Source organism: Pinus tabuliformis, chromosome 9, assembly GCF_031772625.1.
Source record: "Pinus tabuliformis cultivar Carrire ecotype Pingquan chromosome 9, CPIR1, whole genome shotgun sequence".
Lineage (NCBI taxonomy): Eukaryota > Viridiplantae > Streptophyta > Pinopsida > Pinales > Pinaceae > Pinus > Pinus tabuliformis.
Window position 1 is genome coordinate 1,491,744,625 of NC_142307.1, and position 72,089 is coordinate 1,491,816,713.

General features: G+C 34.4%; 2 pseudogenes across 1 annotated transcript; both read right to left on the reverse strand.

The window, feature by feature from the left end:
• Nucleotides 1–30,831: 30,831 nt before the first annotated feature.
• LOC149154255 (small ribosomal subunit protein eS6-like) lies at nucleotides 30,832–32,507 on the reverse strand (annotated as a pseudogene).
• Nucleotides 32,508–34,603: 2,096 nt separating this feature from the next.
• On the reverse strand, nucleotides 34,604–35,790 carry LOC149154256 (small ribosomal subunit protein eS6-like; annotated as a pseudogene). Its single transcript, XR_016262317.1, has 5 exons — nucleotides 35,712–35,790; nucleotides 35,483–35,591; nucleotides 35,258–35,374; nucleotides 35,006–35,161; nucleotides 34,604–34,842 (listed from the first exon to the last, which is right to left on the reverse strand). The product of XR_016262317.1 is annotated as a small ribosomal subunit protein eS6-like (transcript).
• Nucleotides 35,791–72,089: the final 36,299 nt, after the last annotated feature.

Genomic DNA, 72,089 nt, shown 5'->3' on the forward strand with positions numbered 1-72,089 from the left:
TTCCACTTATAATAAAAAAATAAATCTAATGATTCTAAGAACAAAATTATATCTAAACTACAGTGTTATAGATAACTTTCACTATTCCAGATAAAAGTGAATTCACTAGATCTAGTTGTTTGATCTATAAAAAAGCAAGACAAAAATATTCAAGTTTCCCTCAGAGAAATTAGACAATATGAAAGAATCCTACCTGGAATCTATAGCAAGGCTTCCTTTCCTTCTTTCTTGTAAGCTCCAACTCTATCTCCAAGTGTTATAATTAGAACTTGCACACATGACTAAAACAAGCGAAGGAACCACAACCCATGTAGCATAAGCTTAAATATTGATTCAATGAGTTAGCATGGCATTGAAATACAAGACTGTAAACATAACACAACAATTATAGGAAAACAAGATTCTCTTTGTATTAATAAATATAGGAGAGAGTTACAACCATAAATAGAAGTTTGACTTTGTAGATGTCTCCCCAAGTTGAATTTTCCTTCCTTGTCACAAAGCACACCCCACCATCAACCTTAATGCATGAATATGGTGTATCCTTTAGGCTCAACTCAACAACATGAGGGCACTATCAATCTCCAAAATCCAACCCAGACCTTATGAGAGCCGATAAATTTATAAGATGAGTGTGGTAATTTATATTTTACCATTTTAGGCTGAGATCTACATATAATGGGAGGATGAGAAAAAGAGATAAGAGATAAGGTATCCAAGATAGGTTCATATAGAAATTCGAGATCTTTATCTGTGGTAAATAGTTAAAACTACCTTGGAAGCTTTTGGAAGACGAAGTTTCAGAGATATTTTTTATTTTTCACAAATTTATACAATATGCACACCTGTAAAAGGGAGAAACATGTGTTGATTGGCGTTGGTTCTCAGGCATGACATAATATGCATCGAGCACAGGTGGCCAAGCATGCAAGGAGTGTTGGGGCTAAAAATAATGTTTTTGAGCTAATTATCCCAGAAACTTAGAATTTTTGGAGAAGTGATGCTTAGGGCTTTGTGAATGGGTTATGACAAAGTGTTCAAGGATGTTGATTGATCTGGTTTGCATCCCTATTAAACATATGTGAACAAATAGCCTATAACAGATTGCTAGCTAAGGTAAAAATTGAGAAGTAGTGATTAATGACTGGATTTCTTTACCTTGTGACAAGTCTAGATCAAGGAAAATTGGCAGATATCATCATTTGTTACAATGCATTTTTCATCATGATATCATTGCTGAGGGAGGCATACCCATAGTCAACATATAAGCCATATTACATGTACAATGATCAAAATGTTTTGTCCACCAATGAGAAAGTGTGGACACATGCTTGGATGATGGTCTGAATGATCACAACCATAATATTTTGTGATTATGTATGAATACTGAAACAAAACCAAAATCGATGAAACTATCTTTGTGGTCTTTTATTTCATTCACTCTATCGCTTGATGTATGAGTCTAACCATGTGAATAAATGTGCTAAAGTTTAACGTGGAAGATACCATCTAATTACTGACCAATGATGTAAGTCATTAACAAATATGAGAGAATCCATCGATGCTGTTAATGTCTCTCAACATACTATAGTAAAATCTATTTCATGTGAATGGATGAGCTGAAGTTGAACACCACACTGGATATTCTGGTGAAAGGCCAAATATGAAGACATGTCACCAAAAGCGAGGAAACTTTCCATTGATGTATGCAAGATCCAAGGTACAAAATGGATTTTCTAAGTCAAATTCCTTGATAATGAACTGATGTTGACTGAAAGCAACTCATCATAGGAGGGCCTTAATGTATCCCCCATCAATGACATGAGATGGGTATCAAGATTGGAGATGGAATTATGATGTCAAACTGGTTTAGAAACGATAGACATGAATGAAGGCTTAAAGGCATTGTAGAAAATATCAACTAAAGGACTTCTCTTGAACATATCTATGACACTTTATGGATTTAGAAGCATTTACCTAAAATTGAATGGAGACGATTTTTAATATGGTATGATGAACCAAAGAGGGAAGTAGATTCCCACACCAATGGCCACAAAGATGACGTTGAAGAGTGTCATATTCAAGAGAGACTCACTACCATTAATAGGTTAGGTACCCTAGTTTCCCAATTTCCCCAAATATTTCTCGTTAGTACTTCTTTATTTTTGACAAGCTTGACAAGGATAACACATGCTTGATCTATAAGTTCATCCTATGGATGAATCCCTCTAAATGAATCCATCTGAGTATTTTTAACGAACCATGAGAAGGATTTGTTTGGTTCCATCATGTTTGATGATTCCATTATTGTTTGATGTTTTTACAACTCCAACGAAGGTGTAACCCAACTTATTTGTCATGTTTAGAGAGTTTGAAAAAGAGGCGAAAAAGAAAACTACAAAGGTTCCTTTTTATAAAATTGTGTCTTAAGTCTAGAAAGGTAGAAAATGATACTCAAGAGAACCTCTTAGCCATGTTCAACTAAGGTATTTGTTTTATTAAATAGTATATCCCAGTTTGGAAAAGGGTTAAACTTATACTGGGAAGACATCTTTTCATTTAATTTAATTAGTTCGAAAATACAATTTCTTAGCAATCTTTTCCTGTTTTGGGAGTCTAAAAAGAGATGAAAGAGGACTTCTCCTGGAGTAACAAGTGGTATAAAGGGTAGCAAATGATTCCGATCACGATGAAACTACTCAAAACATGTAGAGGTCAAGAGGCAGGCTAATAAGACCACTGATCATAGCAGTTCCTCAAGAAAGGTTAAAACAACCAAGTGAAAGCATATGAATGACTAAGTAGATGGTGACAATGGAATGAGAAAGCCAAGGCTCATATGGCTGAAACAAACTAATAAAAATGGAAACCATGAGGGATAAAATGAGAATGGTTTCATTTTTACACAAGCTTGAAACATGGGAAACTATGCTTAAAATTGGTTTCATTTTTACACAAGCTTGAAACAAGGAAAAACTATGCCTGAGAGTACTTGAAAGTAGTTTCATTTTTACACAAGATTGAAACAAAGGAAAACTATGCTTGAGATTGGTTTTCATGCCCCCAGCATAATCACACAATTCTGGGCCCATTCACCTCAAGCTTCATTTCATTCACCTAAGTATACTACTAGTTACTAATAGGTGGATGGAATGAATGTTCATTTACAATATCAAGTGAAATAATCTACTTGAAGGGGCATATTTTTCATTTTTTAATGAGCTTGACACATGAAAATAACTATGATCAAAGGGCCTTATTTCATTTTTTAACAAGCTTGAAACAAGACAGGGAACTATGATCGTGGGATCTTGTTTCATTTTTTAATGAGATTGACACAAGAAAAGGTAACTTTTCTCCAAGAACCTTATTTCATTTCCTAACAATCTTGACCTAAGAAAAGGAACTTTGCTCTGGGAACCTTGGTTATTTTAATTATGGCTTCCCAGAGACCATGGATTCCAAGAACCTCTCATCATATGGGAGAACAATTCTCTGTAAGGGATACATATCAAAGGATACAAGGAAAATATCGAACACCATAGCTCCCAGTACATGATGCACTACATCACCTACAAGATCATCACTAGATGCAGGCATGGAATAGATTGCCACATAATTAATTTGTGACAAGGGACGTACAACTTGCATATAAGGACCATTTATGGAAGCTGGTTGATTGGGATTCAAATTAGTACCAATGAATGAAAGCTAGTCAATGGTCATGATTCTTCCTTCATGCAGGCAACACATCACACAAAAGAGTGAAGAGACAACAACTCCCATGTCATAAACATATACACACTCAAGGAGTAAATTAAAATCCAAAGGGAATTGGACTACCATCGCATTGACATAGACAATATTTCCTCCCAAATTAATAGGAAACTGAGGAAGGATCCATAATGGTTGACTAGTTCCTCTAGTGAATGACAACAAATTTTGACTAACGGAAACAAGCTGCAGAAAACTGAAATATTTCCAAGTAGTTTAGGACATAATACTAGTAGATGTGCCTTCTTTTATGACTATTTAAGGTACAACCAAATTATAAGCATGTACTATAATCTGTAAGGGCACGTAAGGAGGAAGACGATATCCTACCAATTGACTCCAATCAAAGGAAGCGACCATACTACTTGGGGGGGTGTTGTGGGAACGGGAGAATTTCCTTGTTGTGCTATGGGAATGGGATACCTACTCCCTTGTGTTGTGGGAATGGGAGGATTGTCCTCCTGTGCCATTGGAATGGGAATATTCCCCCCCAGTTCATTGGAACTTGAAGAAACAAGAAGAGCCTGAGTGGCATGAGACTCATTCTCTATGGGAAAAGTACGATCACTGGAAGGTGGAATCAAGTCAACCATTTTCGCAACCAATATTTGGTCGAGAATGAACTCATGGGATTTGAGTTTAGATAGAGTGAGATTTATTGGATTTGGATTGTGATCAATAACTTCATCAACTAGTGGAGGATTGGGAGAAAACTAGAAAGATTTTGATAACTAGCCAGAAGATGAGGTTGAGAAGTTGTAAGGTTTTCCAACACTTTTGAGGCTTCATCCATATAAGTAAAATGGTGAATATGATGATCCCTTCACATAACCTACATGAAAACTTAGCTTTACCCTTTTTCCCATGAACCTTAGTATTACTAATTGATGTTTTGTCACTAGCATTATCTCTAGAAGCTGATGAAAATGGCTGATGTGAGCCATGGACCACACTTCTAATACCATGGTAATACCAGGACAATCTCTAGGAAGGTCGCCACCCTTACATAACTTGTAAGGGGATTTAACTTTGCGATGCTGATTGGAAGGTTTCTCCATACTAATTTCATTGGTAGAAATGGTTACCTGGTTTCCCCCCTGCTTATTTTGCTTCTTCTTCTTAGTTTCCTAGTTACTAGAATCAAAAATTTCATCAAGAGAGGAGGAACAAATGGATGAATAAAAACTATGTGAAGAAGGAAAAGGGTCAACTTTAGGACGATGTTGTTCAGGTGGAGGAGAATTTGGTTGAGAAGCAGTTTGGACATTTATAACCAAGGAGGTTGAAAATAACCAAACTGGTAAACCAATGGAAATTTTGGGAAGGGATAACATTGCCATATAAGGAGAACCAATATTTCCAAAAGAAGGAAAAGGACGAGGATTCCTGTCAGAGGAGTTTCCTGAATTGGTAGACTCGAGAACTATTGACATTAGTCTCAAAGTAAGATCCAATAAGGAGTTTTTCCATGGCGACGATGTTCCACGGTCAATTAATTGATTTTAGAAATTAAATGCAAAAAACAGAACAAAGGGGTAACTAGGGAGATAAGGATTACCAACTCACTATGAACTGCGATATACGATCTTGGTAAACCAAGGATTTATGTATGTGTAGGCAATATCCCTGAATGTTGTGTTCGGTGTATCACGAGTGACAAGATGATCAAATCACATTCCTAAGGCTAGCTTGCATCCTATGGTGGACTTCAAAAATATACCAAGAGGTATGTGGAAGCACAGTCTATACTAGTATTGTTTAATGTGTAACTGTTCGATGAGAGTGTTTTGATATACTCAGAGTACGTGGAGCATCGTCTAATATACCCGAAGGTATGTGGAGAAAAATATGATATACTTGACATATGTGGAACGAGATATCACCCCCATAATGTAATGTTAACAAGTAACAACAAATCTATGTTTAAAGACATCAGAACACGTTTGTAGCCTAGACCTCTATGTGTGGTGTTAAGTTTCAAGTGCTCCTTAGATTAATTGAGTGATTTTTAAATTTTATCTTGAATTATGTTTTGATTTCAAGTGTCAAAATTCAATGTCACCTAAACATACATATGATGCAACTAATATGACAAAAAGAACTCCTTTCATTTTCCTTTTAACAATGAAAGGTCTAATTAAGTAGGCAAAGAATAAATCAATCAACAATGCAAGAAATAAGTCATGCAGTAATCAATCTCCTCAGCTTCACTATTCTAGTCTAAATCAAAGCCCTATATGCAATGAAAATAATTATTTTTCTTTTCTTTTCTATTAATGTTTCAAATGAAAAGAAACATATGAATGCAGTTTGATCGTTGACGAAAATAAACCACATAGAATTTAACTGTATTGTAAAAGTTACATTTTGAATTCAATAACCAGTCTATGAATACAAACCCTAATTTACAAGAAGAAAGAAAGAAAGAAACAAAATATTATAAAAAAGGTGATGAAACATAGGGGTGGTTAACACTCATACACAATTCAAACTAAGATACTCAAGAGACGAAAACAAACTCAGAGACTCAAGAAAACTTTGTAGACCAAAACAAAATGAAGAGCGAGGCAAAAGAATGAAAATTTTTGCATCCTAGAGGATCAACACAGGTGTAGAATAGACACCAGTGCACTGTAGCATAGGTATAAAGAAGAAACGAGTGCACTAAAGTGCTCTATCTCAGAATAGGGAATGTGTTGGGGTTGTTTAGGTCAAAACGTGACACAAGAAATCTAACCAATCTCAAAAATGTGTTTTCCTAAGTTCAATAAATCTCTGAGTGAGTTGATTAAAGGTTTCTTTAATAGGTGAAAGGGATGCTAAGATCAATGCAAACACTAAGGTAAGAATTGATGCCTAGTATGGTTACCAATTTGTTATATAGAATTCTCACTAATGTGGACAAAGGTGAATTCGCTTGATCTAGTGGTATGATCTAGAACAACATAAGGTAAAATGGTTCGAGTTTCCCTTAGAGAAATTAGAAAATGGGAAAGAAGCTTACCTCAAATCTGTAGAAAGCCTTCCTTTCCTCCTTACTTCTAAGCTCCAACTCTAGCTTCAAGTGTTATAATTATAACATGCACACATGACTAACAGAAGCGAAGGAACCACAATCCACATAGCATAATCTAAAATCTATATTCAATGAGTCCACATGGAATTGAAATACATGAGTGCAAACATAATACAACAAATATAGGAAAACAAGATCCTCTTTGTATTAATAAATATAGGAGAGAGTTACAACCATAAATAGAAGCCTGACTTTGTAGATGTCTCCCTAAGTTGAATTTTCCTTCCTTGTTAGAAATCACACCTCAACATCAACCCTAATTCATGAATATGTTGAATCCTTTAGGCTCTAAGTAATAGCATGAGGGAATTATCGATCACCAAAATCTAACTCAGACCTTGTGGGAAGAAGTAAATTTATAGGATGAGTGTGGTAGCCTAGCTTTTACCATTCTAGGATTAAGATCCACATATGATGGGAGGATGAGCTTAAGAGATAAGAGATAAGGTCTCCTGATCCAGGTGGATGTTGGTGGCCACCCACCTATCCCATTTGGACCCCCACAACTGTCTCTTTCAGCTTTTTCAGTTTCCTAAATTGTAGTATAGTTTACTATTTTTAGCAGTTTTTCGGGTCCTGAACTTTCGGAGCCGTTTTGAGGCCCTAAACGACATTTTTTTGGGAATCTGGGGAAACATGGGTCCATGGACCGATGTTGCCTCCCAAAGTGGTAGTACTCGGATAGATCTTTCTAACGAGCGATTGTACGCGTCAAACGGAGATCGTATGCAAAAGTTACGACCCCGGGAAATTGATGTACCAATTTACCCAAACGGTGCCCACAATTTGGCGTTTCATCTTCTAGGGTTAGGTTTTGGGATGTGAAAGGTTTTTCATTGTTTCTCAACAATAAATAGGCCTTCGAACCTCATTGTAACATAGTTCAGAACAGTTCAGAGGCATGTAGCCGCACATCTCTTCTCAGAGATAAGCTACCATCGCCCTAGCTGGTTTATTTCCATTTCTGGTTGTAAGCATATTTCAGTATTTTACAGTAATGAAATGAAGTATTATTTCCGCTGCATTTTTATGTTTATGGTTATCTCTGTATTTTATTGCGTTCCTGTTTAAATCTGGATCAGTGGTATCAGAGCGGTTTGCTTTTTCTTTGTTTTTCTTTGCATGTCCCCAACAAGGTCGGGATATAAGGAGTTAGGGCTTGAACTGGTCGAACCTTTGCAAGACCAGCCTCGCAAAACCCGACGGCCTCCCATGGCGGATGAGAAGAAAGACGAGGGGGCAGGAGATCCTATCAAAATCTTGCTCGAAGAAGCGCTCGAGCGGCAAAGGAACGCGATGATGGATAACTTTGCACAGATCTTTTAGCAGCTACCCAGAGGCAACGCATCGGCTTCCAACAGCGACTTTGGAAACGCCACACCGTTTAAGGTACAAGTTAATTTTGAAATCCCCATCTTCGAGGGTCAAATAGACACAGATGCCGTAGATAAATGGTTAAATCTGCTAGATGGGTATTTTTCTGTTCACGAATTTTCAAGTCGGGAAAAGATTAATTTCGCTCTTCTCAAAGCAGCCCCCCACATCAAGGACTGGTGGGAAACCTACTGTGAGCAGAAGGATGAAAGTACAGGCTCACTATTTTCAGCCGCACCCACTTGGAATGACTTCCGGGATTCCATCAAGGAGCAGTACTACCCTGTCGGAAGTTATGAGGACAAATACATCAAATGGACCACACTGCGGCAGGGACGAGACCAAGATGTGTCGGAGTTCACAAACATTTTTCATACCCTTCGCACACAGTTGGGTATCAAAGACTCTAAGCTGCATCTAGTACTCAAATACCGCGGTTGCCTACACAGATACATCCAGGAAGAGATGGGGTTCTTGAACATCTCCTCACTCGGCACAGCATACCGATACGCTGTCAAAATCCAGCAAAAGTTCAAACAAAAGAAGCGAGACTTTGGATCTGCAAATCCGAAGCCCAAAGGACAAAGCCAAGGCGGGGTGACGCAAGACAACCCATCGAAGCCGCAAGAAAAGAACAACACCACGAAGCCGAAGAGGGACACAGGAAAGTGGTGTGAGTTCCACAAGAGTCCCACTCATAACACAAGTGAGTATCGAACCAAGAAGTCGCTGGTGGCCGAGTTGAAGGCTTCTGATTCAGATGCATGTTCTGACCCTGAGCCAGAACTTGACAAGGGGAATGGCAAAGGGAAGCAGATCATTGATGCGGATCCCGGCGCCACTGTTGCCACTGCTAAGATCAAGAAGAATGACCCTGCAGATCCAGAAGAGGGGGAGCGTCTTTTCCACTCACAGATGTGGGTGAAGGGTTCACCGCTGCAATTCATTGTTGATAGTGGCAGCCAAAAGAACCTCATTTCAGCAAAGGTCATGAAGCGGTTGGGCCTATCGACTACACCACACCCGCAGCCATACGGTATCGGGTGGCTTCACGAAGGACGAGATCTCAAAGTTCACCAGCAGTGCCACCTTCCCTATAGCATCAAGCCCTTCACAGATGAGGTATTGTGTGATGTTACATCTCTGGATGTTTGCGATGTACTATTAGGCCAACCATACTTGTGGAGGCGACATGCGGTGTATGAGTCCAGGCCTCGAGCTGTCACTATTTATTTGAATAATTCATTATACAGGATACCGGAGGTAGCCCCACCTACCGCCACATCTTTGATCACTACCAAGAAAGGCAGCAAGCTCATATCACAGACCAAGAAATTCATCTGTCTGGTCCACTCCCAAAGTAAGGGGAAGATCGTTGCTACATCCATGATCCCTACAAAGGGTTCCTCTACGCAGTAGCACCAGCAAAGGAATACGGTCATGACAGAACACAGGAACAACTTCTCACCCACAGGGGTACCACACAAGCTTCAAGTGGGTGACAAAGTTTGGTTGCATATGCAGAGAGAACGCCTTGCCAGAACCCATCAGAAACTCATACCACTCCGACATGGTCCTTACATCGGTACCAAGGCTATGGGAAACAATTCTTTGAAGCACAACATTCCTCCATTCCTTCGCTTGCACCGAGTGTTCACTGTGGACCATCGTCGACCATGCTTCCCACCATTTTTGGACACATCAGAGATTGCAGAACAGCTCACCAGAGACCCAGATCAGCTGAAGCTTCCTCATCTCAAGGATGAACTCAACACAATGCGGACCATTGCTTCCTAAGGGGGGAGGAATGATCCAGGTGGATGTTGGTGGCCACCCACCTATCCCATTTGGACCCCCACAACTGTCTCTTTCAGCGTTTTCAGTTTCCTAAATTGTAGCACAGTTTACTATTTTTAGCAGTTTTTCGGGTCTCGAACTTTCGGAGCCGTTTTGAGGCCCTAAACGACATTTTTTTGGGAATCTGGGGCAACATGGGTCCATGGACCGATTTTGCCTCCCAAAGTGGTAGTACTCGGATAGATCTTTCTAACGAGCTATTGTACGCGTCAAACGGAGATCATATGCCAATGTTACGATCCCGGGAAATTGATGTACCAATTTACCCAAACGGGGCCCACAATTTGGCGTTTCATCTTCTAGGGTTAGGTTTCGGGATGTGAAAGGTTTTCCATTGTTTCTCAACAATAAATAGGCCTTCGAGCCTCATTGTAACACAGTTCAGAACAGTTCAGAGGCATGTAGCCGCACATCTCTTCTTAGAGATAAGCTACCATCGCCCTAGCTGGTTTATTTCCATTTCTGGCTGTAAGCATATTTCAGTATTTTACAGTAATGAAATGAAGTATTATTTCCACTGCATCTTTGTGTTTATGGTTATCTCTGTATTTTATTGCGTTCCTGTTTAGATCTGGATCATCTCCAATATAGGATCGTATAGGAATTTGAGATATCTATCTATGGTAAATAGTTAAAACTACCTTGGAAGCTTCTAGAATAGGAAGCTTCAAAGATTACTTTTTTTTCCTAAATTTTTAGAATCAATATGCGTGTAGAAGGGAGCAACACATGCTAACAAACACTGGTGCTTAGGTATACAACATGCGCTGAGCGTAGGTGGACAAGCACGAAAAGAGCTATGGGACTAAAAACAATGTTTTTGAGGTAATTGTCCCAAAAACTTATACTTTTTGGAGAATTGATGCTTAGGGCTTTATGAAAGTGTTATGACAAAGTTTTCAAGGATGTTGATTGATCTGGTTTGAAGTCATATTCAACAGATGTGGAAAGATATATTCTAACCTACAAGAAGTGTTTCCAAAGCGATGGTTTATGAGGCATGTTAGACTTACAAGAACAAAAACATATAACAACAAAAAATAATCATTCAAAAGGTAATATTCTCATTTAAAATGATTTTCTATAATTATATGTATATATTACTACAAACCATTCATTTATTAATATCAGTTTTATTATATTTAGTTTTCATATATCAATATAAAAATAATTTATTACTTTTTTAGGAAGTTTATGGAAATCCCATAGGAGGAGCCATCTCAACGACAACATGCTTCAAATGTATGTAACCATGATTGACTTTGTACATACAAAAAAATAGTTTAGCATTGAATATTAATTTTCAAGTATTTTCTTGTAGAAAAGAAAACAAAATGGAACTCATTCAGCACATAAAATAGGAAGACAAGAAAAGGCTTGAGATCAAAGTTTGTGAGTAATTGTTGATATTCCCTTATAACAACTCAAGGTTTCATTTTTATATATTTTAAATTATTTTATAGTAACCATCCTTGAATGTCTTGAAATAGGTGCTAACATACAAAGTAGAGCCATCAAAAGAATTGATTGAAAATGGGTTCAATATGGGTTGTGAGCATATGTTGGCATATAAAAAATTAATTGTGGAATTTGTAAGTATTTATGTTGTTTTACTTCTCTGAGTTTATAATTAATAGAACAAAAAATCCTTTATGTTAATCTATGGTTTATAATGGGGTTTAAAACATGCAAGAAACAAGGTATGGAACTACGCAAGCAGAAGACTTGTTGCAACAAGGCATGAGACTTGGTTTTGAAACTATGTTCACAATTATGAGTCACTTATTTCTATTATACATTTCTCTTCAATTTACATTGATCTATATTATTTATTTCAATTTTAATTATTCTCACCAATGTAGATACACTCATTACACTTTATTTTTATGTTTACAGATGGAACAAGATCAAGAAGACGAAAACAATCAATGAAATCAACAAAAAAATTGGTCCAAATAATCCAAGTCATGGATGTAGCTCGAGCACTAACAACAATTCCCACGAAGAATGATGATCTATCTAGATATCAAAGCAACCTATTGTATTTTTTGAAAAACATTTCGGTGAAAATTAGAAATTTTGTTTAATGTAATAAACCTAGTGTCCCAGTTGAAAGAAAAGGGGCTACCAACAACAATCCTACTTTGTATGAAAAATAGTCTCTTATTGATATATAATAAAATATATTTTAATTTATTTTATTATGTTATCAAATGTCACTGTGAAATGTTACACCACTCATTAAATATATGGATGATTAAATATTATAATGAAGAGATGTAAAATCGACTAATATAACAAATTAATCCAAACATCATATACAAATGCACTAATCAAATTTTAATTTATATTAATATTGTTATAAGATGTATGTCTATTTTTCGATGAACAACGGATTTAAAAAATTACAATAATTAATGGGTCGATGTTTCCAAAATATAGAAACTATCATACAAAAATTTCGTGTGTCCATAACATAAAATGCTCACGTACGTTATTTTATATAAAAGAATCGTGATGACATTTTTTTTACATAACCGGTGCCTTATCAAAAAATGACAACACTAGGGTGTTCAGTTCTTCAAGCACCAATATTGTTTGCAATTAATTCTCTCATGCATTGTAATTCTTAATGCACTAGTTCTTTCATATAATTAACACCCCAGTCCTACAAAATATTAATTCCGACCTCGGTGCATTATTAAAATTAACAAAATCAGTCCTTTATATCCATAACACACTGATGTGTTTATTCAAACAATACCCATATGCGCTGCAAGTTTAAACAAAAGCAACATGACTGCAATTATTTTTTCTTACCTTGGTGGCATTCCATAAAATAATGCCCTGAGGTGTTTTTTGATATATAATGACTGGGGTGGTATATATTTCAATACTAGTTCTCTTTACATTCAACACCTTGGTGCTTTTAGTTATTTATGCAGCCCAATGTGTTCATATATGTTTCACACCAATGTTACTTGTTCCATGAAGTGCACTGCAAAAAAAAAACCTGCTAAAACCTACGACCACTCATATTTTTTTAGTTGTGATGAAGTTTCGTTATAATCTCCGCTACAACATTTGCTATCACAAACAATTTTTTTAGTGGATATTTTTTTGGGCAATTTTTGCCAATTTTATAACACTAAAAGCCTTCATTATAACATTCACTAGAAGGTATTTTCCTTGTAGTGATAGGAACAAGGTGCAAATAAATATACCCATTTACTGCCTTCCATTATTTATGTTTTTTTCAAAACTTTAACATGTAGCAGTAAAAGACTTGTACATGTTCAAACTTAGAAGTGGTTACTACCCACCAAACATTTATGCAATTCTTTATCCCTTAGTAGGCAATCAAAATATGAAGGCTTTTTCATGTTTTAACATAAACAATTTTGTTTATTTTATATAGTGTTTTTAAGGATATAAAAAAATTTATTTTAGTCATGCATTTAAAACAAGATGACAATTAAATTCAAAACATATTTTGCATGTCTCATTGAAGTAGTTACGTCCAACAACCCTTGCCTTATGGTTTTAGAATCTAAATGGTTTCATTAACCATTTGGATGAAGCTTTTGCTTTTGGTTTTATCCTTCTATTTTCAACTATTAAATTGCGGTTAATGCCATTATCACCGCAAAAAATTGGATTCTTCATTGACAATATTTTTCTTTTCCTTTTTCCCTTTCATTTCCAACTGTTAAATTGCAGTTAATGTCATTATCACTACAAAACATTGGATTTTTCATCGATAGTATGTAATGATATGAGTGTGCGATTATGGGATTTTTAGTTTTCTTCCAAAAAAGTCTTATAAACATCTTAGGATCTTTCATTCATCATAAAATATATCTGTACAAAGTGTTTTATAGCAATTCTTGTGTTGTTTTAATTTGTTAATATTTCTCTGTATTGCAACACGTTGTCACATTTTTTATTCTTTCATATATGGTTTAGGGTTTATTTGGTTCTATAATCCATTTGATATTTTTAGTAGTGAGTACCATTTTATCACGATTTTTCTTTGGATAAGCATCTGGGTACTTTGTAAATTATCGTCTTATGGTGTTTGACAGTTCAAGAGACATGAAATATTGCAACAACTATAGATTTTGAAATTCTATCATGCTTTATAGAAGAGTTTTGAGAGTCACTTATAGGTTGTTTAATATATGTTTTAGCTAGCCTCGTAGAAGATAGAATAATTTAGGGTTTGATATTACCTTGTATGCATATATCATAACATGGTCCTATGGATAATATGAAAATAACTTTTATTAGAAGAAAATACTTTTCATTTTCTTGGGATATAATGTCGAAGAAAAGAGCAGTGTTGTCTCGGGTGAATTTATACACACACTTTTCATTTGTTACATTTGTGACATATCTAATATATTTAAAAATAAATTTATTACCCTTTTTAAGAAACATTGAATACACCTATTAAATATATGTTACAAACAATTTGATGCCATGGTTATTTACAAGAATTTTCTCCATCTCAATATATTCCATTCCAAATTAATTGATGTGAAGGATACTTGAGCTTTTACAATAGTAAATATTATTACCATATGATTACAATGGGTCTGAATCCTCATGTTTATACAATGTGGATTAAAATTGGAATCTTTCTATTTACGTGGTGCAGAGTCGAATACAGATGAGTATGACTACTGAGTTTTTTTCATATACAACATTATTACACTTCACCTATCCCAGTGTTTGTTCAAACCCAATGCAATATGCTCTTTACAAAATAATAGAAGACTAAATGGAAAAGCATAGTTGGAACAACTTTTTCTTTTAAAATAGAGAACTACCAAGGCAAATAATATGAGAACATGAAAGTCAATTTTTTGCATGAAAGCTCAAGTTGCATAACCATGAAGTCAATCTAAGCATCCTTGGGAGATATATATTCCTGAAATAAATGGGGAAATTGGATTTAAGGAAAATAACCATCCAGTTTAAAAAGCATGATCTGTAAAAATATTCCTGAATCAAAATAAAACATAAATTATAAAAAACCATGACTACTGTTCATTTTTGTATGGACATTGTGAAAAAGATACAATAGATCAAGAGTAGAAGTTTACCCTAAATATATATTTTTTCTTTTTTAGTGCCCATAAGGACATTAAATTTTCTCTCATGGCCTTCTTATCTAATCATGGGAAATAATAGGGAAAATAGTGGTTCACATCTTCTGTTGAATTGCAGCATGGAGATGGCTAGCACTATTGATCGGAACAATCCTAGATTGCTCCTCCTGGAACTAGGTTAACTAGATTACACTTTCGCATATTTATATTTACCTTCTCATCTCCATGTCATTATGATTATCCCTAATCAATCACCCTTATGCTAAAAGTATTTTTAAATATTTTTGCAATGATATTTCATTGTTAAGCTTCATAGGAAATCCATTTAAAATTAAAATTCTTGAAAATAATCCATAGTCAAGTAAAGAACCTATTTACTGGAAGTTATTTCTCACCCTAATTTAAACTAGTATTTACATAAAAAATGGATATGAACAAGATGGAAAAAAATATACTTTTACCAAGAATTTCCTCATCCCTTAGTAGGCAATTAACGTTTCCACTACATATATCAATTTCCAATTTTTCTTAAAACATAAAACCCACTTAAGTGGTAGGGACTACACTGCTTTATAGCACTTGTTTTTATATATGGCTTATTTAAAGATATGCCAACTACATTGTTAAAAGAATTTTGAGACATTGTGAGAGAATGATAGAAAATCAATTTGGATTTTTTCTAAAAACATAACATCCACTTAAGTGGCAGGGACTATGCTACCCTGCAAAACTTATTTAAAGGTAGCTGACTATATTGTTAATGGTTTTTCGGGACATTGTGAGAGAATGATAAGAAAGAGGAGATTGTAAAAATGTCAAAATATTTGTAGATGACATAATAAAATGGTGAGGCAATTTCTTAGTGGACATAGCTCATATTAGATGAATTGAGTACATTTCCTATCATTTATGATTATATATAGCTATTATCTTTTCTTCTCTTTTATCAAGAAAACTTTTCAAATTCTTACATTATAAATTTAACAAAATAAATAAATATAGAATATTTTTTTAGATATTCAAAATATATCTTACAAATATTTAAAAATAAGTAAATAAGGAAGATGTAAACTAGATTATATATTCCTTTTAGAAGCACTCTATAGTGCAGTATAGGGGAGATGTTCCAGTGTCCATAAATGAGTGTAGACATTTAAATATTGGTTCAATATGGAATTGATGTTGCAGTGCCATTAAATAGACCAAATGGTAAAACATGGATATTCTATCATTGAAGTATATATTTAATATGAATAGTAGTTAGACCATATAATGATTCATATTTATAACCCTTATATTTCAAAATTAATTAATGAACATATAAAAATTCAATTCATATAATTAATTAATTAATTGAATTTAAAAGATTGTATAGAATGTCAAAGATATATATATATATATATATATATATATATATATATACATACAAGATTAGAAATGAAAATATTTGTGGATGTAAAATTTATATAAATAATATTATCAAGAATCAAAATAGTTTCATTTTACTTTTGAATTTACCAAATCAAATATTTAGAGGTATAATTTTTTCACTCAAAGTTTTACATTTAAAAATTGATCTGTCAAGTCTTGGTGAATCCAAAATTAAGATAAATGTTCTTATTAATCAAATACAAAATAAAATTTGTTAACCACAATCATGAAATTATCAACAACGTGTTAAAAGAAATGTTAAAAATAAAATTAAAAGACTAATTATACTCAATATTTCAATGTTCACAAGTCGATATGAGTATTAAAAGATGATAAATGGAATGTCTACCAGCCTAGATCCATCTTAACTCCAGATCTATCAAGCGTCGAGAGAGATCCAATCTCTCGAGGTGTAGACATATTTTTTGAGTGCAAAACTTGAGGAAATGTTTGTACCTCAAGAGATTTGATCCCTATCAATGCTTGATAGATCCAAAGTTAAGATGGATCTAGGTTGGTTTTAGTCATGTGCAACCACGAAAAATCTATCAAAAATATGATTAATTTTATCAATAATATGTAAATAGATCTAATATCAATATAATCATTTTAAATATCCTAAATATGTTTGAGATTAATCTTGTCATTGTAATTTTAAATTTTCTTAGTTACCTCATTTTGTTGAGATGATAAACATTATTAATAACTTTAATGATGAAAAGTGATGAAATAATTTTTTTGAATGCAAAGTGACAATGTAGTAGTGTTTTAAAAATGTGAATAATAAGAATGTAGCCAATTACAAATAGTCTTCATTGTGATCAATCTCAAACTATTTTCTTCTACTATTCTTATTGTCACCCTTGTTACTTGTGTCGTTTTCATATTGATTACACGAAAATGACAGTTGAAATAATAAAACATTTAAATCCTTAGCTTGAGCTATTGTAGTGAACATCATGCCATGTCTCTTTTGTTCTCCAATATTAATAGGTTGAATTACTATAACACAAAAATCAATGTACATTGTCAATAATATTTTGTGCTTACACTGAAATCAATGCACAATGTTAATCCAATAACTTTAAAATCAATGTACCATCATATATCCAATTACATCAAATCAAAAATCAACATCTACATTGAAATGAATGCATCTAATGCAAGCAGTCAAATAAGATTAGAAAACAACATTTACACTTAAATCAATGCATCTAATGCAAGAAATAAAATAAGATTAGAAATCAAAATCTATACTCAAATCAATGCATTTAGTGCAAGTAAGAAAATATGATTAGAAACCAACATCTACACTGAAATCAATGCATCTAGTGCAAGAAATAAAGTAGGATTATAAATCACCGTCTACACAGAAATAAATGCATTTAGTGCAAGTAATCAACTAGGATTATGAATCATATACATTGAAACCAATGCATCTTGTGCAAGCAATCAAATATTAATATAAATGAACATCTACATTGAAACCAATGCATCTAATGCAAGCTATCAAATAGGATTAGAAAGCACCATCTACAAGGAAATCAATGCATTTAGTCCAAAAAATTGAATAATATTAAAAATAATCTACATTGAAATTAATGCATCTAGTGCAAGCAAACAAATATCATTAGAAATCAACATCTACACTAAAATGAATGCACCTAGTGCAAGCAATAAAATAGGATTTGAAATCAACATCTACACTGAAATCAATGCATCCAGTGAAAGAAATATTATTCACTCTCTCCCCCCTCCATCTATATCTATATATCCCTCCATATCTCCTTCTTTGTCTATCTATCTCATCCCCCCCACCAAACACACACACTCTCTCACTCCATATCTATCAATCTCTTTGTCCATCCCTTGCTCTCTCTGTATCTCTCTTCTTCCCTCTCTTCACCTTCCATCTATATCTCTATCTCTCTTTGTCTCCCTATATCATCCCCAAAACATACACTCTCTTTCTCCAATATATCTATCTATCCCTTCGTCATCATCTCCCTCTCTCTCTTTCTCTCTTCCCCTCTCTCTCTCTCTCTCTCTTCACAGCTTATATGTCTCTTCCCTCATGTTATCCTCTCTCCCTCTCTCTCCATATTCCTCATCACTCCCTCTCTCTCTCGCCACCTTTCTCTCTTTATTTCCTTCTTCTTACATCCCTCTCTCTCTCCTCCAACTCCATCTCGATTTCCGCCCCTCCCTCCACTCTCTCACATCCTATCTCTCTTCCTTCTCTCTCTCTCTCTCTCTCTCTCTCTCTCTCACCCTCCAACTCTATTACTACATCCCTCCCTCTTTCATTATCTCTCCTTGTCCCTCGTATTCTCTCCATCTCTCCTTCATTGTCTCTTTATCTCACACCAAACATACACACTCTCCATGTATTTATTCTTCCCTGCCCATCCCCCCCTCCAAATCAATCTCTCTATCCATCCCTCTCTTCTCTCTCCCTCCCTCTCTCCTCTTCTCTCTCAATTCTTCTCTCTAGTCCTTCCTCTCCCTCCCTTTCTCTCCTACCTCCATCTCACTTCCCCCATCTCTGTCTCTCTCTCTGCTACTATATCCCTCCCTCTCTCCTTTTGTCTCCTCTCCCCCCTTCTCTCCATATCTCCTTCTTTGTCTCTTTATCTCACCCATAATCATACACACACTCTCTCTCCATCTCTCCCTTATCACTCTCTCTCTCTCCACTTCTCACTCTATATGTATTTCGTCTTCCCTCCCTCTCTCCCCTTACAACTCCATCTCTTTTTTTCTCCCTCTCGCCCCTCCAACTCAATATCTTTTTTCCTCCCTCTATCTTCCTCTATCTCAAGTCCTCTCTCTCAACCTTCATCTCTCTCCCTTTCTCTCCTACCTCCCTCTCTCTTCCCCCATCTCTCTCTCTCTCTCTCCTGTAATCCTCTCACTATCTCCCTCCCTCTCTCCTTCTCTCTCTCCCCCTCCATGTTTTTGTCACCCTCTCCTTCTCTCTCTCCCCCTCCATCTTTTTGTTTCCCTCTCCTTATCTCTCCCCCCTCCATATTTGTGTCTCCCTCTCCTCTCTTACCCTTTTGTACCTCTCACTCCTCTCCCTCTCACCCCCCCCTCTCTCTCTCTCTTTCCATAACTCCTCTCCCATCTCCAATTTATCTCCATCTCTCCCGTGTCACTCCCTGTATCTCTCCACCATTATCACTCTATGTCTTTGTTCTTCCCTCCCATATATATTTGGAGCTAATATATATCATGATAGATTAATATATATTATAATATAGCAAATTTAATATTGTGTTAATTCAGAGTTATTAAATTTAATAATATTAATATTACAATATATTAATATGAATATTATATTTAATAATAATAATAATAATAATAATATTTTAATATTAATATTAGGGTTGATAATATTGTTTTTGCATGGTATTAACAATAATTTTTCCCATGGCATTTGACCCATAGTCTTCACCTAAATAAAACCTCTTTTTGAGTGTTAGTAAGTATAAAAAAGTTTATGGAATAAATATAAAAAAGAGGTTTTATTTATTTATTTTTATATTTATTTATCATATCTCTTTTATATACCATGGTATTTGTCCCATAGATTTGATATATAATTAGATGTTGATTCCTAATTTTATTTAATATATTTTTATTTATTTACCATACTTTTTTATATTTATTTATTTACCATATTTATTTTATAAATATGGTATCTGTCCATGATATTAATAGTAATTTGTTCCATAGTATTAATGTCTAATTGTGAACCCTTACATCAATGGTTAGATAACAAAATAATCTTCAACCATTGGATCATCGGTGAAATATGTTGTAGGTTGTTCACAGTATAAGAATGTCGTAAGCGCTTGAGAATATTGCGCTTTGTAGAAGCCTCGGTCATGATGTTTTCCAGCCTTAAGGCAGTTGTGTCTCAATGACTTTGTGACAGTTGTGACTGCATGACTTTGAGACGGTTGTGCCGTTAATGATAAGCCCCCTGCACATTCTTGGCGAGTCGCAGCAAGGAGGAATTGCGAATTCCACCATTGCAATACTATGCCAAAGAACTCATTTTAGCTCGCACTTGCTAAAGAAATGCTCTGCAACAGAGTCCCTCTCCATGAGATGTGACGGGACAATGGGAAAGCTTTTGGGCACGAATTTCATTTTCACTGGTGGGTTTACCAGAGTTTCGTAAAGGTTTTACTTCTTTATGTTTCAAGATTATTGAAATTGTTATTTTGTTTTAATTTTATAAGAGTTGATGCAGTTGTTGGTGGGGGGAGTCGATAATTGTTACAGACCAGTTGACTTGGCAGCACGATATAATGTTAGTGTCTGGTTTTATGGATTGATAGAATAAAAATCATAATCGGAAGAAAATAAAAAAAATTCCTTCATTTTGGAAACCTCAACCTCAAGCCAACGAGCAAATTGGAAGGAAGGAATTATTAATAGCAACCAGTGTATCTGTTCCTCCGAACACTAATGCATAATCATGCACTAGGAATGTTCTCTTTCTTGAACATGCCCTCCCTGGCTTGTGCGACATTGAACATTTTCCATAACATGCTTCTCCATCCGAACAAGAGAGTGAATAAGCTGTGCAAAGAACCCATATTCACTAATGGTATCCAATGTTATTTTGGTAGCATAAATAAGGAGAGTAGCTCTTGTGGTTTTTTTTATTATTTTTTTCCGGGTTTTGAAGTACATTCGCAGCCTTAAATTGTATATATTTTTGTTAGTGGTTATGATGATGGCTGAGATAGAGTGAATGTGTATTTAAATTTTCTCCAATTATATTTTTCTTCGATATTTGTAATTACATTATTATTATTTTTTTTTTTTTCTTCGATATTTGTAATTACATTATTATTTATTTATTTTTAAGTTTTGGGTGCTTTTGAAACAAAATGTGATGATTACATGATTTCATTTTCTTTTTAAAACAATATAAGCAAGTAATTCTTTTCATAAATTGAATATTCTTTTGTTACTGTTATACTGATGTCACCTATTCTTAAATTGAATATTCTTTTGTTACTGTTATACTGATGTCTGATAGCTGATATAGAGTAAATGCACTTCAATTCTCTCGGATTATGTCTTTTTTCAATATTTACAATTACATTTATGTGTCTTTTTAAAATCCTCGGTGCATTTGAAACAAAATGCGAGGATTACACGATCTTATCCTTCTTTTGAAGGAATATCAGCAAGTAATTTTGTGTTGTTAGTGATGTGAAATTTTTTTGTTATTGATGATGTGGTTTACCCAAGTTACAGAATGTTGCGCTGACCGACGGGTTTTTTTTTTCCACTTCAAGATGGCGTCGGTTTTTTGTTTTCACTTCAAGATGTGAATTTGAAGTAATCAACGAGTAGAGATTTGTTGGGTTTTTATCGGTAGGGTATATTGCTTATTGTTATTACTTCCTAGAGACTGTTATAGACTGTTATAGTAGGAAAAATTCATTTAATAATATCAAATTTACCTGAAATATTTGTAAGAATTCTGACTAATGGATGTAATGATGGGATTCTAAGGGATTTTATGGGATTTAAGGGATTCCAATTTTGAAACAGTTTTTGAAAATGCGGGGCAAGAATCTACTTGAAATTACTAGGTAGGTCCTCTCATGTGAGAGTCGCATGTCTAATGGTCATATAGACATTTTTCCATTAAGTTGCCTTAATTAAAAACATTCACTTGGACACATAATTTGCATTCTTAATTGCATTTTGTTGCCTGCAGTTCTATGTCCTTTTAGTTCAGTCCAACCATTGGCAAGCTTGTCAAAGGAATTGGTAGCAATTCAGTTCATGAATTTTGTTTATATTCTTATCTGCATATGTATACATTTGATGGCCATTCCAAACAAATTGGAGTTAATGCATGAGCCCTCTTAAAAACATATAGTGAGTTATATCAGTGATCCTCGAGAAAGGATAGAAATTTTAAGTTCTCTCTATAATGTATAGTGAATCTTTTTACAGTTCTACAGAACCTGTTAGCTTGAAAAATCCTCTGGAATGCAGTATGTAATTTGCAGAGATAATATTTGATGCCAGAATTAAATTATCTCATGCATTTGAAATATTTTATAGTGAGACTTCATTTTACAATATTAACATTAATTATTAAACAAGCCATACTTTTTCAATGATATTAGTTTTTGACCAAATTTCCACCCTTGCCTCTCTTGACCATGCTTAAACACCTTTTCAGCTTCTAACCAATAACCCTGCTCCCCATACACATCAATATGGGCAGCATAACATTCAAAAATCATTCCTCCGGCACAATGGAACCTATCAAACCAGGCCCATGCTTTCCTAATCATCCCGGATCTATATATATAATAATAATAGTTGATTGAGAGTACTATCACATGAATGCTCAATGCATCCATCTCCCTGACAACAACTACTTCACTGACCATGTGTCTAATACAAAATGCATATAAAATAGAGTGATTTATTTGTTAATTGGCTATAGGGTTATTGATGCTTAAGGATATACTTTTAGGTGTAGTTTTTCTTCAATTCATGTCAGTCATGCTACAGGAGGGTTACACATGTCTTATGGGGCCAAGGTAACTGGTACAAGACAAGCATTTATCGATGCCCCCAGCACCGAGTTAATAGTATTCTTAAAAAAAAAATTGAAAATTCAATTTATTATCCATACCCCTAGCACCGAGTTAATAATATTCTTAAAAAAAATTGAAAATTTAATTAATAAAAATATAAGTGGTAGTCACTAACTCTAGATATAGAGTATTTTAGAGGACTAAAATAATGCATTGTGTACTGCATCAGTGGTAGCTACCCTACGCTACGCTACGCTACACTACACTGGGACGACTCTCATACAACAAGTCTGCAGTAATTTTTTTTTGCAACTTACAGGTCGGTGTATATATGCACAAGCCAAAGACACTTTAAAATACTGTGTACATAAATGTTCAAGCAAAGATAATTTGAAAGATGCAATGTGCCTCTCTGTGAATAAGAGACATATACATATACTGTTGTGGATACAGATTTTCTACGAAATCATAAAATGTGTTCCTCCCATTCATATATAGATTTCCAATGCACAATGTTACAGAAGTTCAACTGGGAAATTAAAAAGAGAGAATAAAGAAGTGGAGAAACCTACCACTGGATTGTTATTTTGTATTGAAATTATTCTAACAATATATTAATATTATTTTGGAAAAGGTAATTTGATTGTATTAATAAAGTTTAATTTAAATTCATTTTCATTAACAAATCTAGATATTGGAAAACAAAAAAATAATAGAAGTTTTTGATACATTTTGTATCTCACATAAATTTACAATATTTCAATTGAAAATTGTCTTATATACATTTTATAGCTTATAAATTTACAATATTTCAATTGAAAATTTATGTTTTTTCCATGAGTAGCTTATACTAATTTACAAAATGATGGAAGAAGTGAAAAAAAATAATAAAAATAAAGTGTAATTTTTTATTACATAAATTTACATTATTTTAATTAAAAATTGATGGTCTTCTAATGAGTGGTTTATACTAACTAATTATTCATATATAACTAATAGTTCCAAAAATTTGAGATCCAATTAATTTGATTAGGTGAAAATATAATAAAACCTATTATATGTGGGTGGAAAATATTTTTAAATTAAAAAAAAAAAATATAACCATGCAAATATCTCTTTAGTAAAATTATTAAAATTTCTTCAAAAACTTTAGTTTTAATAGAATGCATGAAATTTCACAACAATTCATTAAAAGTAATGGTCAAAATTAAAGCAAAAAATTGTAACCATCTAGGAAAGTGTTTTGTATTTAAACCTTTTAAAGAAAATGCATATGTGAGTTGGATCTATCACTAACCAAAACTCAACCTGCATTGAAATTGTGTAAAAGATTATAATATGTTCCTTTAACTTTTAATTTAATAATAATATAACTTACTATTAATTTAAATTAATTTTTTTAAAATTAAATATAGTTGTGCTTTAGATTTTGTCCAACTAGCCGGGTAAACAGTTATCTATTGACAATTCCAAAGAAATACCACTAAAAATAGTGCAACGTAATAATAATTGCGAGAAAAAATCTTGGTCCAACCAAATTTAGGGTTTGAGGTTTAAGGTTTGAGGTTTAACATTTTCCAATTATAATTGGCTTCAATTATTCCTCTTTCATTATTGCGTAGGTAGAATGGGATTCATATACCGACAACTCATGTAGATGACGAAAACACATTGTGAGATTCTTAATTTTGTTCACTACATCCTCGTAATGATTTCTTACTTCACAACGACCACTGATATTGCACCGATATTGAAGAATTCTTTTTTTAGCTATTGATCAGGTTCTCATCTCTCATCTAGATGAATAAACATTTGTATTATTTCCTAGAAATATTTTCCCAGATTACCCGTCCGGACCAGTCCCTCAAGAATTATTCATGTTTCTCAAATTCCCTTACCTTCTTTAAAATATGAACTAATGTGTTCACGATGACCTCATCTCGCGAGAGACCTTGTGATATCATGTCATAGAACCAGAGACGAGCCTCATGCTAATAAAATAAACTTTATTACTTTAAAATTTTATTAGTTGTTTTTAATAAATTTTATTTTTATTTTACAGGATGTATTTGGCATAGAGAGTAAATGTGGGGGACTGTTCGTGTATAATTAGAGCATAAATATATGAACATTGCACGTAGGTCTGTTACTGTAGTAGATAATAACCAATTGTGTTTTTGTAATTTACAGTTAAAAAATTAGAACTAGCATTTGTACTAAATGTTGCAAAGTAAATGTTGTAAGCCATAAATTAAGGAACAATCAAGACATGGGAATGGACAAATCTAAATGAAATGTAGAGATGTAGCAGAAATGAAATTGATTTAGGGTGCCTCACACTATTTTTTATTAATTATTGAATTAATATTGCATATAAATCGTTGTTCATGACTATGAAGCTACCAAGTTGCTCAATGGGAAAGCTATAGCCAAAGGAGAGGAGAGGTAGGAAGAACACTATAAATTGTAAGTGTGAGTTAATTTGAATTTACTTTAAAATCATAGTAATTTAGTTTCAATTTGAATTTATTTATTTCTAAAGTCACTTTTATTCATAAAAATTAATTAATGGTTGTGTAAAAGTATGCTTTAAAATCATAGTAAACAATCTAATAAGATAAAGATGATTATTAGAACTAAATCATAATTTTAATTTGTTTTATTATTTAATTAATAAAAGAATTAGTCTCTCTCCAATAAGATGAAGATGATTATTAGAACTAAATCATAATTTTAATTTTTTTATTATTTAATTAATAAAAATAATTAGTCTCTCTTGTATCATACCCGTGGTTGGGAATCTTCTGCATCTCATAACTTATCCCAAAAAAAATTCTACTCATAATTTGAATTTATTTATTTCTGAAGTCAAATTTATTCATAAAATTTTATCCCAAAAAAAATTCTACTCATAATTTGAATTTATTTATTTCTGAAGTCAAATTTATTCATAAAATTTTAATGGTTGCTTAACACTGAAAGTATGCTTTAAAATCATACTAAATGAGTTTTAATTTGAATTTGTTTATTTTTAAATCACATATATTCATAAAAAATTAATAGTTGTAACACTGAAAGTATGTTTTAAAATCATTGTAAATAATCTAGTAAAATAAAGGTGATTTAATTTACTTTTTATTATTATTTAGTTAATTAAAATAATTAGTCTCTTATTTGGAATTCTATTTTTCTCTCCTTATTCAGGTAAGAGAATTTATATTGCACATAATTCTGGGCCTTGCTAATTAAGACACAAGATAGGTATTGTCATTGGAGTTTATTCAGCTCAGGAGTCCAGGGATATTTGTTAAGGTTGACTCTTATTTTTCATCTTGGTAACCTGAACTCTTTATTTTTGACAATTTCTAAACCCAAACCCATAATTATATTATGTTTTATTAATGAATATACAAAAACACATTGTGCGTGAGGGTGAAAATGCATATCAAATGCATGGTTCTTCCATGCGGTTGAAGGATTTCTGGAAAATTGACGATTGTTTTGAAAAGTTTTTGTTTTATTTTTTACTAGGGTTTCGATGGCTTGTTGGGTTTACAATTTATAAGGCTATGTCATGTTGTGTTTCACTGTCTCTCTTCTTTTGTAGGTGGATCAAACTTCTCATATGAATTATGTCTGCGGATCAAACTTCTCAAGTTAATTACATCTGCAGATTTCCTAGGACACATGTGCTAGCCGCTGTCCAGAACCCCTTTTTGAAATCTTCGGCCCTCATCAATGACACATGCTCTGATATGTTTGTTGAGGGTTCTTGTGGAAGAGTATTGAAATTACTTACGGTTATATGAATCTTTTGGTAGATCTGAAGAGAAGGGTTTCTGGTATTTTTGGTTTCTTCATAAAGGGTGCCGTTGGGTTTCAATTTGCAAGATTATTTTCCCTGGAAAAATGCTGGTAGCACGGATCTGTAGTTGTTCTCCATATTACTCAATTATCATGATGATTTTCCTCTGAAATACTCTTTGGTGAATTTGAATTTTCAGTGTTAGATTTTTCTAGTGATAAATCTAACAACACTAATGGTTACAGGTGTTTGATTTGTCATTTCTGAAATCTAATCATCTTTGCCAAAATATGAGGAACGAGGTTTCTTTCAAGGTCCTTCTACCACAAATCCTTCATTAGAGAATGAATTATATAGAGGAATAATATTTGAAATCGATTCCTGATTCCGTGAGCTGAAATTGTTTGAAGCAGATTGTCCATTGAAACTCCCATCTCCATCTTTGTTTATTGAATATATCCAGCTCTTGTTTCTCAATAAGTCTGAGCATTATATTGACCTCAGATCTCACTGTTTTAATATCACAAGTGGCTACTCAGAGTGTACATTTCCCATCAGAAAATAGAAAGGAAGCAATGTACAATTTTGTGTTGTCATGCCTCAGTAGCAAACTTAGAAGCACCATTACTTGAGAAGACTGAGCTTTTCTTTGGGTATCTGTGATATTTATCTTCAGATTAGGAGGCTCTACCAGTTTCTTCTCTTCAAGTTGTGATCCTAGGTCTGAAGCTTCACCAATAGCACTAATAGCTAAAGACCTTGACACAGGACAGAAACCTTGTGTGACAGATCCTTGACGATTTGTTGATGCTGTAAGAGTAACACTGATTGCATGACATTGACTTATGTGTGACTGTAACAATGATAGAAATGAGCATCCTATTGATTGGTTGTATATTGCATATTCATCACCCTCATTTCTATCTAATTCTATCTTTGTAAGCGTGGCTATTTGCATACACAGTTCATTTCTAAGATTGTGAAAGATGGATTATTGGAAACAGTGAGCCAAAGCAATAAGTCATCTCTGAAGAGATTTCTCACCTTTGGACTGTTGAAGACTGATATGTTTGCTGAGGATTCTTGTGGAAGAGTATTGAAATTACTTACGGTTATATGAATATTTTGGTAGATCTGACGAGAAGACAAGGGTTTCTGGTATTTTTGGTTTTAGAGGGTGTCGTTGGGTTTCAATTTGCAAGGTTATTTTCCCTGGAAAAATGCTGGTAGCATGGATCTGTAGTTGTTCTCCATATTACTCAATTATCACAATGATTTTCCTCTGAAATACTCTTTGGTGAATTTGAATTTTCAGTGTTAGATTTTGCTAGTGATAAATCTAACAACACTGATGGTTACAGGTGTTTGATTTGTCATTTCTGAAATCTAATCATCTTTGCCAAAATCTGAGGAACGAGGTTTTTTTCAAGGTCCTTCTACCACGAATCCTTCATCAGAGAATGAATTATATAGAGGCATAATAATTGAAATCGATTCCTCATTCCATGAGCTGAAATTGTTTGAAGCAGATTGTCTATTTAAACTCCCATCTCCATCTTTTTCTATTGAATATCTCCAGCTCTTGTTTCTCAATAAGTCTGAGCATTATATTGACCTCAAAGCTCACTGTTTTAATATCACAAGTGGCTACTCAGAGTGTACATTGCCCCTCAGAAAATAGAAAGGAAGCAGTGTACAATTTTGTGTTGAATATTTCGTAGTTAATATTTTTCCACAGATTTTGGATCTGAAACATACGTAATATCTCTATAAAACAGATGAAAAAACATATGTAATATCTCTATAAAATAGATGAAAAAAAGGACAAAGGGTTCGGTTTCAGAGAGAAAAAATTACTGTGTAAATTTGAGATTAATTGAATCTGATTGGACCAAAAATTCTTGATTTTATGGTCCAAAGATTCTTGAGATGCTACTTTCCTATCTGTTTCTTTATGTTGAATTTTTTTCTTTCTAGGTGATTTTATTTTATATGTAATCTTCAATCTTTTATTGAAAGTAAATATTTTGAAATTTATCATTGATGTCTTATTTTCTTACAATCAAATACTTTCATTTTTGGAAAGAAAATATTTTAGAATTTCTCATTGATGCTTTATTTTCTTACAATCAAATACTTTCATTTCCTTCTAAAGCTACTTTAGAATTCATCCTCATTGGATGCTCTACTGTAGTGGACTATCATCCCCATTCAACTTTCAACTACACCGATAATCTAAGAAAGTTTCATCTATCCTGCTTTTAATATCTATAGACAAGTAATGGAGGATCTATTGGATTTCTTGCTAATTATAATGACTCCATGCTCAATGGATATTTCACTCTGTCCTACAACATTTTAACCCTTAATATTCCTAATATCTATACCTAGGTAATGGAGGATCCATCACATTTTGGGCTAATTATCATGACTCCATGCCTAATGGATATTTCACTCTGTCCTACAACATTTTAAATGGATCCATCAGATTTCTTGCTAATTATCATAACTCCATGCCCAATGGATATTTCACTGTCTTACAACATTTTAAATCTTATTGTACATAATATCTAGCCATTATACTGATTAAATAATGAGTTATTGAGGTGACACAGGGTGACTGAGTTATGAGAGATAACTCTCTCTAAGCTGGAAAGGTCCACTTCCAATCTAAAAACTAATTCAATGTTACCTTGGGATTTTCCTTTATACGGCCCGGTAAAATTCCCAGTGATAACATGTACTTTAAACCATCAATAATAAATTCTATTAATTACCACAATTAAAATGATGTACTTTAAACCATTAATGTAAATGTAAGTACAAATTCTATCAATTACCACCATTAAAATGACCTAATAACAGATAGTGGGAATATTGGGTGGAACCCACTTGTTATAATTCTATTAACTCCACCCATTTAAAAATTCAACCACCATTATTGATATTCATTGTTAGATTCACTGGAATGTAACTTATCGTTAAAAACTCTGCAAGTTACAACCTAATATGAATATTCACCATCAATCTCAACTCACTCTGACCCTTCAATATATCAAAAGTGTAAGTTGACTTTAAGTTCTATGTATGTTAAGATATGGTATGAATATAGACCTTCAATCATGGTTTTCTGGTGAGTACAAAATTCATTTTGTTGCCCCTATTCGTATGGATTTTCAGGGGAAATGGATAGTTCAATTGGGAGGAAGAAATATATAACATGTGGGAAAACAAATAAAAGGTTACGAGAAAGCTCACAACAATAGCAAATAAATTTTACAAATACATTAAAAAAACATAAATTGTGTTTTAAGTTCAGAGTTGTGCTTTCAAAGTACAAGCCAAGATGCATTGTTATTAAGTACTCGTTGCTTTCTGCAGTTAAACCAGGTATATAAGAAACGATTTTGGGGAACGTTACCACTACCTGAGTTTCACCTCAGATCAAAGGGTACCAAAACTAATCAACTTGGCCAAATTACCAATATAGCTTGTGCTCGACTCAATTTATAATAAAAACATCACACAATGCCAAACTATAGAAAATAATTATCATGATGAATTTTGAGGAGCATAAAGGCAGGGGGGTGCACCATACATATCATAAGGGCTGCAATCCAAAAGTAACATCAAGGAAAAGATACAAGATATATAACCCCACCTGTTCCAACCATAGCAAGAACTCAAATCATTAAATAAAAACACTTGAATTTAAAAATAAAAATAAAAAGTACTTTGCTTTTGTCCAAAGCTGCAAAAAATGCTTTTGAATTACAGTTGCTAACATATATTCAAAATCCTGCAATCTGAGCCTTCATCAAAATATACCAAGACTATATATTCTCAAACAATACTCAATAAGCAAATCATTGCTTGCCGATTTTAAAATTGCACTCAGTACAATGCCATGCAAAGCAAGGGAGTTCACCTCACATAAATAGATAAAAGCACATAATACTAAACAACTGATGGTTTTGATCTAGTTGAAACACGGGATGCTCTCTTTTTTGCCAAACTCTCACTCCTGTGATCACGCTGCTCCTTCAACCTTGAAGCAAGGAGCTTTTGATATTCAACTGCCTCGCTCTTGGCCTTAGAAATTCTTTTTTTCTTTTCTACAATTCTAGCACGCTTCCTTTGCAGAGTCAATGGTGTTACAAGCCTCTAAATCTTTGGAGCTTTGCTCCATGTCTTACGTGAAAATAGAAAAATAAGAGAAAATGAATTCTTAGATGACATCATACTTACTGCTATTAAGATGCACTTATTCAATATAGGTGATGTTCCCAAAAGAAAAAAACTATACAAAACAAATCAAATTAGGAGAAATTAACGCTAACATAAGGTACGATTGTAGACTTGATTTAGATTGAAAAGTTCAACAATATGTGTTGACATATTTCCTAACATCATCCTCTTCGGAAAGATTGAACAATTTTCTGATTTTGGATGCCCTTTTAGGTCTCTGCATCCTTGGTTTTTCAGTGTCTGTCAAACCCGAAAGATCATTTTCTCCTACAAACACAAGGTCCACAAATTCATGCAAGAAATATAGGGGATCAAGAATTGCAACATATCCACATCAATGAAATAAACAGATTCAGTATTTACTCTTCTTAACAATGACCAGGTTCAAGACACAAAGATCAGGGCTAACAATGCATCCCGTAACAGACTTTCGTCTCCTCTCACCATTACGCCTTCCATATCCACTAAAGCAGGGGGTGCCCGAAGAAAGAGAATAAATATTGATCTGAATAATCTACTAAATTGCTGGTATGAAACTATACGATAATATATCATACAATAATAAAATTCTGAAGATTAATATTTTACCTCTGTGCAATAACAGGCATACATGACCTGGAGTAAGAACTCCTTGTTTCATGGGAAAACCCTGCTTATCACATCCTCCCATAATTTTGAAGACATATCCCTTGAACTCCTGGAAGGTGATGGCACAACATATTACAACTAGTTACAAAATTTCCCAAACATGAGACAGTTACAGAAGGATAAAGATATATTAATCACAATAATAACAAAATGATAAATCAACCCATACCTCTCCAAGGGCAACACCATTAACCTCCTGTGCAAGCCTCTTATCATAAAATGCACGAGTCTAGTTCACTTCAAATAACCAGCTCTATTACAACCCAATGGGGCATCAAAAAAAGCATAAGCTCACACTTGCTTTACTGGCATGGGTAGGCATGGGTCTGATCTGATTTCTACAACTCTGATCCATAGGTTCTCTCTCAGATATTTACAGCAATAAAGATCAGCTCTGGAAAACCCCCTGAAGCACAGATCATAGACACAAAAATCAGAGCGTGTAGATGAAACAGAAAGCCAAGGCACAAAACCTGCAACAGGACACGTGAGATCAACTCCCAATCACCTCCAAACTGCGATAGACCCGCATTTCTGATGGTGAAGACAAAAATAATAAGCAAACCTCCCCGCTGCTGCAACAGAAAAATCATGACAGGGTTACTGCTTGAAAGATGGAAGAAAGGAAGGAAGTTAAGTCTCAGAATCATGAGCTGAGGTATTACCGGGCTTGGTGACCTTAGAAAACCATCTGGGAACCTGCATCTCAAATAAACTGAACGGGTTGCACAACCTATATAATTTTTCCAAATTCAGAAACCCAGCAAAGGAAAATTTATTATGTCAATATCAAAAAAGAGAAAACAACAAAACACAGCTAAGTAAAAACGTATTTCATGTATATGAATACCATAATTGGGATGGAGATTGAATAAGGATTCTTTGGGGTTTTTTGGGCTTCTTTTATCAACTTTTTGTTAGCCATTATAATCAGTAATATTATAATTTCAAATTGATTTTAATCACTACTATTGTAACTTCAAAACTTACTAATGCAACCTCTTGTATTTCATAAAACCTAATCAAAATTTTGAATTAGCCCCATGTGGCTGATGCATCGAAGGCTACTCTATCCTTTATACATGTCCAAGGGTTGTCAAGAGGCAGAGAGTCCACATCACAAATATTCTCTATACCTGTCAACATCCACCATGTAATGCAGAGATTGATTGTATGTGCAACTATTGTGCCCACATGCTGTGTACATCCACAAGTTAGCCCTTGGACTCAAATATAATTAATAAAAAACTGAACGCCATGAAAAAATGATACTTATGGTTTATAAATTATTTTATAAGATTGAACACTATAGAAGAAGTGAAAACTGAAAACTATAAGAGCCACACCTAAGCAACATACATGCAACGTGGAGGAATCTTCATGTAGTGCCCAAGCTTCAAGTCTACAAGAAAAGAAAGAGCATGTACTATACTAATCCTTCCATAAGTCTTGAAAAGGATATTGGCAATTGGTTTTCCAGGCAATAAGTACCCAATAATAAATTCCGCAACAACATTGTAACCTGGTTGTTGTTTTCACAACAATAGCAAATAAATTTCAGCATGAGCCTAGTTCACTTCAAATAACCAGCTCTATTACAACCCAATGGGGCATCAAAAAAAGCATAAGCTTACACTTGCTTTACTGGCATGGGTAGGCATGGGAAAGGTTTTGATGTACTTATTTCCTTTTATGTACTCTTGGAAGGCAAGATAATTGCATCTCTTCCAGTATCAGTTTTATTCAGAAATGAAAAAGGAAACAACTTAAGCTCATTTTCTTTCAGTTTTAGAAAATTTTATTGATCTCTGGAAGTAGCATGGTTTTCTGGTGAGTACAAAATTCATTTTGTTGCCCCTATTCATAGGGATTTTCTGGGGAAATGGATAGTTCAATTGGGAGGAAGAAATATATAATGTGTGGGAAAGAAAATAAAAGGTTACGAGAAATCTCACCTTCCATTGAAGATTATAATATGGGCAAGTGTTGCAACAATAGCAAATAAATTTCACAAATACATTAAAAAAACATAAATTGTGTTTTAAGTTCAGAGTTGTGCTTTCAAAGTACAAGCCAAGATGTATTGTTATTAAGTACTCCTTGCTTTCTGCAGTTAAACCAGGTATATAAGAAAAGATTTTGGGGAACATTACCACTACCTGAGTTTCACCTCAGATCAAAGGGTACCAAAAATAATCAACTTGGCCAAATTACCAATATAGCTTGTGCTAGACTGAATTTATAATAAAAACATCACACAATGCCAAACTATAGAAAATAAATATCATGATGTATTTTGAGGAGCATAAAGGCAGGGGATGTGCACCATACATCATAAGGGCCGCAATCCAAAAGTAACATCAAGGAAAAGATACAAGATATATAACCATACCTATTCCAGCCATAGCAAGAACTAGAATCATTAAATAAAAACACTTGAATTTAAAAATAAAAATAAAAAAGTACTTTTCTTTTGTCCAAAGCTGCAAAAAATGCTTTTGAATTATAGTTGCTAACATATATTCAAAATCCTGCAGTCTGAGTCTTCATCAAAGTATACCAAGACTATATATTCTCAAACAATACTCAATAAGCAAATCATTGCTTGCTGATTTTAAAATTGCACTCAGTACAATGCCATGCAAAGCAAGGGAGTTCACGTCACATAAATAGATAAAAGCACATAATACTAAGCAACTGATGGTTTTGATTCAATTGAAACACGGGATGCTCTCTTTTTTGCCAAACTCTCACTCCTGCAATCACGCTGCTCCTTCAACCTTGAAGCAAGGAGCTTTTGATATTCAGCAGCCTCGCTCTTGGCCTTAGCAATTCTCTTTTTCTTTTCTGCAATTCTAGCACGCTTCCTTTGCAGAGTCAATGGGGTTACAAGCCTCTGAATCTTTGGAGCTTTGCTCCGTGTCTTACCTGAAAATAGAAAAATAAGAGAAAATGAATTCTTAGATGACATCATACTTACTGCTATTAAGATGCACTTATTCAATATAGGTGATGTTCCCAAAAGAAAAACACTGTACCAAACAAATCAAATTAGGAGAAATTAACGCTAACATAAGGTACGATTGTAGACCTGATTTAGACTGAAAAGTTCGACGGTATGTGTTGACACATTTCCTAACATCATCCTCTTTGGAAAGATTGAACAATTTTCTGATTTTGGATGCCCTTTTAGGTCCCTGCATCCTTGGTTTTTTAGTGTCCGTCAGACCCGGAAGATCATTTTCTCCTACAAACAGAAGGTCCACAAATTCATGCAAGCAATATAGGGGATCAAGAATTGCAACATATCCACATCAATGAAATAAACAGATTTAGTAGTTACCCTTCTTAACAATGACCAGGTTCAAGACACAAAGATCAGGGCTAACAATTCATCCCCTAACAGACTTTTGTCTCCTCTCACCATTACTCCTTCCATACCCACTAAAGCAGGGGGTGCCTGGAGAAAGATAATAAATATTGATCAGAATAATCTACTAAATTGCTGGTATGAAACTATACGATAACATATCATACAAGAATAAAATTCTGAAGATTAATATTTTACCTCTGTGAAATAACAGGCGTACACGACCTGGAGTAAGAACTCCTTGTTTCATGGGAAAACCCTGCTTATCACATCCTCCCATAATTTTGAAGACATATCCCTTGAACTCCTGGAAGGTGACGACACAACATATTACAACTAGTTACAAAGTTTCCCAAACATGAGACAGTTACAGAAGGATAAAGATATATTAATCACAATAATAACAAAATGATAAGTCAGCCCATACCTCTCCAAGGGCATCACCATTAACCTCCTGTGCAAGCCTCTTATCATAAAATGCACAAGTCTAGTTCACTTCAAATAACTAGCTCTATTACAACCCAATGGGGCATCAAAAAAAGCATAAGCTCACACATGCTTTACTGGCATGGGTAGGCATGAATATGATCTGATTTCTACAACTCTGATCCATAGGTTCTCTCTCACATATTTACAGCAATAAATATCAGCTCTGTAAAACCCCCGAAGCACAGATCATAGACACAAAAATCAAAGTGTGTAGATGAAACAGAAAGCCAAGGCACAAAACCTGCAACAGGACACGTGATATCAGCTCCCAATCACCTCTAGACTGCGATAGACCCGCATTTCTGACGGTGAAGACAAAAATAATAAGCAAACCTCCCCGCTGCAACAGAAAAATCATGACAGGGTTACTGCTTGAAAGATGGAGGAAAGGAAAGAGGTTAAGTCTCAGAATCACGAGTTGAGGTATTACCAAGCTCGGTGACCTTAGAAAACCATCTGGGAACCTGCATCTCAAATAAAATGAACTAGTTTCACAGCCTATATAATTTTGGCAAATTCAGAAACCCAGCGATGCAAAATTTATTATGCCAATATCAAAAAAGAGAGAACAACAGAAATAAGCTAACAGACACCCAAAATATAGCCATGCAACAACCTGGAAAATACTGGACAATTTAATCTGGTCTAGAACTGTGCTTAAGACCATACATGCATAAGATCTCAAATCTGTCAGCAGCCAGTCTAGACCTTAGGCCATGGTGAGAATGCGGATGCGTAATAAATATGGAGTCAATTTGATCCCTGAGCTTCTTCACAAAAGAAAAAACAAAAAAACATCTTAAGAGAGCTCATTGCCAGAGATCCATGGAAAACAAACCAGTGAAGACATTCTAATCCTATACGGATCTGATTGATGTCTTGTGACCGAAACCCAGATGCAAATCTACGCCTAAAACACCTAAAGTGATGCTAGAAAAACAAGAAAACGTCCAGGAACAAAATTGGATCGGGATATCACAGAAGAACCGCTTCGGAATCTCTGTGGGGGAAAAGTCATTTGCTTCAAGGGTCAAATAAGCTGGTCTTGGGATTTTATCAAAATCTCTATAGGATTCCTTGCAATGGTTTTTGCCTGCTCTCTGAGGCAGCAGTATAGTACTATCTACACATGGGTCTGATTTGATTTCTACAACTCTGATCCATAGGTTCTCGCTCAGATGTTTACAACAACAAAGATCAGCTCTGGAAAACCCCATGAAACACAGATCATAGACACAAAAATCGGAGCGTGTAGATGAAACAGAAAGACAAGGCACAAAACCGGCAACAGGACACGTGAGATCAGCTCCCAATAGGCATGTTATGTGGGTATTTCACCGTTAGGCATAAATTCCATGACAACCATGAAACATAAGCACCCAGATAGAAAATCAACCAAAAACACCACTGAGCAAACAAGATAGCAGGCATCCGCAAGGCAACAACCCATGAAAATCAACACATAAGCGCTAAAAGTTCATAGAAACATTTAAAATCACGAGGCAATCAATATGAAACCTGGCCAAAAATTCAGGATAACAGAAACCCATAAGGCAAATCGCTAAATAACCAACACCCACCTATATCCCCAGGCCTGAAACCTTAAAAAATTAATTGCAAAAGGCACACCAAATCCAAAGCAGAATCACCAAATCACCATTTACAGCCCGGAATCATTGAAGGCATGAAGTAATCATCATGCTATAAGTAGCCTTAGCTCCCAGCGATGGCGATGGGTGTGATGAAGCCCAAAATCTGTGCCTTGTCGTTGATTTTCGAGAGTAGATTAGCAATGCTAACTCTCGTGTGCCGGGGGCCACTAGAAGCCCAGTAATCTTCAGATCTGCAACACCCACAAATATGCCTCAATTTCAACACAAACACGGGCAAAACAGGCACTACCTGCAATGGCAAAATCTCATAGAACTTACGCGTGAGAACCGGAGGAGGCGATGGCGCAGAAGAATTGGAGACCGCGGCTGTTGAGTCCTTCATCTCGACATCTTGAGTAGCCATCCTGGGCTTGCTCGTTAAACCTGAAATGGACCATTTTCGACTGTAAATATGTCGGGATTAATGGAGGCTACGAGGAATCAGAGTATCTTCCATGAATTCAAGAAACGGTGTTAACCCCGCACCCACCCTTACCTGAACGATTCTTTCCTTCGCAGCGAGGGAAACACAGAGCATCACAAGGATCGACAATTGAAGTCTTTGTAATTGTCTAACATCTAATCGTATGGTGTCCAAGGATGACAGTTAGGCAAAAAGGGGGATGGATTTCAGAGGGAAACGCCTTATGGCGTAATTAACTATATGTAGTGGCAGTAGGCAAGGCCTTTTCTTTCACCATTTATGTTTAAATTTGTTCAGTTTTTATGAAGAAAATTGATATATAAAATTATTTTTCAAAAGGTTCTATGGAATATGTCTCTAGAAAATATTATTTCCATGGTTTATAAATTATTCACAAAAATTTGATTCAAAGAAAATCCAGTTAAGAATCCAATTTCTATGTATTTCCATGGTTTATAAATTATTCACAAAATTTTGATTCAAAGAAAATCTAGTTAAGAATCCAATTTCTATTGTGATGGCTTAGAGATAGTTTAAATTATTGACTTTTATATTTTAATTCTTTGCTCTCTTTTGAATGCATTTCAAACTCTTTAATCAACTTCATGGATTGTAAATGCTTTGGATTATTGAACTAAGTATATGCATTATTAATGTCTTTTGCAAAACAACCCTTCAGAACAACTCAAATGTGAGATAAGGCAACAGTATTTGAGAATCTATAAGGTAGGCTACACGAGATGTACACGAGATGCCCATTCAATTTTCTATTTTTATCTAGTCACTATCTATATTGTATGGTTTATATGGACTACTCTGTTCAACAACTTGTTGATGTAATCGAGTAAGTTGACAACTACAACAAAAATATTGATCCATTGTTTGGAAATGACTATTATAATGAATTGAGATTTTGATTTGGTTCATGTTCTTACAAGGGAGAAGGAAAAAATTGCCTAATCCATGGAAGCCCTCCCTCACAAGCCCTGCCCTGATGCCCCACCTTGTTGTAGAAATTCAAATATAGAATACCCTCTCATGCAAGCCCTGCCCTGATGCCCCGTTGTAGAAATTCAGGTATAGAATAGAAAAACCTGTGATGTGTATATTGCCACAAATAAAATGGACACTAGGGTCTTTGAACCCCGCATAATATTTAAAAATTTTAAGTCAATAACATTATTAAATATACCAATAACACTTTATTTGAGAAATTTAAATTTTATAAATTCTCAATATTGAACTTTTTAATAAAATGGACACTAGGATTTTTGAACCCCACATAATATTTAAAAATTTTAAATCAATAACATTATTAAATATACCAATAACACTTTATTTGAGAAATTTAAATTTTATAAATTCTCAATATGAATTTTATAAATTTTATTATAGTGAAAAGTGTATTGTTAAAATTTCATATATATATATATATATATATATATATATATATATATATATATATATATATATATATATATATATATATATATATATATATCATTTTCTTGTTTTGTGGTAGGGGATTTTGTTCTTCAAATTATCTATGGCATTTATTTTAAATATCAATTTCATCATATTACATTTAAAAATTATTTTATAAATTAGAATTTAATAATTATTTTAAAATTATTTTATAAACTAGATCTAGGTAAACTTGTTGTAAAGATAAATTTATTTATTATTTTTTGTTAAAGTAATTTATGTGGTAAAGTAAATAGTCCTAGAGTATCCAACATCTAGATCAAGTAACATATCAGATCTTCTTCATCTATACTATTCTTTTGTAACATGAAGTGCAATTGCTAGTAATAATTTGTCCCATGGTATTTGGCCTATAGGCTTCACCTAAATGAAACCTCTTTTTTGAGTATTTGTAAATATAAAAAGATGTTTTATTTATTTACCATACATCTAGTTTATTTATAGTTTTATTTATTTCACATAAATCTAGTTTATTTATATTTTTATTTATTTACCATTCTTATTTTTTCATTATTTATAAACCTCTTTGTATTTTAAATTTGTATTGTGTTTATACATAATAGTAATTAGATTGATTTTTAAATAGGGTTGACATTAGATTAAAAATGTAAAATGTTAAACATTACATATTTATGTGAAATCTACTCCATACTAAATTAATTAATAGTATGAAAATCAATATTAAGCATATAATATCTTCACACTGGTTCTTTTGGAGCTCTGCAACCCTAATGGTCATGCAGCCATGAGGTAGGCAGTGCAGAAAACCACAAATCGTAGTGAGAAAGCAGCACCGAAACCAAGACATTACAACAATGACAGAGGAAGATAGGAGGGGATAGATCCCCTCCTATAGAGACACAGCGGTAGGAAAAGGACCGAGCAATAGCAACCCAGACGAGCCGACGAAGATTCAGGGACATGTTCTCGGAGCAAGATGGCAGGTAGGCAGCAGAGGCAAGTGCTTATCGTGCACAGTGGAAAAATCGAGATTCATTATTCCAATGAATAAAATGGAGTGCTATAGATGTTACATGAAGGACCATGCACTAATATGCAAGTTTATTGGAGTTTGGCCGTCGGAAAAGGACCTCACCAGATGGATCCAGCAAAAATGGCAACCTTAAGGCCACATAGAGCTAAAGCTGGGAGCAAGAGGCTTCTTTACGGTAATTTTCTCAAACCTGCAAGATAAAGAAAGAGTGTTTGAAAATGGTCCCTATTTCCATTATAATGCAGGATTGTTCATGAGGTACTGGGAGGAATGTTATAACCCTGATAAAGAAAAATTCCTAGCACCCCGGTTTGGGTAAGACTGTTTAGATTACCAATGGATTTCTGGGATCCAGAGATCCTAGAGGGAATAGGAAATACCATAGGAAGCTTTGTTAAAATAGCTGAATCAACAAAGAAGGGAAGATACACTTCATATGCAAGAATATGTGTCTATATGAACATAGCCGACCCGATCCCGGGTCAGTTGAGCTAGAATACCATGAGGAGGTATGGCAACAAATGTTGGACTACGAGCATATCCCTTTCAGATGCAGAAGGTGTCATGAATATGGACATCTTTTCAAGGAATGCCCTCTTAACACAGAAGAGGAAGAATGGAGAAACAAGCAATAGAGGAAAAATCAAGAAGATAAAGAAGGGTTTCAGGAGATAAAAAAAAAAAAAGACTTACAAAGGAAAACCCCAAGGAAGGAAGAAAGGAACAACAAACCAAATCAAATAAGTCAAACAGATTTGAAGTTATACAAGAAGAAGAAGAAGACAAGGAAATTCAAATAATGGACTATCAGGAGGAGAAAGGGTAGGAGGAAAGCACAAGCCAAGGCAAAAAACATACTAAGAGAAAAACCCAAAGTGAATCAACGGAAAAGGAAGGAAAGGAAAAGGGAGAGAAAATGGAAAATGAAGTAATGGAAATCGATATCAGCAGAGGGGAAGATCCAATGTTAGAAGAAGAAATCCTGAGGAAACTTCTAGATGAATGGAGACACTTGGATGAAAGGTTCATCCCAAAAGAGGAAAAATTTATACAGAGAAACCTTTCAAAAATACAAAGAAAAACAAGATCAAGGAAAGACATAACTGGTTGAACAACTAGGCATCCAACCAGATAATAATCAAGACCAACAAAGTAAAGCAAAAGGAGGAGAAAAAAGGGGCAGGTGAAATATTTAGGAATCGATACAGATTATGGGGGAAATGTTAGTGAACATTGGAAGAGTAGTTCTTCTCTCGGTGGTATTCCATCAAACAAACCCAACCACCCAATGATAATTACATCTTGGAATATACGACTCAACAGCAAAGGTAAACAAAGAGACCTAGCAGAAAGGATAAAAAGAGAAAGACCCCAAATAATGTTGTTATAGGAAACAAAAATAGCAGGGAAGAAAATGGAAGAAATCTTAAACAAAATCAAACCTACATATGAATGTATGACAATTCATGCAAAAGGCAGTGCGGAGGGGAATCGCAATTCTATGGAACCCTGCAAAAGTCATAGTAGATTATTGGATAGGAATGAAAAGGATACTCACCGGGAGGTTCTGACTTATAGGCCACAGAGAATGGTTCTTGGTTTCGGCAGTATATGGACCCCATATACCAGAGGAAGCTTCCACCTTCAATTGCAACAGCTAGGAAACTTGCACAAAGAAAAGTTGTGGCTGATAGCCAGAGACTTTAATATGACAACCTCAAAAGGTGAAAAGAAAGGTGGACTACAAAGAGAATAACCAGACATGAAAACATTCAAGGACATACAATCAAAACTGAAAATGATAGACATCCACACCATTAATGACAAATACGCTTGGAACAACTGTAGAGGAGGAAGCAAGAAAATAGCTTCCAGGCTTGACAGGTTCCTTGCAACAGAACATTTCATAGGGAAGGACATTTTATACGAAGCAACAATCCTACCCTGTCATAGATCCGATCATTGGCCCATAAAATTAGAAATAGCCATGAACCAACCGAATCAGAATAGACCCTTCAGATTCGAGGCATTCTGGCTAAGATATCTAACCTTCATAGAAAAAATGGAAAATTGGTGGAAGGAGAATGAGACTAGAATGAACAGAAGAAACAAAATGCACACTCTATAGCTAAGATTAAAAGATCTCAAAGGTAAAATAAAGAAGTGGAATAGAGAGGAATTTGGAAATATTCAAAAAGACCAAGAAAAGCTTCAGATATAAATGAAAAGAATCCAACCGAAAATCATAGAAGACGGGAGAACTGAAGAATTAGCAAAATAAGAAGGAATGGTACTAAACAAGCTGGAGGAAAGAAGAAAACAAAAGGAAATCTTATGGAGACAAAAATCGAGAATATAATGGCTGAAAGAGGGGCAGAGAAATACGAAATTCTTCCATAAAGCTATGCAACAACATAGACAATAAAATAGAATATTCTCTCTAAAAGATAGCCAAGGAAACAGGGTAACTCAGAAAGAGGAAATGGAGAATCTGCTGGTAAAACACTTCAAAGGAATCTTGACCAAAGCGCAAAACAATAGAGAGGAAGATATAGCTAAAATAAGCCAAAATATACCCAAAATGGTGAATAGAGAACAGAACATGGCACTCCTAAGGGTTATAACAGAAATAGAAGTAGAAGAGACAGTGAAGGTGATGGAAAAGAACAAAGCACTAGGACTGGATGGATATACCTCGAAATTCTTCCAAGCCACATGGAGCTTCATGAGCCAAGATATTGTAAATGTAGTGGAAGAATCCAGATGCACAAAAAGAATGCACATGGCTTTCAATGCTAGCATCCTTGCCCTGATTCCGAAGATGGAAAATGCTGAGGAACCACAAGGATTCAGATCGATAGCACTATGTAATGTGATTTACAAAATCTTAGCTACTATAATGGTGAATAGACTAAAACCTATACTACCAGAGTTGATTTCACAGGAACAGACAAGGTTTGTCAAAGGGAGACAAATAGTGGACAAAATTATAGTAGCTCAAGAAGCAATCTATTCACTAAATAACTCAAAACACAAGGGGACGATGATCAAACTAGACTTAGCTAAAGCATATGACAAGCTAAGCTGGGAATATCTCCATAAAATCCTCAAAGCTTATGGCTTTGATGACAGATGGATCGATTGGGTAATGTCCATGATAACTACGCCCGTCATGTCCATACTGCTAAATGGGACACCTTGAGAAGCCTTTAACCCATCCATAGGACTTAGGAAAGGTGACTCACTATCCCTGTTTCTGTTCATCCTAACTGCTGATGGTCTAGGAAGACTGATAAAAGCTAAAGTGAATAGGGGAAAGCTAAAGGGACTTAGACTGTGGAGAGATGAACTACCCCTAACCCATCAACAATTTGTGGATGATGTCATGTTGTATGAACAGGCCAACCTAAAAGAAGCAAAGGAATTAATAGAAATCCTCGGCAAATTCACAAGAGCAACAGGTATGGAGATAAACAAAGGAAAATAGGAAATCTACTTCTTCAACACTCAAATGATGTCCCAAGAATTCCTGGCACAAACCATGGGATTCAGAGCAGGGAAATTCCCCACTAAATATCTAGGCATTCAACTATGTGATAAGCAAGATTGAATTGCTAACTGGGGAGGCCTGATGTGAAAGATACGGAAACGAATGGACAACTGGACTTTCAGAGCTCTGAATTCCCCTAGCTGCATCATCCTCCTCAAATCAGTTCTCCAATCCGTTCCAATTTATCAAATGACTAGCCAAGCTATACCAAAAACAATATTTCAAAAAATGGTGGAGATTTGCAAAAAATTCCTATGGCAAGGGACAAGAAAAGCTAAAAAGTGGGCAATGTTATCCTGGAAATGGCTAACTAAAACATTAACAAAAGGAGGACTAGGGCTGCTAGACCCATATATCCTAAACTAGGTAATAAGGGAAAAGTTGTGGTAGAGATAGATACAAGGAGGAGAAGACTTGTGGAAAAAGTTGTGGCAGAAAAAATACAAGATGGCCAGATCTTAAGAAGGAAAACTGAGAAGCCAATGAGAAAAGAAAGGCTCTACAATATGGAACTTGGAAAGATAAAAAAGAGCCCTGATAAGAGAACATAGCTTCTGGGAAATGAGGGGGACAAAGCGAACTTCTGGGATGAGGCATGGAAACAAAGAGAAAAACTTCGTTAGCAACCTCAACTCCAAGAAATTCACCAGTTCACCACCTAAATGGTGGAAAACGCAATATGGAACTACTGGCTCCCGGAAATGGATGGATACTAGAGAAAATGGAAAAAAAGAAAGACTGACAAGAAGCACCAGAAACAGAACAATGGGCAAACTATGAAAAGGATATGGTGACAAGAAGAATAATGGTCAAAGAAGGGACAAACATCATAAGATGGGGAAAAATAATTAAAGGGATGTTCATGATAACATAAGGATACTACATAAAAGCAGGTAATTCTAGCAACCCTGAAAGAAAAAAATGGGACAGAATTTGGAAAATGAAAACCTGGCCGAAGATAGTGTTGTTTACCTGGATTATGACCCATGTGCAAGCTTTAACATGGGACCAGTTGCGAAGGAAGGGCATGCAAGTCCCCTTGCGCTGCATGCTATGCCAGGAACAAGAAGAAATGATGGAACACCTGACTAACACCTACCGAGTCAGCAATATCATGTGGCGAAGTCACCGGCAACTCTTCGAAATTAGTGATAGAGACATAAACATTATGAAATTAACGGTAGAAAAATTGAGGAGTAAACCTTACCAAAATGAAGTCCTGAATAGAGCTTGGAATCTTTCCATAGGCTTCATACAATGGAACGTATGGAAAGAAACGAACCGGTTGATTTTTAAGGAAGATGACAGAGCAACGAATGATATATGAAACCAAACAGTCTAGAACATAAGAGAGACCATAATTATAGAGAAGTGGAACGACGAAGACTGGAAAGCGGACCAAAAAGAGACATGAATTCTGAACCGTCTGCAACTAAAACTAAGCAAAATAGCTATGGCTACAAGGAAACAACATGCCAAAGAAGTAGAGGACAACAATTACTACAGGAATCCTTAGCAGGGATTCATAAAGTTGAATTTCGATGGAGCTACAAAAGGAAACCTAGGGGAGGCAGGCATTGGGGGAATATTCAAAGATGATAGGGGAAGGATGCTAAGGGTATATGTGATGGACTGTGGCAATGCATCGAACAACAAAGCAGAATTCCATGCACTAAAAAGGGGGATAGAAATAGCCATATGAGAGGGGTACCAAAAACTCCAAGTAGAAGGAGATTTGAAGCTAGCTATAGACATATTGAAATAGCTATAGAGCAGAACACCAGCAGAAAAGATGAGTCGTAGTTGGCAGGTCGCATGGATAGTCAAGGAGATAAGCAAATTGTTGAGAAGGATAGCATACACACTACCAACCCATGTGAAAAGAAGAGGTAATGAACCAGAAAACTTCCTAGAAAATTAGGGATGCAGGAATGGAGACCAGCAGCTGGATGTAAGCAAGGTAGAGCTAAACCAGAAGTAGGAAATGGCACTCCTGATACAACTCATAGAAAAAGATATGAATACGAGTGAAAATCTAGAGAAATCGAAGAGAGATGGCCAGAGCGAAGAGGGAAAAGGACAGACGTAGGAAAGGATAGGGGAGGAACAGGACATGAGTAGACAGGTGATCAGAAGGATGACGGAGCAGGGCAGAGGAGGTACACCTCCCAAGAGTATGGGGGAGGAGCCAGAAAGGAATGTCAGAGGAAAGGGCGAGATAGAGAAAACGAAGGCGGGAAGAGGAATAAAGACAAGTGGCAGAATAGAGCTAGAATTACTATGGCAAGAGCAGTCAGGAGAGGAAAGGAATTAATGCAAGACAATGGTAGATAGGATAGGAGGGCAACATCCCGAGATAAGAAGGAAGGGATCTGTGCCAGGAATAAAACAGGCCTGTTGGCAGTAAAGACAAAAGCCAGGAACAAAAAAGAGATAAATCTCAAGGAGAATAGGAAATGTGCATTATGCATGCAGATGAAGATGAGGAAAGGTGACGAGAAAGGAAGTGGCGGAAGCGAGAAGACACAGAAGGTGGAGGAAAGGCGAAGCTTGGCAAGCCAATATGTAATACCCCTGGCTCTAGCTTTTGAAAGCTTTGTATGTTTGAGAAGTAGGACTCTAGGAAATTGGTTTTTCATTCAACTCTGGCATTGTCATATAAATTCCTCTAGCAGTTCCAGTGGAATGGGGAAAAATAGTCCCGTAGAGATTATGTCTACCCAGGAAAGGCATAGAAACCTTTGAGAGCAAGGGCCACCTTGAGGAAAATTTCAGCAATTCCCCCCTCAGAATCTGGGCCTTAGCTAGCCCCATAGGTATGAAAGGTAGAGTGCCTGAAGACTTGAGAGAAGGAAGCTGGGAAAGGAAATTACCATTTTCTAGCATGGAGGCATTGCAATCTAGGGGGAGGGGCAGGAATGTAGCCAGCAGAAACCCTATAAAAAAGCCTGAGAAACCCGGGTCCACAGGATACCTCTTTCACCTACCATTAACTAAGGGCGCGTCCCCAGGAGTGAGGAGAAGAAAAAGGCAGGAGTTGAACTTCTGCGTGGGAAGGGATAAGAGAAGAACCTATCGATACCTTCTTACCCTGGGAATAAAAAGAGATGGAGCTAAACCCATACTGGTGGGAAACCAGAAGGTATGAAGCTCAAGAAGGAAGAAAGAGAAAGAAGTTGGGTAAAATGTTTTAAATCAAAACAATATGTCCAACATATGCTTTGATTCTATGCTAGGTTTAGTATCAGATCAGGGAAGGCACTTAGAACAGGTCAGAGAGCACAAGACTACAGGTAACAATTGCCAAGCTACAAGCAGAATGCCTCCCAAGAGAGGAAAGAGGGTAGCTAAGAAGGAAGAAGGAACAAGAGGTCAGACAAAGAAAATAGGCAGGAAGACAGATGGAGACAAAATGAAGACAATTATGGACTCCTACATGGAAGGAAACTTGAAGGAAGTCAGAGAATAGATAGAAAGCTGGGAGAGAGACCTAAGAGATAATATTAAGTACCGAGATATACCTATGGATGAATGGGAAAGAATGGTTCTAGACCCTGGGACTAGCAATGGAAGACAATCCCTGTTCTGAAAAAACTTGCACTAGTTTTGGGTCATGAAAAACGTAGTGGCATGGGCCATGACCGTCCACTGCAAGCACATGGCAGAGGAAGAAGACAAAAAGGAGAAGGACCCAGTCCGAGTAGAAATTCTAAGAGAAATAACGACCATATAGATCCAGACATACCGAAATAATCTTGCCTTAGGAAGGATTCAATAGACCCTGAAGGAAATAAAGTGGAAAATGGAACAGAGAAGTGAGATGCTAGGATCCAGTGCCAAGGCACCAACCCCGGTAATCTCCTCAGATGAGGAATGACCAAGCGAACCTGAATGCTTTGAATTTTGAATATGATGAAGAATACAAAATTGTTTATTTTGATCTTTAGAGATAGCAGTAGAGACAATCAACATAGAAATATTGGATGGATTGCTATGAACTTATTTAAATTTTGAACAGGATTTAAAGCTAACTTGTGGTCACCTGGTTTCCTCCAGGCAGGTGACTACCCAGAACAAATGGATATAAAAAGTTTTGAAAAATAGATAATAAATAGAGATCTGCCAAGTTTACATATATATATATATATATATATATATATATATAAAGCATATAATAAAGATTTGTCTTATTTATATTATCATGTGTATGTTTATTTTTATGATTTGTAAATAAAAATATTTAATCAAATTTTTTAGTTTTATATATTTTTAAAAACTATAAAATATTCCAAATACCTTTTCATTAAGAAAAAGGTTAAAGTTTTAACTTGACCAAGTCAATTAAAATATTAATAAAAAGATTTAAAGTTTTGATTGATATTTTCGATAGGGCAAGAGAATTTATTTTAATTGATCTTTCGATAGACAAAGTCCATTTATAAAAAATTTTATTCATAGACTTTTGAAAATTTTAATTGACCTTTTCAATAAAAGTTATTTTTTTTTAGGTTTATGTTAAAAAATTATTAAAATATTAAATATAAAATCAATTAAATTAATTAAAGTTAGTGATTTTATTTATAATCGTTTACAAGTGAGATTTAAAAAAAAAATTCCATTTATTTTCTAATCTAATTTGTCTCGTTAACATTAATTATCTTGTTAACATTAATAGTAAAGAAATAATAACAAAGGCTTAATTGTGGCTTTGAAATACAACGTGATTATAGTTGATAGTGTTTTCTGAGTTGTTGGCATGTGTTATCCCCCAAATACTGTATCCATCCTTATTCACATGTTGCCATGTTTGATGGTTAATTCCGACATATAAATATGAACCTCATTCTTCAGTGTCGTAGTGGCTTCACCAGTTGTTGAAAGCCTCTATTGATATTTGTAAGAGATAGGAGTCTTCCTTCCTTAAACTATTTTTTTCGCTATGTCCTCCAAACTTGGAAGAGGCTTTCCTTAGGCAATTACTACTATTTTGTTGTTATTGGGATGTTCATAATTTTTTCTTCTTCTCTATTCTTCCTGCATACTCCATACTCCATATCTATGTTGTTATTATTATGCTTCTAGTAGTATGTATAAATCATAAATCATATCCAGGAGGAATGGAAAAAACTTTCGAATAGTATGTATAAATCATATCCAAGAGAAATGGAAAAAATTTTCTCACTTTTGTACTTTTTTCTATGAAGTCAATTTGCATGTATTCTTTATGTTAAATATTACAAGCAAAAAAATTAGAAATGAAATGGAATTTTTTTAGCAATTTATAATTACTTGGCTCTAATATTTTTACAATCTGAACTTATTTGACATACAAATGAGAAATTCGATTTAATCTCACTTTCTTTTCTTTCTCGATGAGAAAATAGGAAGCAAACTTTCAAAGGCTACTACCTCGAGAGAAGCTTTACTACAACCTCAAAGAAGCCTTATAATTTGAGGATGATGATAGTCATGTGGAACCTCAATTGAAAATGTTGTCTCCATTTGAAATCCCATTATGATACCCTCTACCACATGGTAAGGATATTGATGCATGCTTGAAGGACAAAAATCATACAAGAATTGAAACAATTATAAGGATATACTCATCACATGTAGGGATTGAATTTGGGTGGGGAGGATAAAACATTTCTACCAATCATCCAAGCTACACCAAAGTGACAAAACACAATTCAAAATAGATTCTTTCAAAGTAAAAAATATTCTAACGTAATATAATCAAATTAACTTTTGGATCATCATAATAAAACATATAATTTGATTTTCATAAGAATTCATAGGATTCTCTATTTATAAGTGTTATTTTCCGTAGTGCGTTAAGAAAACATAACCAACATTTAAAAATATTTGATTAAAATATTTTCTTGTTTTCATCAAAAGTTATTTTAAGTGTAAAAAGGCTTCTTGCATTTTCCTTGATGAGTAACATAACTTCTTAAATAAATAAATTTGCTTCCATGCATCCTTCTTGGGTTGAGCAGTGTAAAAATGCCACTACCCTCTTGTAAAGTCCAACATTCAGAAATCAGAGAAAGGATTTCTTTTTAGACCTTCCAACCATGCAAAACTCCTGGTTATTGCTAGTGGTTCATTTGCAAGTACCTCTTTTGAATCCATTCTATGCAAAGAGGACAACTGCATAAATTCATGGGATGCATATAACGAGGAGATCCACTTATACAATTGGGGTACCTTATAAAGAAATATGATAGCTCAACAACTAGTGTTACAACCAGGGGATCTTTCAAAGATGAAACAAAAGGGCCTAAAAAACAATATGTCTAAGTATCACTACTTAACATCATTAGGTCAAAGTTATTACCACTTGGTCCTTGGTTTTGAAGAATGATACTATGTAATAATGTAGTCTAACTATTAGATTTAACATTTGTTTGAGTTAATTTTATCTAAAATTCTTGGAATGATAAGATTCAACTGTGCAATCTATAACATTCGAGTGTTTCAAAGGGTTTTCAAAGCATTGAATATGTTTATGTATTCAAAAATACATTTTAAACTACTAAAATTCATGATGTTACTAAAAATTGTATCACTAGATGCATTGACATGAATAATAAAATGATAGGTTTGTGAACATATTTGTATTGAATATGCTTCCACGATGTTGTAACCTATGCCATAGGAGTTTATGGGATGGTTCAAAGCTCCCTTTACTATTATTGGTTGTCGCGGCTCATAAATTTGTAGACAAGGATAGTAAATGAGAAGCTAAAGCAATGAATAAACAAAGAGTAAACAAGGAGGAAGCCATAGATAGTTAGTAAATTTCCACAATTTACTTAGACATCCTATAGAAATAGCATCACCTCGTGCAACTTCCATTTTAAAAGAGGTTTTGTTCTATTTCAAATGAGAGTGAGAGTGATGCACTCAAATTTTTAGCACTAGAAGACATGCATGATGCTACCAACCATGCATCTAAAACTTTGAGGTGTGCAAGACATGCTACACTCCAAATATATAATATTTTTAGTCATGCAAACTTCAATAGTATTCCCACCTTATTTATAAAATCATCTTTGGAAACATTTCTTATAAATTTCAATAAGAAAATCCAACATTATTGAAACATGTGGGATGTAGATAGTGTTAGTGTCGGTATTTTATAGTGCCACATTCTCTAAAGAGACAATTGTTGTGAGTTGTAAGCTCATGTATATTTTTATGTTCCAAGTTGTCATAGTCATCTTTAGATAAATTTAGGCCTCTTCCATTTGTATATATAACATATACCTTTGTATATATGTCATAAAACAATGAGTAATACCAAATATTATTTCATGGAACAAAGCAAGCATTTCTGGCCCACATAGTTTTCATTTTTTATTTTTAAATATTAATGGGGTATTTATTATGGATATACATATTGCTTAAGTGATTTCATATTTAGTCATCTTGGTATATGTATAAAGGTATTTGGTCCAATATCACTTTTCTTGTTACCTCAAAGGTTTTTTATTTGCAGACTTTTCCACTTTGGTTGCGAGTATCCATGTATATATATTTTATGACATGTTGGCTATGGTTCCCCCTTATTACTGCCTCAAACCTTGATTCTTTCTATCTTAGATAATGGCCTTAGATCTTGTGCCTTGGAGATGTTTTTGGTTCCTGATTTCATATTTTTATAGATCACATGACTCCTATCCTTGTCCTATTCTCTCATTCATGTTGACCCCTATACAAAACCAACATGGCAACCAACACTACCTCAAGTTTTCAAATATCTTAACTTCATTTTTTAATCTCATTGTTCACCCTATAGTGATCATAGAAACCAATATACCCTCTTGAATGTCACTTCCTGCATTCTTTTTTCTCAAGGCACTAAATCCAAGCTCATTGCCTCCACATTTTTTCTCTCTAAAGTACATAATGGAAAATCTAGGCTCTGGGTGCCACATTATTTTCCTCCAGACTAAGGTTTGGGCTACAGAAGACAACTCAATCAGGATCCTTTACTATCTAGATTTAGATTTGGACATTTTAGATTTCTTGTATTTTTTGACATTGTATTGTATTCCAATGTATCATTGAAGTTGTTAATAAAACTAATGGATTGAGACCTACAATACAAAATATATTGCATATATGCCCCCCTAAGTAATGTTCTAAGCATAGACAAGAAACAATTTACTTTGTGGGTTTAATTATTCTCCATTGTACAATGACACACCATGGATGATTGCACTATTTCCAAGGTGGACATTGATAGGGAAGTCATGATCCAAAGTGTTGATCTCCCCTTTGGTGAATCAACAGGTCACATTTGCCACCAATTTTCTATTAGAATTGTAGGCATCTAATTAGATCTTTGTAGAAGAAGAAAAAAAGTGTTGGGTATTATAATTCAATGCTTGCAAACTTAGATCTCATTTATTTTGGAAAAGTCCAACTAAGTGGTGTGTAACATAATGTTCAATGTGAATTTCATTTGAACAAAAAATGGCATTTTCTTTAATCCTTACCTCAATATTTAACTGTACGATCACTTTTTTGTATTAACCTTCAATATTTAGCTTCACATTTACCAAATTTGATAGTTGGGTTCACATGTATGAAGTTGCACTTAGTAATATATATTGTATCACTGTGAACTAGGAAACGTTATAGCTAAATTTTTTGAAGGGTGTACATCTTATCAGTGTTCTTGATGGGGGTGGGAATTCTTTATATACATAATATTTTCAATAAAACTAAGGGAATATATACCATCTATTATTTAAAAATTATATGAAGGTATTATTCCCATTTGAATGCATTACTTGATGTATACCATATCCATTTCATAGTAGTGAAGGGTTTAACTTGTTTGTATATTAAGTTTTCTTGGGATATTGTTTTATTTCTCAACTTATTGGGTAGAAATGGGTAAACAATTACAGGAATTACGTGAGAAGAAAGAAAATGGCCATCTTCATAATGAGGTCCTTCATATATAGTTAGTCATTTCTCTATTGCAAATAGAGAATGCAAAACTCAAGAATTGGTTATAAACTATTGTAGCTTAGAAAATCAACAAGGTCGATATATTGGGGATTGAATTGGATTTGTTTTCCTGTAATTTTTCATAAAAAATTTAGACTAACGTTGATGTTATTGATTATTTATAGGAGGAATTTGAGGTTTTCTCTCATTTATAAAATTCTATCTTGAAGAAGGATATTTGAAAGAAGTGTATTATAAAGGTTGTGTATTTAAATTCCTCAATGGAAATGATTTTGAAAAAGACTCCCCTCTTCAACTAGCTAGCAATAAATTCTTTGATCAATATTAAGGATTGAAAGAAAATTATGATGTAGTATTGGTGCATTGACGGGGAAGAATAACATTATTCAAGTCTTGCAAGAGTGCAAAAAAGAGCTTGAAATATAATTTAGTCACCTACATAATGTTGAGGAGGAGGCTATTATTATTGAGTTTTGAGTCTCACCTATTACTTTTTCTACCTTTTTTTATATTGATTGTAGCCCTGATGTTGATATTGGTGTTTCATCAAATGATTTTGTTACACATAGATTTCAAAATAAATCTACTGATATTGGATCCCAACTCTTGAGAAAATTGGGATATACCAAAGAAGGACTCAGAAAAATGGACAAGATATTACTAGTCCTATTATAGCCTAAAATTAAGGCATCTAGAGTAGTTCCTGGATATGATGCTACTATTGAATCACTTCCTAAATATTATCCCATTAAATCTTGGAAGGTGTCATTTGTCGCAAGTGAAGGACAAACTGAGTTGTTGGAAGAGAACCCCCCTATTCAGAACATTGCACAAATTGATCAATTAGATAATCATGTCATTGCCAATTATATTTTTAGAGGAACAATGAAACTAAAGGTAAGTTTTTTGAGTTCTTCCATGCCTACTATATAAATATATACATAAATAACTCCATGTAATGATATAGGGATACTTATGAAAGTCCAAGTAAGGATATATGGATCACTAGTAGAGTAAAAATGGTTAGTAGGTCCTCTATGAGTTAAGCAAATAATAACCTTTAGTGGACACTTGAATAGAATGGGAACGAACATGATACCTCTTCGAACCAAACAAACAAGTGAATTGAGTGAAAATTTGAACATATAGGATTCTCTATATCAACTTGTGTAATAAAAAACTTCCACTAAATTTTCTCTTTAGCCTACAAATCGAAGGTAAGAAGCAATTGTATTTATTTATAATGAGTTTATTTTTACCGTGTCTATTTTGAAAATTGTGTGTTCTCAGACACTGGGGAGAAAAATTACACGTTAAACTAAAATAATGCACATTCAAGTTATAAAAAAAAGGTTCACAAAGAAAATTACATGTTATATGAGAGGAAATTAGAGGTCGAAAAAACTCGGAAGTGTGAAATATGTGTAGGCTACTACTCTAGTTTTTATGTGTATTTTTGAAAATTATCTATTCTCAAACACTAGGGGAAAAACTTAAATATTAAAGAAAACTATTTCAAATTCATGTTAAAAACATAAATTTATGGAGGAAATAACTCGTTATATGAATGGAAATTATAGGTTATAGTATATTTAAACTAATAACTATGCATAGACCATTAGTAAGACAAAAAACGAAATTTCCATTTTCTATGTTTGTTGTTTAGCAATAAAGCTTGGAAGCATACTCTAATGTGCAAGACACTTATGGAGAGTGATTGGGTGGAAGTAGAGATCAAGACTATTTGAAAAGTAGGAAGCAAAGAAAGAAATCCATAAGATATATAGTAGGTTATAGGGAAGTACATACATGGGACGTAAACAACTAAAAATAGAATAGGATGAATGTTAATAAGAGGAAGTCGATTGCATGCAAAGGAAAAGAAAAGGTTAACACTTCAACTAGGAAATGTGTGTACACATAGGCCAATCATGTGTTTACATAGGAGGGTTTCCTTTAAGCATTTTCCTAGTATGCCAAATGGGATCTCTAACATAAAATTCTTAAGAACTAATGATATTTTTGAAATAACCCTAACTCATTTAAGATTTGAATTTTCATGATTGCTTGATCCTTATCCTAAGCATTGCCTTGATATGAGGTAAAATAAGACCTCCAAATCTTTCATTCATTAAAATTAATTGTAAAAATGATTTCATATCTAAGAAAAAGTGTTTCACTATATACATGATTAAACAAATTAGGTTAATGAACTTGGTTTGCTTGCTGAATGGTAAAATGACCAAAAATAATTACAATAACCCATACTACTTTTAGGAATGGAATAATAAAATCATTATGAACAATAATATGTTGAGATATGATTTCTCAATTATCAACTTATGCTTTGATTAAATATAATTAAGATATTCATAATTATGGGTTTAAGTATTGATTAATATTTTATTATATTTATATCTAAAGAGTCTTTTAAAATTGTACCGAATAAAATTAATGTATTAATGTCGGATGTTGATGACATGGATGAGACTACATTTTCTAATATCTTAGCAACAATTTTCTCTAAGACAACATGAGAAAACTTAGAGACTAACTATCACGGCATTATGAAGATGAAGAGAGTTAGGTTGCATATTTTTAGGATGAATTTTAAGAAATTGAAGATGAAGGAGTCAAAGTCTATAGACTAGTACATGATGCAAATAAACATTGTTGTTCAGTTAAGGATGAATGGTGAAAAGATTTCAAAAAATAAAGTAGTAGAGAAATCTCCTGGAATATGACCTAAGAAGTGCGATGCGATGTTCATAACTATTGAAGAGCTTAAGAACTTGTCACAAATATGAGTAGATGAGCTATTCGGATCCTTGATATCTCATGAATCTTGAATAAATATGAATAATGATTCTTTGAAAAACACACTCAAATCAAGAATTTCTATCTCAAGAGATAAAGGAGGATGAAGGTCAAGAGGTATAAGGAAAAAGAAATAGAAATAACAATCAAAGAGACCATTCATAACAAAAAATGAGATCATATCAAAATACTCATAGTTCGAAGAGGAACAATAGCAGAACACTGCAATGAAATCCAAGGTGTGATAAATTTAAAGTTAAGTGTTTTTGGTGTAATAAGTTAGTTCATTATGGAAATCAATGTAGGAAGTTGAAAGCTGATGTTAGTAGACAAGATGTAAATTGTTCTTCTAAGAACTATGAAAAAATTTCATTCCTTGTGTATAATGTTGCTCAAGATTCACCTAATGATATTTGGCTTATATATAGTGGATGTAGCAATCATATGGCATGAAACAAAATCATAATTGTACATATGAATGATTGAGCAAGGAATGAAGTGACATTGGGGTTAGATATTATTCTAAAAGTTATGGAAAAAGGAATGGTCAACATCTTCACTAAAAAATATAGAAAAGGTACATACTAGATGTGTACTATTGTTTGTGTTTGAAATATAATCTTCTTATTTTGGACAACTTACTAAAAAAGTGTATAATTTAATATGTAATGGATATGATAATTTCATTTATGATAAACCTCCGGGTAAGATTTTGATTTCCCGAGTGAATATGAAAAACAATAAGATATGTCCTCTTTCCATAAATTATGATACAAAAGATGATTGATTTACTAAGAAAGAAACTTTCCTAGATGACTTTTGGTTATGGAATTTTAGATTTGGTCAGTTATGTTTTGGTGGCATTAGACTAATGTAGCAGTAGAATACAGTTGGGGGTTTTCATCCCATTTAATATCCATCTAGTTCATGTTAAAGTTGCATTATATCAAAGCAACATAGGGATAATTTTCCTAATGTAGTCTCTTCTAGAGAAAAGTTACCATTGGACCTGGTTCATATATATCTATGTGGTCCAATGTAGACCTAGTCACTCAGGAGGTTACTACTTTCCTCAAATTCATAGACGATTATAACAAAAATAACTTGTACTTCCTCATAAAGATATATGAAACTTTTGACAAGTTCAAAGAATTTAAGAAAATCATAGAATAATAAAGTGGCAATTAAATTAGAGCATTAAGATTAGACAGAGGAGATGAGTATGATTCAAAATATTATTCGTAGCTTTTACAAAAATCATGAGATCACAAGACAAATCACATCAAGGTACAGACCACAAAAAAATGGAATAAATGAGAGGAATAATGGAACAATCATGAATACAACTAGAAGCGTGTTGCAGGAAAAGAATCTATTAATTGAATTTTTTGGAGAAGCAATAGCTTGATCAGTGTAAGTTTTTAACAGATCTTCCACTAAAACAGTGAAGAACAAAGTTTCATAGGAATCATGGATAGGTATAAGTTTTAGTGTAGCACACTTAAAAGTATTTAGATATGTGGCGTATGCTCATGTGCTTAAAGAGTTAAGAGGGAAACTATATGATAGAAGTGAGAAGTGAATTTTTATTAGGTACAATAATCACTCAAAGGTATATAAATTGTATAATACAATAGAAAATGAGTTCATAATTAGAAAATGTGATGAATTTAAAAATTATGAAGCATGGTATGGAATCGTTAACAATCTATAACAGTTGGAGAAACAATACCTCAAGTAGAAGATGAAATAGAGGAATAGATTGTACAAGGAGGAGAACAAGGTTCATAAACCCAATCATCAATCATAAGTGCTCCAACAAGAAATCCAAGACATTCTATTCAAGATGATTCATCTACTCTAGAAAGTCGGTTTACTCCTACTACTGAATTAGGTAGTTAAATTGATCTTACAGTTGATTACTTAAGGCTTGAAAAACTAGAAGTTTGAGAAACATCTATGAAGACTTAGATGTGAATTCAAAATATGCATTGTTTACTTGTCAATTTACATGTTTTGAAGAGGAAATGCAATATGCAAATTGGATCAAAAAAATGCATGGAAAAACAGAATACATAGAGAAGAATGATACATGGGATCTGGTAGAATTACCAAAGGAAAAAATTGCGTGTAAAATGGTTTTACAAAACAAAGCTCAATAAGAAAGGAGAAGTTGAAAAGTACAAGGCTCGATTATTAGCAAAAAGGTTTTCACAACAACATGGAGTGGATTATGGTGAGAACTTTGCACCAGTTGTAATGTAAGATACAGTTAGGGTTGCCCTAGCCATAATAGCTCCAAAAAAGTTGAACGTTTATTAGATGGTTGTAAAGTCAACGTTCTTAAATGGAATTTTAGAAAAAGAAGTATATGGGGAAGAACCACTAAGATATGTAATAAAAATACATGAAGATAAGGTAGACACATTGAAGAATGCTCTTGTGGACTTGCACAAGATCGTAGAGTTTGGTATAGTAGGATTGGCTCATATTTGATGAGAAGAGGAATTAGTAGAAATAATAGTGAGGCTAACTTGTATAGAAAAGTTAATGAAAAATGAAAAATATTATTTGTTTGTTTGTGTTGATGATATGATATTTTAAAGGAATCTAATAGTGGACAAGTATAAATTAACTATGAAGGAAGAATTTGGAATGGCTGATTAGGACTTAATAAGATTCTTTCATGGTATCTAAATAATTCAATCAAGTTCAGATACATTTTGTTTCAATGAAGGTATGTCATGAATGTGATAAAGAGGTTTAAGATGATGAATTGTAAACGAATGCCAAATCCAATTACAAAAAGAACAAAGAGAAAATTAGATATAGGATATAATGTAGATATAACTCTATTCACGAGATTGATTGGTAGTTTTATGTATCTCATTTCCACTAGGCCAAGAATGATGTATTCTATCAGTTTGATTTATAGGTTCATAGAGTCCTAAAGAATCATGTTAGCAAGTGAGAAAAATAATTCTAAGATATATTTTTGAAACTATAATATATAGATATATTATAGTCTAGTAATAATAGTGATCTACTGGTTGAATATACCAATATTGATTTCGCAAGTAGCATGAATGACATAAACAATACTTAGGGATATGTTGTTCATCTTGCTTCAACTACAATTGCATGGGAATCCAAGGCGAAACCCATTGTGATATCTTATCAACTGAAGAAGATTGTTAGTCATCAACAACAACAACAACTTGTCAAGTATTTTGGTTATGATGAGTATTGGGTGACTACAACAAGAACAATTGATACCAACTATAGTGTATTGCGACAAACAATCAATAGTTGTTTTCTCAAATAACCTTGTTTTTAAGAAAAAATCCAAGCATATTGATATGAGGCATCACTTCATTAAAAAGACATTAAACAATAGAGAAATCCGCTTGGAATCTTATACATTTAAAGAACAATTGGCTGACATGTTCAAAAAGTCATTGACAATCTATGTGTTTGAGTTTTGTACGCAAAACTTAGATGTTATAATCCTAGAATGAGATGCAATAGTGATCATAATTAAGGAGAAGTGTTAGACATAATTACTCTCTGTTTGAGTTACTCCTAGTTAGATTGTAGCTTTTGGTACTTTAAGTAGAGTCTAAATTTTAGAAGAGTAGCATCTGTGCAAGAGCTAAAATTAACATAACCATTACTAACATTCTAAAAAGATTTTTAGAAGATTCTTCATAAGATTTTGTACCTCGTTTTTATTCCATCATTAAAAAATCCATTCAATTCAAAGTACAAAGGTGCAGTTCTAATAACATATATTCATATTTTTTGGTAGTCCCTTGGTTTGCGGATGATTGGAAAGTGGATAATCTTGAAGAGCTCATACTATATTTGTTAAATTTGAAACAAAATATGACCACGTTTGTCACCAAGCAAGATCCAAGGATTGTCTTCATCCTATTCTTCATTTTCCCTTCCTCCCATTGGTTTTCTCAAATTAATTTTTCATGGCGCCTCTAAGGGTAACCCAGGAATCACTAGTTTTCGTGGGATTTTCCGAGATTGGAATGATACTACGACGCATCTCATTGCTAAAAGTTGTGGCTTTACTAACAATAATCTGGCAGAATTCTTGTCTTTGGGCAAAAGGACTTAGGATAGAAATAATGGGGGGCTTTCTCTTACTATAGGTTGATGGGGATTCTCAAATAGTGGTTCAGTTTCTTCGACATCACCTTAATGGGAAAGCAATAGGGAAACTTGTAAGGAGTTGGCGTTTATAGGGTGTTGTTAGGCGTATCAGTGCTCTATTATCTAGGGTGGATTATATTATGGCTACCCACACTAGGTGAGACGGGAACAACGTCATTGATTTCCTGGAAAATTCAGGGTGTAAGTTTCGAAAATTAATATTCGATGTGGGTTGGCCTCCCCAAATCTTGACTAAGGATCTTTGTAATCTTCAAGTCTCGTTGGTTAATTATAATCGACCCATCGATCCGGGTGATAGTCTAGCCATTAATGATGGCTCATTGTAAGAAGTGACCCCTATTAAGGTGTCTCTCTTCTCATTATGGCATGGTGAATGAATACATAACGACGTTGGGGCTAGCCTACAAATCGAGGCATTTTGAATGTCAGGTTATTGCTCTAGGGTGGTAGAGGTTTTTATCTTATGGAAAAAAATGTGAGGTGGTGCCCTCGTCTTCCTTCACCCGATATTTCCCATTCATGTTGATAGATGTGGTTAATTCGGATGTTGGTGCGATTAGATTCATTTTGGTTCAGACATCCATCTCTTCACTTTTATTTAGTCTAGAATCATTGCTCAGATGTAGTGAGGTATTTTTTCTTTCACCTCACCTATCATCTCTAATTAAAAATACTTTGGTTCTGTTTCAGTTTCTCCTTTTATCTAGCAAGGTTAGTGCCCGGTATGCTACTATTCAACATTTCAAAAGTTTTTTATGGGGTTTGAGATGGTGCATACTTCAGGTTTCTTTGCTGCTTAACTAGGTTCTATTTAAATATCAAAATGGTAGTGTCTGGGTGCTAGCTTTGTTGGGTTTTAATTCAGTTCTCTTTTAGGATTTTTTCATCCCATATTTCATGTTAGGAAATCTCTTTATATTTTGTTTGGTTCTAGAATTGCATCAGTTGTTCACTATTTTGGGAAGGAAAGTCCTCTTAGTGAGTCTTTGGATATTCGAATCTTTCTCTATTTGATCTTTCCATGGGGATTTTAGCGTACTACGTCATTGGTTTTCCCTGAACTGGGGTATTTTCTTGTTTGGTCCTCTTGTGTGGAGCTAGGGGGACTATTTATTAGTTCTACGGTCAAGATTGCAAAGGTTTGTTTTTCGTCCAACTTCTTCTTTTGTTGGACATGGACTGTGTACCTTTCTTTCTTATTCTCATATTTCAGTTACTATGGACCCTCATTAGTGAATGATGAGTAGGAGTGGAGGCTTTGTAAATGTAGGTTTTAAGTGAACTTGGCCTTTCACATTTGACTCTTTGGGCACTTCTTTTGACATTGGTCCTCTTGAAGTTAGGAGAGAAATTCTTCTAATCGAGGTAAAAGAAACTAAGGAACTCCCCCATAATTCTTATTTTGAGCTTCATGTTCAGTTGCATAAATGAAAAGGGTCTTGGACCCTGGTAGATTTTGAAAGAAGAGACTACATTTTTTGACTCTCTAGTTGTGCATCAATAAATGGATACATTGCTTCTTTTAATCTTTAAGGATAAAAAGGTTTAACAATATAATTTATTTTCTGGTTTGGAAGATGTCAAAAATATGTTATGAAATATTTGTTTTTGTCTTAGTAATGTTGATTCTAGATTGTCGAGGGTGGAGAATTTTCTCGTATCATATTTTTCCTCTGGTGACCTGACTTACCCTCCTGGAGATCCAACTAATCCTCTTATGGATAGTGCTCAGAACCTTACCATTATCTCTTCTGACCAGGATTAGTTTTTGTGCTCATATGTTTTTTGCTGATATTTTGATACTTTTGTACCAACGTTGTAGAGGTTGCGATCTGGGCTTTCCAAACTTGGGCATGGAAGGGTATATAAAGTTTCAATTAGTCTTATTGTGCATTTTTTTTGGGTTGGATGTGTTTTTCAGCCTCAACGATGATAGTCGTGGGCTTTCTACAATGCTTAAACTCTCTCTCGCAATTACATGTGCATCTGTTGGGACAATGGTGTTCGAGGTCAATTTCTCGTGGGTGAATCTATGTTGGGTCATGGTGTGGTGTGTTTGTTCGAGGTGGACATCCCATCTATGCCTTGAGGGTGATTATAAGGTTGATGGTGTAGTGCTCTCTTGGCATATTGGTTTAGGTATCTCACTATTTTGACATTTTGGGAACGGTCCCAAGCCAACACTACAACTTTAGTTATGTTTACGGTTTTCTTCTTGGTTCAAGTCCTATTGTTGCGTGCTATGATCTCTCTCAAAAAAAGTTACATGTTTATTGTTCTGTTGTAGCCCCAATTCTTGGATATCTAAATAATGGTTTACTAATTGTTGTTGTCACCTTATTTTCAATGGTGTCACTGTTAGTTGCTATTATGGGAAGAGTTTTACGCACCCTAGTTATGTCTTTCCAATTTTATGGACTTGTGCTTTATCACATACTACTTTTTTGATGGATGGAAATTCAGTTGGAAAAAAAAAAAAAAAACATATATTCTATTGTGTTACCTTTTCTTTAGTGATCCATGGAAATAAGCCGAGTCCTTAATCAAATCAGCGCTGGGACATTTCTTCGATAAAGATGCAAACCTTGAATCTATTGTTAAAAAATAGACAAGATTTATTGTTGAAGAAGTTGAGAAGATTTCATTTTTGAAAAAAAAATTATTGGATTCTTTTTGTTTATTTCCAACTAAATATTAAAAAACTTTTCAATATTTGGACCTTCCCAAAAGCAATTCTCTGCGAATATATGTTCTATCCATTCCATCTCTACCTATTGTCGGGAATTTCTGGTTATACCAAACAAAATACAGTGGAAAAATCCTCTGTTTCCATTGTTGAGAATTTTCTGATAAATTCCGAAACAACAAAAATATGAACAGAGAGTAATACTCCGTTTTCTGATAATTCAAAAAAACAAGAACCGAGCATAAAATAATACTCTACTTTGCCTCAGGATCAAAAACTGATCAAAATAATAATCTGTTTTTGACACAGAAAAATACTCTGTTTTTAACTCAGAAAAACAGAAAAATTCGTTCTCTGGAAACGGTGTTGCAACAACACAGTTTTTTTTCAGTTGTTGTAACTTGTGTTGCAGCAACGCTGTTCGTGGTGTTGCAGCAACGTAAATTTTTGACGTCAAGTATTTTTTGAGTTACGATGTAACATCAACAGGGATTTTTGACGTCAAGTATTTTTCGACTTACGATGTAACAGCAACAGGCAAAAAGAAACTTCTATTTATGAACGATAAACTAACTGATAAAATAAGTCTTCCTCACGTAGAGGGATCTTCACAAAATATTATGCTAAAGAGCATCTTCCTCTTGACAGAGGGATTACAACAGGAACGCTTCAGTTCCACAAAACAACTATCTTAGAAAATTTCAGCATTGTTGTGCAATACAAAAAAAACTCTCTTGTTCTACACTGCTGTGTGTTACAAAAGGACTTTCAATATATGTTTTTCTACACTACTGTGTCTGCATTTTATAGTGCGAGAAAGGGTCTTCACCGCTTTAACTTGCTGATGAAGTCCCTGCTGCTCATGATTAACAGATTTGATCTTTTGCTATATTTCTTGAGTCGGTGGTGATGAAATCTATGACTGCTAAATGCTACGTCGCCTCGAGGCTGGTTCTTTTCTCTTTCAGTCGTTCTGCTCATTAATACGGTTGTTGAGAAGTAATGGTGTAGCACTGGATCTGATCTTCTTCTTTCTGGAACACAAAAATAATTAAAGAGTGAAAAGATAGTAATGGCGGTGATTTAAAAGATCGGGAAAAAAATGTGGGGCGTTGGATCACGACAAATGAATAAAGTAGCTGCTGCTGTTCCGTTCACTGCAGTTGAAATTATAATTTCAACACTCCCCTTTAATTTCAACTGCTGGGTTATCAGTCATACCCAGAAGTTTCCTTAAAAACTGAAAACTTTTCTGATCCAATGGCTTTGTTAGAATATCCGCAACCTGTTCCTGAGTCCTGCAATGTTGTAAAATGATTTCTCCATTGTTCACCAATTCTCTGATGTAGTGAAACTTTGTGTCTATGTGTTTTGTTCTCTTGTGGAATACAAAGTTCTTGGATAATGCAATAGCTGAGCTATTGTCACAAAAAATAATTTTTGTTGTTGTATGCTCATGGCATAGACTTCTCAACATTCTCCTCATCCAAACCGCTTGGCATGCTGCTGCTGTAGCTGCCACATACTCTGCTTCTGCTGTAGACAATGCCACAATTGGCTGTTTCTTGGAAGCCCATGAAATGGCTCCTGAACCTATGTGAAAAATGTAACCAGATGTGCTTTTCCGGTCATCTACACTTCCAGCACAATCACTATCTGTGTATCCAACTAAATCTGAACATTCTGAAACAGTATAAAATATGCCATACCTTTTTGTACCTTTAACATACCTCATAATTCTCTTTGCTGCCTGCCAATGTGTTTCTTTTGGCTTCTCCATGAATCTGGAAATTAAACTAACAGCATACATTATGTCTGGCCTAGTTGCAGTCAAATACATAAGGCTGCCAACTATGCTCTTGTACACACTAGGGTCAAAATCTTTGCTGCTGTCCTCTTTGCTGAGTTTTAATCTCATCACTGTGGGAGTGATTGCTGCCTTGTTGTCCTACATGTTAAATCTGCTCAACACTTCATTTACATATTTTGCCTGTGAAATAAAAATTCCATTTTCATTTTGATCTACTTCTATTCCTAAGAAGTATCTCAGCAAACCCATGTCAGTCATCTCAAATTCTTCTTTCATCACTGATTTGAAATTTTCAATTAGGTAGTCATCATTACCTGTAAAAATCACATCATCAACATATAACACAACAATTAAAATTTTACAGTCTTTTTCTTTGATGTAAACAGTGGGTTCTCCCTCACACTTCTCAAATCCGTTTTCCAGTAGATAGGAATCTATCCTACTGTACCACGCTCTTGGCACTTGCTTCAACCCATAAAGGTCTTTCTTCAATCTGCAGACTTTGTGCTCTTGGCCTTTCTTCTCATAGCCTAGAGGTTGCTCGATGTAAACCTCTTCCATTAATACTCCATTCAAGAATGCTGACTTCACGTCCATTTGGTAAACTTTCCATTTGTTTTGTGCTGCTATGGACAACACTTCTCTTACTGATTCCATTCTTGCAACCGGTGCGAAAGTCTCCTCATAATCTCTCCCATACTGCTGCTTGTATCCCTTGACAACAAGTCTTGCCTTATGCCTTTCTATCTTGCCTTCAGCATTACTCTTGGTCTTGTAGACCCATTTAACTCTAATGACTTCTTTACCTTTTGGTAGCTCAACTAAATCCCATGTCTTATTTCTTTCTATTGCATTCATCTCCTCATCCATAGCTTCTATCCATTTCTTATCTTTAATTGCATCTTCGAAATGAACAGGGTCATCAACGTGACAATACAAAGAAAACAGGGAATTCATTCCTTCATCATAAATATCACTTAAATTTCTGAATTTCTTACCTCTTTCATTCAGTGTGCAAGTGCTTGTAGATGCACTTGAATTTCCTCCTTGTGGTGTGCTTGGAGAAGCACTCTCATTTCTCCTCAAGGGTGTCTCTTGCTGTTTTGTTGTTGGCGCTGCTGTTTGGGGATGTGTTTCAGCGAACTCCTCATCATCATCATCATGAGACAAACAATTTTTAACATTAACTGTTTTCTCTATGCTTCCATCCCAATCTTCCTCTTCAATAAATTGAACATCTCTGCTCACAAAAAACTTCTTGGTGGATGGGATATATAACCTGTAAGCTTTGGATTCTTCACTGTATCCAATGAAAATACATTTCTCCCCTTTGATGTCCAATTTCTTCCTTAGCTGATCTGGAATGTGTGCATAAGCCACACAACCAAAAACTTTCATGTGGGTGACTCCTTGCTTTCTCCTACTCCATGCTTCTTCTGGCACTTTGTTCATCACTGCTTTTGTAGGACATCTATTCAAAATATATACTGCACAGTGTACAGCTTCAGCCCAATAATCATTTGGCAAATGCTTTGCCTTCAACATGCTCCTCGCCATATCCATGATTGTTCTGTTTTTCCTTTCAGCAACTCCATTTTGCTGCGGGGTGTACCTTGCTGTAAATTGCTTATGAATTCCATTTTCTCTGCAAAAACGTAAAAATTCTTTGGAGATATACTCACCTCCTCTGTCAGTTCTCAAAACCTTGATACGCAGCCCACTTTGATTTTCTACAAGTGCTTTGAAATTTTGAAATTTTTCAAACACTTCACTCTTATTCTTCAGAAAATAAACCCAAGTCTTTCTGGTAAAGTCATCAATAAATGTTAGAAAATATTGGCTACCTGCAAGTGATGGAGTTTGCATCGGTCCACATAAATCTGAGTGGACAATTTCTAAGGGTGCTTTTGCCCTTATGCTTTTTCCAGTTGGAAAACTTTCTCTGTGTTGTTTTCCCAATATACAACCTTCACAAAGGCTGTCTGGCTTTTCTATCAATGGTAATCCTCATACCATTCCTCTTCTACTCAACAAATTAAGACCTCCAAAGTTGAGATGTCCAAATCTCAAATGCCACAACCAATTTTCATCCTTTGGTACGCTTTGGAGAGCCTCTTGTGTCACTGCTGCAATTACTTCTTTATTTTTCAAATCTGCTTTTATTCTGAGAGGGAACATCCTGTTCCTTGTCATCTTCACTTCAGCAATACAACGTTTGCTGGGTAACCTGTCCATGATGGTGCATACATCATTCTTAAAGAAAACATTGTAACCCTTCTGAACAAGCTGTCAAATACTCAAGAGATTACACTTCATTCCAGGAACATAATAGACATCTGCTATGGTTTTATTTTCACCTTTCTTTGTAAATATTTTAACTTCTCATTTTCCCATAACAGAAATTTTACTATCAGTCCCAAGTGTGACTTGTGATTGCACACTCTGATCTAAAACAGAAAACAGGGCTATGTTTCCTGTCATATGGTTGCTGCAACCAGAATCTAGAAACCATATATCTTCATTGTTTGTTTCAGCCATATTACAAACTAACAACACATTATCTTGACTGATATTTTCTCTAGTGATATTTGCACTAGATCTATTACTCATATCATGCTGCTTCTTCCTACATTCATTTGCATAGTGCCCATATTTTTTACAATAATAACATTGGACATTGGATTTTTCATACCTTTGTCCTTGAGCATGATGTTGTCCACTTTGTTGACTGTTGCCATGGCCTTGGTTTTGATTTGGATTGCTGCCTCTTCCTTGAACGTTTGCTGGACTGTTTCTTCCGCCTCTGTATTGGGTTCTGCCTCTTCCTCTCTTCTTTCCTCTGCCTTGACCTCTTTCTCTTCCAAATGACATCTGGGTCTTGAAGGCTTGCTCTAGGGATGAGTTTTCATTTCTACTCAACCTCTACTCATGTGTTATCAGTGATGCATGAAGTTCATCAACTGAAAAATTTGAGAGATCCTTTGTCTCTTCTATGGTGGTGACAATCACATCAAATTTTGAGGGTAGGCACCTCAATAGTTTCTCCAAAATCCTCCTTTCTTCAAGAGTTTCTCCATGAGACCTTATCTGTGTGACCAAACCAATTGCTTGTGTGAAGAATGAGTCAATATTGTCTGACTCCTTCATACGCAGGTTCTCAAAATCTTTCCTCAGCAACTGTAGTTTTGTTGTCTTCACTTTCTCCATGTCTTGATAGGCTGTCTTGAGAGTTTTCCATGCTTCTCTGGATGTCTTGGCTGCTGCTATCCTCAGAAACACACTCTCATGCACTGCTTGATATAAAAGTACAAAGGTTTTTGAGTCCTTCTTCTTATTGCTCTTCAACAGCTCTTTCTCTGCCTGAGTTAATCCAATAAACTCTTCTTCATTTGCTGGTTCTTCAAATCCATATTCAACAAGTTCCCATAAATCTTGTGAGGCAAACACGACTCTCATGGTTATTGCCCAGTAGTCATAATTTTTCCCATTGAACTGTGGGAGCTGGGTATTAAACATACCCACGCTGGTGTTGACCATTCTTGCAATACTTGACTGTAAAAAAAATAACTTAATTGTCTTCAGCAGCTACATAAAAAACTAATCTGAAAAATACCTTGACAGCGTTTTCGCTCTGCTGGATAATCTGCTGGAGCAAGAAATCTTCTTTCAGCTTCTTTGATGTCTTCAAAGAGCCTGGACAAGCTCTGATACCATGTCAGGAATTTCTGGTTATTCCAAACAAAATACAGTGGAAAAATCCTCTGTTTCCACTGTTGAGAATTTTCTGATAAATTCCGAAACAACAAAAATATGAACAGAGAGTAATACTCTGTTTTCTGATAATTCAAAAACACAAGAACCGAGCATAAAATAATACTCTACTTTGCCTCAGGATCAAAAACTGATCAAAATAATACTCTGTTTTTGACACAGAAAAATACTCTGTTTTTAACTCAGAAAAACAGAAAAATTCGTTCTCTGGAAACGGTGTTGCAGCAACACAGTTTTTTTTCAGTCGCTGTAACTTGTGTTGCAGCAACGCTGTTCGTGGTGTTGCAGCAACGTAAATTTTTTATGTCAAGTATTTTTTGAGTTACGGTGTAACAACAACAGGGATTTTTGACGTCAAGTATTTTTCGACTTACGGTGTAACAGCAACAGGCAAAAAGAAACTTCTATTTATGAACGATAAACTAACTGATAAAATAAGTCTTCCTCACGTAGAAGGATCTTCACAAAATATTATGCTAAAGAGCATCTTCCTCTTGACAGAGGGATTACAACAGGAACGCTTTAGTTCCACAAAACAACTATCTCAGAAAATTTCAGCACTGTTGTGCAATACAAAAAAAACTCTCTTGTTCTACACTGCCGTGTGTTACAAAAGGACTTTCAATCTATGTTTTTCTACACTGCTGTGTCTGCATTTTATAGTGCGGGAAAGGGTCTTCACCGCTTTAACTTGCTGATGAAGTCTGTGCTGCTCATGATTAACAGATTTGATCTTTTGCTGTATTTCTTGAGTCGGTGGTGATGAAATCTATGACTGATAAATGCTACGTCGGCTCGAGGCTGGTTCTTTTCTCTTTCAGCCGTTCTGCTCATTAATATGGTTGTTGAGAAGTAATGGTGTAGCGCTGGATCTGATCTTCTTCTTTCTGAAACACAAAAATAATTAAAGAGTGAAAAGATAGTAATGGCGATGATTTAAAAAATCGGGAAAAAAATGTGGGGCGCCGGATCACGACAAATGAATAAAGTAGCTGCTGCTGTTCTGTTCACTGCAGTTGAAATTATAATTTCAACACCTATTTATTTCATATAATTATTAATGAATGTTTAACCGTTGTAACAACTAACCATCATCTCTCATTCTTTGTGGCAGATCCTTCCACCATTAAAACAAATAACATTTTTCGAAGAACAAGAAGAAATCCCAATATCAAATCAAATGAATATCAAAAGCCGCCACAGATATATCAAATACTGCGGCCAATATTATTTACACCTGAGAGTGCTACAAGGTCCCTCGGAGAAAGACTCTGAGGTTGAAAAGTTGAGAATGGATGCTGGCAGTGGAAGGTTGGTATTTGAAGGGCTTGAACTCACAGTAGTTGAATGATCACCTCCACCACTGAAATATTTCGTTAAAATGATCATCTGGCTGCTGAATAGGAGCATGCATTACCATTAAATGGTGAATGCCTAGACCATTGAATTAAAATGATCCCCTGACGATTGAATCCCTAAAATACATTACCACGAAATAGTGAATTGGCAATGGAACGACGAATTCACGTAGCCACCTTAGCACCTCGCCTGACCAGAGGTTTTGAAACGTTTTTTAAATTCCTAATTTCATCCCTCGTAAACACCATGATTTTTTTTTTCCAGGTTTACAGATTTGGACAATCCACACACCTTTGATTATTTAGAAATTTGATATTCTGAAACCCTTATTCCAAAATAGGAATTTCTATTTATTTAAATAAAAATAATAATTTGGCTTGAAATAGGTCTTAAAATTGGTTTTATTTACCTTTCTTAGATGTAAAGAAACATATGAATGCTCTCTCCCACCTAATATTGTAGTCAAAATTTTATTATTTTCTATTCATTTATTTTTATAAAATTTTTAAGGTTACGCATTTTTTATTATTTTTAAAATATAAATTCTAAAACCCTTATCCAGAAATAGGAATTTTCATCCACTTAAATAAAAACAATAGTTTGGTTTGGAGTATGTTTTGAAAAGTAAACACAATAGTTTGGTTTGGAGTATGTTTTGAAAAGTAAATAGATTAATCGCTTAATATTCAAAAACATCTGGCAAAGGTGAAGTTTATTTTTATAAATTATGAACCAAAAAAAATTCTAAATGATGTGATTTTCCTTGACTAAAACTAATTATAATTTATATGAACTTACATTTTACCGAGCTTGGATGTGTTACTGTAACCAATGCCAGTTCATGGGACTTTCTTGCTGACCATACTTTCTTAGGGGAACATATTACATTACAAAAACGAAAGCATTCAGAGTGCATTACTTTGAAACATAGAATCGTAAAAGATGAAAGGATGACAGATCATTTGAATCACAAGTTCTTAAAAGTGTAGGACCAATGTCTCACCGAGCAGCTCCTAAACCCAAGTCGCTGCTAATAAAATGTGAAGACAAACAGCGGCTACTGTACAGGCACAAAAAACTAGCCTCTTCCTCTTAGTTTCTTTATTGCCCCGAAACTGATGTTGAAGGTGGGTCAGATGGATTATGATAAAAATCGGATGGATGGATGGTGGTTACAGTTTTAATGGAGAGATTCACTGGTCATATTTTCCAATTTAGTTTTTGTTTTTTAATCATTTAAATATGCATTATATTATTTTCGTAGTTTTTTTTATAATTATATATGTTTTTTAATAATCTAATTCTCCTTAAAATTACATGTGTCGTTATAGTTGATAAATAATAAATATCTAATTGATCAGATAAAATTAAAGATATCTGTATGGTTGGTAATATAGGTATAAATGATTGATTGCTAAAAACATTAACGGTTATATTTCTAGGTATCCTCTCCCATTTTTTTGGTTTTACAAAATTCATTTTGTGAACGTGGATATTGGTTTGTGGCATATTTAACAGTACATTATTTATTTAACTGTTTATTTTAATTTGGAGCTAGTGCTTTTAATTTTAAGGTTTCAGGATATTTTTTCATTGAAGTGTTTATTGTAATGTTTTTTAAAGGAAATATTCAGGGAGTGTTTATGGTAATGTTTTTTTAAGGAAATATTCAGGGAGGAGGTGAATGAGTATTTCATTAATTTTAACTGTTTTGATCTTTTAAAAAAATTATTAGATATAAATCATGAAACACATATTTTTGTATAAAAAATATTTAAATTTTATTTGAAAATATTTTGTGAACTTCCTTGTTCAAAGTAAGTACTAATATGCAACTTTTGTAAACATCAATTTATATGAGATTTCATTCCCCTAGCGGAACACCAAAATAATCAATGTAGGTAACCAACCTACTAGAGACACCAATCCCTGCAGCTGAGCACCAACTCAGGCAATTGTAGGCACCAACCTAAGTCATCAAGTTGTTCCTTAGATATGTCACCTCAAAAAATTCTTTAGTGAGTTTTCATCTGAGCATGCAACCCTCAAGTTTATGCCTTAAAGCTTGACCACAACCACTATACCAGTACATCAAACATTCTTCTCTCCAACTTGGCTTCTTGACTTGACTCTTTAAACCTGATCTCCTAAATGGAAATTCCTAGTACTTTATCAAAAAACGGTATGCCCATTTGGAACTTCAACTTCCTCAACTCTTGTTGTTCACTATTCAACAATCACTACTGAGGGTTATTATATGTTCAAAGCCTAGGTTCTTCCCACCTAGAAGCTTGTACTCAACACTTTCGATTTTTTTCTTCTACATAGGGATTTTCAATGCACCTGGAACCGGACATGTATTCACAACCTTGAATGTCTATCTCTTGCGGCCTAACGACCTTTGCACTAAACACTCACCTTATGTAACCCATAGACCTACCACAAAATCTATCTGCAATAGCCCTGTTCTTACTTCATCTATGTTCAAAGTAGGTCTTGGCCCTATGATCACCTTAACATCACAACTACTTTAGCTAACAACTCCCTTAACATTTCCTTAGCTAACTAGTCTTTCCCTCCAAATATCCCTACAAA